At 35.9% G+C, this 72,089-nt stretch overlaps 1 protein-coding gene and 2 non-coding genes across 6 annotated transcripts; 1 reads left to right on the top strand and 2 right to left on the bottom strand.

Moving 5' to 3' along the window:
- Positions 1-9,552: 9,552 nt before the first annotated feature.
- On the bottom strand, positions 9,553-9,659 carry LOC141675529 (small nucleolar RNA R71). Its single transcript, XR_012556177.1, has one exon. It is a non-coding gene; the product is annotated as a small nucleolar RNA R71 (small nucleolar RNA).
- A 5,314-nt stretch (positions 9,660-14,973) lies between these two features.
- LOC141675587 (small nucleolar RNA R71) lies at positions 14,974-15,080 on the bottom strand. Its single transcript, XR_012556232.1, has one exon. It is a non-coding gene; the product is annotated as a small nucleolar RNA R71 (small nucleolar RNA).
- Positions 15,081-46,598: 31,518 nt separating this feature from the next.
- On the top strand, positions 46,599-49,768 carry LOC141675281 (uncharacterized protein At4g33100). Of its 4 annotated transcripts, none has more exons than XM_074481996.1 (4): positions 46,599-46,814; positions 46,895-46,979; positions 47,316-47,435; positions 49,280-49,768. In XM_074481996.1, exons 1-3 carry the CDS (start codon positions 46,720-46,722, stop codon positions 47,418-47,420), a joined length of 285 nt encoding a protein of 94 aa, XP_074338097.1. In that variant the 5' UTR covers positions 46,599-46,719; the 3' UTR covers positions 47,421-47,435; positions 49,280-49,768. The 4 variants fall into 4 exon arrangements, with proteins under 4 accessions (XP_074338097.1, XP_074338093.1, XP_074338096.1 ...); XM_074481992.1 differs by having other exon boundaries at positions 48,704-49,768; XM_074481995.1 differs by lacking the exon at positions 49,280-49,768 and adding an exon at positions 47,757-48,693.
- The last annotated feature ends 22,321 nt before the right edge of the window (positions 49,769-72,089 follow it).

Here is a 72,089-nt window from a genome sequence, read left to right as displayed (position 1 = left end):
AAGACAGATTAACAGATAGTGCTGCAGGATATTTAAAGTCTCAAATTCAAAGACAGAAGAAGCTTTATTCTGTAAAGTCTGACAGCACATACTGTCCCAAGTACAGAGATCACAAGGGTGATATTATCGATATGAAGCCTAACTCTGCTAGGATTATAACTACTTTTCTGGGTTATAAGGCTGTGGAATTCAATCTAGAGTCTGACAAGGCATATCTGATTAGACTAGATCAGGAGATAAGAAAAGCTAAGATAAATGATCTCAGAGCAGCTATTTTTCAAACTGGAGAAGATACAGCTGAATTGATAAATGTTAAAAGGAGGATGGTCAATGAACTTGAATATGCAGAGAGATGTTTGTTGAAGAATTATCTCAGGACAACTCCTGATATCAAAGAGATCAGAAGAAATTGAAAGTTGAAGCCAAGTCAAAGATCTACAACTACTTAAATTCTGAAGTTTATACAGACTGAAGCGATTATCAAAAGTTAAAGATGGTAAAGCTGAAAGGACTGTAAGTTGTAGTTATCTAGTCAAATTCTCATGCATTTGTACTTAATGTTTTTGACATCATCAAATATCTGTTGAACTTGTATATTATGCTAATTTACAAGTTGGGGGAGATTGTTAGGTATATTTGGTAATGTCATGTGTAATATGATTTGTGTTTGGTTTTCAGATCTTATCTAACAGGACAAATTAGCACTTAACTGGAAATCAGCACTTATACTGAAGACAGAACTTAAGATATCAGAATTTAAGTTATCAGAACTTAAGGTTCAGAAGATATTTATCAGGAGATAATATCAGGACTTAAGATGACTTTCAGATAAGGCAGGCGACTGATTGAAAGGAAAGAAGATCGAGACTAAGACAGAAAGAATTGTGCATGAAGAAGGAATTCTATGAAGAATAGAATACTTGCAAGAAAAGATAACTAGTTGATATATTTTAGGAAGCAGAATTATATTCCATATCAATTAGAAGATTATCTTGTAACTGTGTAGTATATAAACACAGGCATAAAGTTTACACTATAAGTGTTACGATTATCGAAGTTATTATTCTTTGTAACTCTAGCAGCTCTCGTGATAATTTGTTCATCACTGAGAGAGGATAGTTCTATATTGTAACAGAGTTTATTGTGTTGAATAAAATATGTTTTCTGTTACTTAAGTTCTTATATTCGATTTGATTGTGCTAAACACTATATTCAACCCCCTTTTACAGTGTGGGTGACCTAACAATGGGGAAATGTTTTTTTTTACTTTATCTTATTCTCCCTTTTGTCCCTCCCGTTTATTTACATTTGTGTTGGGTACGGAGGATTAAGAAAAATGATAAAATAGTTGAGTAAATTTAAAAAAGTACGTAAAGTAGTAGGACCGATTAATATTTAATGTAAAAAGTGAAGATAAGTAGTGGAGATAAGTAATGGATGTGGTAATTTTTTATATTATAAAAACTTTACTATTTTAGGAAATTTTTGAAATATAAAGAATTGGAAAGAACATTCCAAAAAAAAATTGTTAATAATTGGGAGGGACTGAGGGAGTATTATATATTAATTTTGTAACATCTCATCAAATTTTCTTTTGGTTAGATTTTATTTTTTAAAATGTGTATAAATATCAATATCATAAAAGACATATAATAAATTCAAATTTGGTAAAAAAAATATTTTAGATTCAAATGACTTTAAATCAGCTTTTTTAAATTAAACAATTGAGTATGTATAAATTATTATTTAAGTATAATAATCATGTTTGACACACACATTTTAATATAATTATTGTAATTTGTAAAATATAAATTTTGACCTCATAGATACAAATTACAAATTATTCACAGTATGAGCTCCACATCTTATAAACATATTTTCGCCATCGAGAACAGCCCATTTCACGTATTCACCATTTTTGTAACAAAAATAGGAGCCTCTTTGTTAGCCGAAGCGTAATCAACCATAATAGTAAACACCTTTTCTATTCCCCGACCAAGTAAAGAAGTCTCAGTTGCCTTATCAATGATATCGCCTCTGTGATTTAAAATAAGACTGAAATTAATAAAAAAAAATTGCAATTTTCAATCAGAATCAACATAGTGCGCCGTGAGACACATATAAGCCATTCACGTTCTAGATATCCAACAATCGGTCATCAAGCATATTATATGGTCAGCGGTAATAAGCACCTCCACCGGTTTAACCCTCTCGCCAAAATACAAGTGATGAACATCCCTAGCAATGGTTACTCTACTGGGAACAACAAACATAGGCTGCAATTCTTGTACAAACTCTTCCAAACCATCACCATAAATTTAGCTAATGCAGTTTGGCACCTCATATTGTTAAACGTAACAGCCAACAAATTTGAAGTTCCGCTGGTCTCATATTTAAAAGCTAAGTAATTTATGCTTCTTATTCACTGCCCTTTCAGTATTTTCTTAAGTAAGCCCATAAACTAGTCGTGCCATTGGTACTGTGACAAGTATAATCAGTCCCACAGTAGTTACGATTGCATCTTGGATTTAATGAATTTTCTCATACTGCCTCAGTAAAGTGCTCTTAAATATGAGATGTCTTCGTTGGTTTCCTCTTTTATGTGAGGGGTTCATTATTAAATTCTTTTTAGGTGATTAAAACTCGCTAGGAGTGATATTTTGAATGGATTCTGGAGTTGTGCTCAGGATGAGGTTCATTGAAGTGTTCGGGAAGTGATTTAGAGGAGTGTTTGGGATGAGATTTTGAGTAATGTTCGGGTCTATGGGATTAGGTCCATGGTGTGAAGAGTCGAAGAGAGGTGCCAACGAGATTAGGGTTTAGAGTATAAGTTATAAAGTTACAGTTAGTAGTTAGGTTTTGATATTGTAATGGGCCAAAAATGTGTATGTAAAATAATAACAAATTTGTGGACATGTATTTTTTAATCAAATTGGGCTGAATTCATTTTAAAAATTAAAATACATATCCAACCTATTTAAATCAGGTTCCGTTTTTAATCAAAATCTTGAATTAGGTGAAATAAGGCAGATTTAAAATGATTTGGTCGGTTTAACCCGAACCGTGTACAACCCTAACTACAACTTTGAAAAACGGCAAAACAAATGAGAGGGCGATAAAACCCTCTGAAAGGATATCTTCGATATATTATTTATTTTGGTATTTTTACGATTAAATATAAAATTAAGAACACGTAGATCCTCTCCATTAAGACATGAATTTAATTGATCCAAATCAGAGTCAAAAAGTCAAACTAGCAAAATCATGTCTTTTAAACAGATAAAAGAGGTATTCCATTTTTGTAAAATATCAAAACTATATCTTTATGGAATATATCTCTAAGGCAATATGATCAAAAAAAAAACATCAAGATATTATATTTCTTAGATCTGTGTTGCAACAGGAATATAGCAACAAGCTCAAATAAGAATATTGCAGAAATATTCTTTAGAGGTCTCGTGTTATATCAAAAATATTTAACTCTTCGCTCCAAAATATATCTCTACATATATCAAAAGATTTTTTATTCAAAGATTATTAATATTCATGATTGAAATATTAATATCCAGTTCTGCAAATCATTTCTTTATACTTACAGTAATTTTCTCCCAATTCGTAAAATCAGCATTTCTCGGAGAAAATTATTCAAAAATACTCAAACACATTTCCTATCATCCAAATATATTTTATATATTAGGAAATATATGTTAAGTATTTATTCAAGTCAAAACTTTGGTCAAAAGATCCATCTCCTTTATTTCAAGACCAATGATATTTTCACTCAGAAGAAAGGCTGGCAGAACAGTTTTATTTTTAGAACAAATACTTCCACATGCTATAATGACTTGAAATTTGGTATGGATCATTTAAATGGTTTATTTATAATTATGGTAAAAATTTCGTAGCATTCAGAGAATTTTTATCGGGGCACAAAAATCAAGGTAGTTGGTCCCACAGTTGACCACGTTTGACCTAGCTACCATTGAATAAAGTTGACCAAAACTTGAAGGACATCATTTTATATTATTTAAGTAATTATCATATTTTTTATGGTATTTATTTAGGAGTTTTTAAGGTGGTCATAATTAATGGTGTTTAATCATTAATTAAAGTGATTAAACAATGATTAAAAGAAAAGGAAAAAATATATATATATTCAAATATATCAGCTGGGTTTTTGAACCCATAAAGTTGTTTTTCTTATATGGCTATGTTAAAGAAACACAACCTACTTGTTATGTCATCAATCCAAGTGACATACACCATCCACCATCCATTTTCCTCAAATCTCCCCCATTCGATCCATCCAACTTCTCCTATATATAAACTCCCACCCCAACCCATTTTCTTCAAGCTAAAGAGCCACAAAGTTGCTGGGATTTTTTCAAGAAGTTCTTCTCTTCATCTCTTTCAAATTCTATACACACACTTCTTCTCAAAAACCTTCTCTCTCTTCTATATACTTACATATATACAAAGTTTTTGAAACCCAAGATTAGCTTCACCCAACCAAGCTTTACGCCACCAAGTGAGCTTATCCACTACTACTTTTCGGCCTCCCGAAGGGCTGCCCAAGTTTGACCAAAGTGCCAAAATCCGGTCGAACCTCCGGCGAATTTTTCCGGCGAACTTTTCCGACCGTTCTTCAAAAGTGGTAACTTTTAGCTTCTTATTTGAGTTCTTTTTATTTGAGCTTTGTAATTAATTTCTCTACTTTATCTTAAGCTCTAATACAAGATCTCTTATAAACAAAGTTCTCAAGAGAACTAACATTTGAACTCGGAATTCGAATAAGTACTTGATCTTCACATAAATCATCTCAAAAAGAAGATCTATAAACAAAAGTACTTTATCTCCAAAGGGGAGATTATATTTGACCCAAGTTCACGAGTTAGCCGATTATTTTTATTATTGAATCTTGGCTAACATTATTCGTGCACATAAAATATTACGAAGAAAAATTTTAATCTCTACTAACATCTCTGGTGTTCCGGGGGATTATAACTCGATTTATAAACACTTCGTAATTTGTCAAATATCAAAACAGATTAAGTTCACAAGTTAGCCAATTACTTGCACTTTATTTAATTGGATATTGGCTAACCATTTTATGCACATAAATTATTAGGAAGCAAAGTTTAATCCCTTCTAACATCTTTAGTGTTCCTGGGGATTATAACTCGATCTATAAACACTTCGTAATTATCCGTTAAAATTAAGGACGGATCAAATTCACGAGTTAGCCAATTAATTTCACGCTATTTAATTGGATCTTGGCTAACACATATCGTGTATATAAATAATTACGAGTCATATCGTATAAGCCCCTTCTAACATCTTTCAGTGTTCTGTGGGGTTATACTACGATATCTATAAAATACTCGTAATTATTCATCCAAACTTCGAAAGCACAATCTTAAGCCCATTACTTCACTTATTTAATTGGATCTTGGCTAAGACTCATAAATCTTATAAACGTGCTTGAAGTTAAAAGAGTATACTTTGACCTTATAATCGTCAATATACAAGTATATCTTAAAACCTTAAGTTGATATACTTAAAGGTAAATTACAACTCCGAGGTTGTAATTAAAGTATTTTTCGATCTATAAATACTCAATTGAAAGAAAAAGAATACTAAAGAAATCATAAGCCATAAGTGCTTAATATAAAAAGGGACTTCTCATATTACTCCACAACTTTATTAAATCTATAAAGGAGTAATTATAAATATACTTGACCATCTTGTATTATTCTAAGTCAAGTATAACTAATTAGTTTTAATATTCTTATTTGGATATTATACTACTTGTGGGCCAGTACATTAACATACTATTTCAAAATAAATCTTTTCCTACTTATTTTGTTTCGTGGATTGTCTTATTAGTTTTGTAGTGAGATGAAGTGACATGAGATAATTCTCGTTCTAAGACCCAAGTCCTAGACGTACTAACGGGGAGTTATTAGTCTTCGCACCGTGAAGAAGAGGAAAGACCCAAGACCGGATCAGTAAGATCCAAGACCGGAAAAAGCTAAGGAAGCCAAATCCACACAAAGGCTCTACAATAACTTTGAAGAAATAGCGGGGAGTTATTGTCTAAGATAAGTTGTGTAGGTAATACATTTATTTTGAGGTGGTGACCATTTTGTTACGCACCAAGATAAATACTTGTAAAGGGTGTAAAGGCTTCTCCGCCTACTAAAGGAGCGAGTTTATTATAAGGGAAAATCCCGAGTCCGGGAGAGGAGCTCGGGGACTGGAGTAGGGTTGAGCGAATCTATTAGAGGTTGCACCATCGCGAACCAGAATTAAATCACCGTGTGGTATTTTCTTTCCTTGCACTTTATTTTTCTCACATATAAACTGCATAACCACTCGGTAGGGATAAAATATTTTTTAAAATGCCACAATAATTTTTAAATTGATAATTAAACTATTCAACCCCCTTCTAGCTTAAAATAGCCCTCTTACGGGACCTTACAATTGATATCAGAGCGGTGCTTTTTAACGTGTTTGTTAAGTGATTTACAGATTTACAGGCACAACAAAAAGTTATCCAGAATGGCGTATATTAATCCCGTTGGATGTGGTGAAGGTCTATCTAGCTCACGACCTCCTTTATTTGACGACACCAACTTTGCAACATGGAATACGAGGTTTCGCATATATGCTAGATCTCAATGAGTCAAAGTTTGGATGACTATCGAAGACGTTGTTCGCATTCCTACCAAAACTATCGATGACATCATCGTCGAAAAGAAGGTTAGTGAATACAACTTAGAGGAAGAAGCCACAATGAATATAGCCGCAAAGGCGGAAATGGTTCTCATAAGTGCGCTTGCAGAAAAAGAATATAAAAGAGTAAATAATTGCAAGTCGGCAAAAGAAATGTGGAACAAATTAGTGGTAACCTATGAAGGAACCACTGATATAAAAGATTCTCGGATAGATACATTGATCCAATAATACGAGAACTTTAAACTCCAAGAAGGAGAAAATATCATCGATATGGAAACAAGATTTACTCGTATTATCGATAAGTTATCTCAACTTGGAAAGAATTATATTCAAAATGAAAAGAATAGAAGAGTGCTCAAATCTCTACCTCCTAGTTGGAAGGTTAATGTCACTACTATAAAAGAGATGCACAACTTAAATGAGTTAAGATTGATTACCTATTCAGAAATCTTCGTGCTTATGAAGAAGATAATGTTCCCGAAAAGGTTGCTCCAAAAGTGGAGGATAAAAAGAAAAATGTGGCTCTAAAGGCCATATTAATTGATGAAGATGAAAACGACGAGGAGTTAAACGAGGAACTCCAAAATCTCGATGAGAGTGAAATTGCTCTACTCACGAGACAACTTCGTCGTGTGCTTCAAAGCAAAGCTCAAAGATACGGAAAAGGCTTACTTAAATCTAATAATCAACAAAGAGTTTTTAACTCTAACGGAAGGTCAAATTACTCTCAAAATTATTCTTCCAATTATAATAGTAATTATTCGTCAACGAGCTACAATAAAGGCAAAGGCAATTGATAAGTGGATTTTATATCCACTTGGAATGCTTTATTACAAGCTTAAATTGGTGTTTTGGACTCAAGTTGTTGGTATTTTGATGTGTTTTTGTGTTATTGCATTTCAGGTATTAGTTAAATGAAGAAAAGAGCTTTTAAAGGAAATATGATGAAAAGTGATCAGAATTTGAATCCAAGGCCATTGTCAAGTTGTAGAGAATCTCAATAGCTTCGCGTGGGCAGTTGAATCGCCTAATTCTGACGAGTAGAACTCAAGTTATGGCCAAAACAAGATTCATCAGAATATTTTTCCCAGTCAGTAGCTGAGCGCCCGCTCAGCAGAGCTGAGCGCCCGCTCAGCAGAGCTGAGCGCCCGCTCAGGAGAGCTGAGCGGCCGCTCAGGGCGTGGCTGATCGCTGATTTCGCTGAAAAAGCCTTTTTTGAGTAGAATTTGACGATTTTAAGGGTCCAGGTCCACTAGGGGCGTATATATACTTAAAAAAAAGGGTTTTCATCATCCGGGAAGATTAGGATACCAAGGAGAAGGCCTAGAAGCACATAACAACTCTGAAAAAGAAGATCTTGTTTTCAACTTGTGATTCTTTGAATTAGTTGTAACTTTGGATGCTCGTTTTCGTTCTTGTTGAACCTAGATCTCGTTTATTCGTACTTTGATTATTATTTAGTTTATTAAGACCTTGTTTATACCATGCTTTCATTGGAACCCATGGTGACAATGAGTTCGATTATGGGCTAATCTTTGTCATGGGATTCTAGCAGATTTACTTATGGATTTCAATAATTAATTGTTTCGATATCTTGGTGTGTGGTGATTGTATGATATCCTAGTATGGTTGTGCTTATTCGTCTTATGTGCGTAGCTAACATATAAGATAGCGTGTTAATCTCTATTGAAGTGACAGTGAATATAGAGGTTTAGAACTTGCCATGCTAGCATAGGTTCTTGTATGTGTATACATGATTCGTAGGTAACTCTAACCGTTTTACTTGCCCTATGTAATCAAGATAGATAGCTTGTGCTTAAACCGTTATGTTGTCAAATTCTATAGACATATAGGGTCTCAATATAATTGGTGCATATTCAGCTTCTATCTCTTTTGTGGATGTCTGGTAGAATGGTACTCGTGCAATGAAAGTTGGCGTTTATCAGTTTCGTGTTATCTGATTAGTGTCATCACCATCACATGCTAAGGTTAAGAACAATAAGGCTATTGAATGAAGTATTTAATGAAGTTAGGATCCCATGTTTGTCATATATAGTAATTCAACTTCAATTCTCTTAGTTAATGTTATTTAGTATAATCTCTTAGTTTAATAAAAACCCAATTTGTTATTTGTCTTAGCATTGAGCGATAACCACACATTGTTGCATAGGTGCATAAATTGAACTTAACCTAAACCAATCTTTGTGGGAACGAATCTGATTTATATCTTATACTACTTGCGAACGCGTATACTTGCGTGAATATTAGCGCGTGTTTTCGCCCTAACAAGTTTTTGGCGCCGCTACCGGGGACTCGGTGTTAATTTTTAGTTTATGTGCTTGTCATCAGTGGTCGTTAAAGTTCACTGACTCGGATTCTTTTACTTTCATGGTTTATTTGTTTGTGTTTCAGGTACTCATTACAATGGGAGATCCAGCAGCACGAACGAAAGCCTTGATGGATTTTTCTCAACCCAAGATCAATGATATTCAATCTAGCATTGTCCGGCCAGCTATCACAGCTAATACCTTTGAGATCAAGCCTGGCATAATTCAATGGGTACAGACTTCAGTCCAGTTTGGGGGTTCTCCAACGGAAGATCCCAATACACACATTAGGGATTTCATTGAAATATGTGACACCTTTAAGTTCAACGGTGTTTCTGAAGATGCTGTGAAGCTGAGACTGTTCCCATTCTCTCTGAAGGACAAGGCTAAGAGCTGGTTACACTCTCTACCAGCTGGTTCGATTACTACTTGGGAAGATCTTGCTCAGAAGTTTCTTACTAAATTCTTCCCTATGGCGAAGACAACTGCACTCAGGAATGCTATTACTCAATTTGCGCAGCAAATGGGAGAATCGCTAAGTGAAGCTTGGGAGCGCTACAAGGAGATGCTTAGGAAGTGTCCTCATCATGGAATTCCTGATTGGATGATCATCACTTGTTTTTACAATGGGTTGGGAGCACAGTCCAGACCCATGCTCGATGCAGCATCAGGCGGAGCATTATGGGCAAAGAGCTATAAGGAAGCTTATGATCTAATTGAACTGATGGCTGCTAATGAATATCAGTATCTAACCCAGAGATATCCACAGGGCAAGGTAGCAGGAGTTCTTGAAGTGGATACAGCTATAGCTATCACTGCTCAACTAAAGGCGTTGTCTATGAAGATCGATTCTCTGGCTAACTATGGTGTTAAGCAGATAATTAGTGTTTGTGAGCTGTGTGCAGGTCCGCATGCGACAGAACAATGCGCTATATCTAGCGACTCAGCTCAGTTTGTGAGCAACTTTCAGAGATCGCAACAACCAGTTCCAAACACTTATCATCCTGACAACTGGAATCATCCTAACTTCAGCTGGAGCAACAATCAGAATGTGATGCAACAGCCATTCCAGCCGTTTGGAAATAAGCTGTTCAACTCTCTTGGTTTTCAACAACAAACTCATGATGGAGGTCTATCTTCGAATGAAAAATCTGAATTAGAGGAGTTGAGGCTTATATGCAAAAACCAGGCTCTTATATGCCAAAGCCAAGCTGTTTCTATCAAGACTTTGGAGAACCAAATAGGGCAAATTGCTAATCCCTTATTGAATCGACCACCAGGAACGCTTCCTAGTGATACAGAAGCCAATCCAGGAAAGAGGGAAGTTGAAGAACATGTGAACGCCATCACCTTAAGGTCTGGAAAGGTCGCAAGCCCCCAAATTCAGCAAGACGAAGAGCCTGAAAAATCTCAAGATTCAAAAAATGCAGTTGTGACTGAAGAAGATGTGTAGAAGGAAGTAGAGGTGGAACCGAGGAAGACTACTGTGGAACACACTCCTCCTGAGGGTAATACAGGGGAGAAACAGATTTATCCTCCACCTCCTTTTCCTAAAAGGCTGCAGAAGAAAAAGCTGGATAAGCAGTTTGAGAAGTTTCTGGAGGTGTTCAAGAAACTTCATATCAACATACCTTTCGCTGAAGCTCTTGAACAGATGCCTAGCTATGCGAGGTTTATGAAAGGTATTCTCTCTCGGAAAGTGAAGCTCGATGACTTAGAGACCGTTGCTCTAACGGAGGAATGCAGTGCTGTGCTGCAACAGAAGTTGCCTCCGAAGCTTAAAGATCCTGGAAGCTTCACTATTCCTTGCACCATCGAAAACTTGTCGTTCGACAAGTGTTTATGTGATTTAGGAGTTAGCATCAATCTGATGCCCTTATTTATCTTCAAGAAGCTTGGTCTGCCTGAGCCGAAACCAACATACATGTCATTGCAACTAGCTGACCGTTCCATCGCTTATCCACGAGGTATAGTGGAGGATGTCTTGGTCAAGGTGGATAAACTCTTCTTCCCTGCTGACTTTGTAATTCTTGATTTCGAGGAAGATAAGAAGATTCCCATTATCTTAGGAAGACCATTCTTGGCTACAGGCCGAACTATGATCGATGTGCAAAAAGGAGAGCTTACGATGAAGGTTCATGATCAGAAGGTCACTTTCAATGTGTTCAAGGAAATAAAATTACCCACATCTAAAGAGGAGTGCTTTTAAGTAGAGCAAATTCAGGGTTTGAATGCACCTCTGTGGAAGAGGAAGTTGGATGTGCCATTCGATTCTCTTGGGTTAGCAGAGCTGAAAATTTCTCAGGATCGTCTCAAGTCGTCTATTGAAGATGCTCCTACACTTGAGCTCAACCCACTACCAAATCACTTGAGTTATTCATTCTTAGGTGCACCCCCTGACAAGGGGTTGGGATATATCTTTGATGATGTAGAGGGTAGCCGAACGGATCCTCCAGTGCCTATAGAGGGTTCTTCTCATGTGTAGCAGGTAGTTGATAGGACTGGTGTTGGTGACGAGCAGTACAGGCGAGTAATTAGGCGTATAGAGGCCATGCACGACATTCACCGTCATTTTGCTGAAGATTTGACACATGCTTTCGGTACTATTTTCCGAGACACTAGTGGCGAGGTTGATTGGCCACCTGATCCTCCACCCGACGAGGGTGAATCTCCCGCTAATTAGGTATGCCTGAAATCCTTATTATTGCTTTCAATGAGGACATTGAAAATTTTAAGTTTGGGGGTGATAATGTAAGGATTAGTAGTGTGTGTCCATATAGATTCATATAGATTTATGTTGCATGTTTAGTTGTAGTTCATTCATATTTTTGTATGATTGTTCATTTAGGACATATTTGTTTATTTTTTTGTAATTTCATATAGTTGCATTTGCATGCATATTTAGCATGATCCCTTAAGATGAACTATGATATTTGATAAGTTGATGTTGATTTCAGTGTGGTGATGACGAATAGAGGGATGTTTAAGTCTTAATGAATTGATTTGCATGCCAGAAATAAATATTTTCACAAAGTCTTATAGGGTTGCTTTTGATCTAGATCATGATCATACTTGTTTGTTGTTGAGATTTAATCACTTGGTTATATTTAGAATTTGTGATATTCTCGTAATGACGTAAAAACACTGATTTTTTTTATCTGGAGAAAAACTTGGATTTCATTGCTAGTTGTTGTAAGGCTAGGTGTCAAATGGCTAGTAGCCGGCTCATATTTTTATGAGTAGTCTAGGGTTGAATGAGATGGAGCGAAACGCACTCATTCAGAAATTGTTGAAAAAAAAAGAAAAAAAAGAAAAAAGAGAAAAAAAAGAAAGAAAAAAAGTATGTGTTTATGCATAATTGATCAAGAGTGAGCTCTTTAATACTCGAGTTATTAAGTTCTAGGGGACTTTGTGCCTAGTGACCTAAGTCTTTTATAGTCTGGGATCCGCTAACCTAACGCTCGCTACCTGGGTATTATTGTATAAGTCTTTTGGGACCTCATTCATTGCACGATCAAATAAGCATCTTTGCTATGTGTTCAATAATAGTGTGAATCCTTGTATAACTCTAGTAGAAAGGAGGTGTTGTGAGTCATAATGTGTTTATTGTCTATTCTGTATATAAACTTTTGATTATTTCGATGATAGATAAGTTATGGTTATTGATCTAGTATCGAGAGTATATCTGTTAAGCATCCACGCACGCACGTTTCTGGTTTGTGAGTTGGTTTGTGGGATTTATTCGAACTCTGTTTCAAGTTATTGTATTCTTAGAGGCATTGGTTTATTCATTTGGTTATGATTATTCTTAGGGGATCGATTGCATTGTCATTTAGTTGCATTCACGTAGTTGCATTCATGCATTAGGTTTGTTTTGTAGTTTTGAGTCTGTTTATGCTTGAGGACAAGCATCGATTCAAGTTTGGGGGTGTGATAAGTGGATTTTATATCCACTTGGAATGCTTTATTACAAGCTTAAATTGGTGTTTTGGACTCAAGTTATTGGTATTTTGATGTGTTTTTGTGTTATTGCATTTCAGGTATTAGTTAAATGAAGAAAAGAGCTTTTAAAGGAAATATGATGAAAAGTGATCAGAATTGGAATCCAAGGCCATTGTCAAGTTGTAGAGAATCTCAATAGCTTCGCGTGGGCAGTTGAATCGCCTAATTCTGACGAGTAGAACTCAAGTTATGGCCAAAACAAGATTCATCAGAATATTTTTCCCAGTCAGTAGCTGAGCGCCCGCTCAGCAGAGCTGAGCGCCCGCTCAGCAGAGCGGCTGGTCGCTGATTTCGCTGAAAAGGCTTTTTTGAGTAGAATTTGACGATTTAAAGGGTCCAGGTCCACTAGGGGCGTATATATACTTAAAAAAAGGGTTTTCATCATCCGGGAAGATTGGGATACCAAGGAGAAGGCCTAGAAGCACATAACAACTCTGAAAAAGAAGATCTTGTTTTCAACTTGTGATTCTTTGAATTAGTTGTAACTTTAGATGCTCGTTTTCGTTCTTGTTGAACCTAGATCTCGTTTATTCGTACTTTGATTATTATTTAGTTTATTAAGACCTTGTTTATACCATGCTTTCATTGGAACCCATGGTGACGATGAGTTCGATTATGGGCTAATCGTTGTCATGGGATTCTAGCGGATTTACTTATGGATTTCAATAATTAATTGTTTTGATATCTTGGTGTGTGGTGATTGTATGATATCCTAGTATGGTTGTGCTTATTCGTCTTATGTGCGTAGCTAACATATAAGATAGCGTGTTAATCTCTATTGAAGCGACAATGAATATAGAGGTTTAGAACTTGCCATGGTAGCATAGGTTCTTGTATGTGTATACATGATTCGTAGGTAACTCTAACCGTTTTACTTGCCCTATGTAATCAAGATAGATAGCTTGTGCTTAAACCGTTATGTTGTCAAATTCTATAGACATATAGGGTCTCAATATAATTGGTGCCTATTCAGCTTCTATCTCTTTTGTGGATGTCTGGTAGAATAGTACTCGTGCAATGAAAGTTGGCGTTTATCAGTTTCGTGTTATCTGATTAGTGTCATCACCATCACATGCTAAGGTTAAGAACAATAAGGCTATTGAATGAAGTATTTAATGAAGTTAGGATCCCATGTTTGTCATATATAGTAATTCAACTTCAATTCTCTTAGTTAATGTTATTTAGTATAATCTCTTAGTTTAATAAAAACCCAATTTGTTATTTGTCTTAGCATTGAGCGATAACCATACATTGTTGTATAGGTGCATAAATTGAACTTAACCTAAACCAGTCTCTGTGGGAACGAATCTGATTTATATCTTATTCTACTTGCGAACGTGTATACTTGCGTGAATATTAGCGCGTGTTTTCGCCCTAACAAGTTTTTGGCGCCGCTGCTGGGGACTCGGTGTTAATTTTTAGTTTATGTGCTTGTCATCAGTGGTCGTTAAAGTTCACTGACTCGGATTCTTTTACTTTCACGGTTTATTTGTTTGTGTTTCAGGTACTCATTACAATGGGAGATCCAGCAGCACGAACGAAAGCCTTGATGGATTTTTCTCAACCCAAGATCAATGACATTCAATCTAGCATTGTCCGGCCAGCTATCACAGCTAATACCTTTGAGATCAAGCCTGACATAATTCAATGGGTACAGACTTTAGTCCAGTTTGGGGGTTCTCCAACGGAAGATCCAAATACACACATTAGGGATTTCATTGAAATATGTGACACCTTCAAGTTCAACGGTGTTTCTGAAGATGCTGTGAAGCTGAGATTGTTCCCATTATCTCTGAAGGACAAGGCTAAGAGCTGGTTACACTCTCTACCAGCTGGTTCGATTACTACTTGGGAAGATCTTGCTCAGAAGTTTCTTACTAAATTCTTCCCTATGGCGAAGACAGCTGCACTCAGGAATGCTATTACTCAATTTACGCAGCAAACGGGAGAATCGCTAAGTGAAGCTTGGGAGCGCTACAAGAATATGCTTAGGAAGTGTCCTCATCATGGAATTCCTGATTGGATGATCATCACTTGTTTTTACAATGGGTTGGGAGCACAGTCCAGACCCATGCTTGATGCAGCATCAGGCGGAGCATTATGGGCAAAGAGCTATAAGGAAGCTTATGATCTAATTGAACTGATGGCTGCTAATGAATATCAGTATCCAACCCAGAGATATCCACAGGGCAAGGTAGCAGGAGTTCTTGAAGTGGATACAGCTACAGCTATCACTGCTCAACTAAAGGCGTTGTCTATGAAGATCGATTCTCTGGCTAACTATGGTGTTAAGCAGATAATTAGTGTTTGTGAGCTGTGTGCAGGTCCGCATGCGACAGAACAATGCGCTATATCTAGCGACTCAGCTCAGTTTGTGAGCAACTTTCAGAGATCGCAACAACCAGTTCCAAACACTTATCATCCGGACAACTGGAATCATCCTAACTTTAGCTGGAGCAACAATCAGAATGTGATGCAACAGCCGTTCCAGCCATTTGGAAATAAGCTGTTCAACTCTCTTGGTTTTCAACAACAAACTCATGATGCAGATCTATCTTCGAATGAAAAATCTGAATTAGAGGAGTTGAGGCTTATATGCAAAAATCAGGCTCTTATATGCCAAAGCCAGGCTGTTTCTATCAAGACTCTGGAGAACCAAATAGGGCAAATTGCTAATGCCTTATTGAATCGACCACCAGGAACGCTTCCTAGTGATACAGAAGCCAATCCAGGAAAGAGGGAAGTTGAAGAACATGTGAACACCATCACCTTAAGGTCTGGAAAGGTCGCAAGCCCCCAAATTCAGCAAGACGAAGAGCCTGAAAAATCTCAAGATTCAGAAAATGCAATTGTGGCTGAAGAAGATGTGCAGAAGGAAGTAGAGGTGGAACCAAGGAAGACTACTGTGGAACACACTCCTCCTGAGGGTAATACAGGGGAGAAACAGATTTATCCTCCACCTCCTTTTCCTAAAAGGCTGCAGAAGAAAAAGCTGGATAAGCAGTTTGAGAAGTTTCTGGAGGTGTTCAAGAAACTTCATATCAACATACCTTTCGCTGAAGCATTGAACAGATGCCTAGCTATGCGAGGTTTATGAAAGGTATTCTCTCTCGGAAAGTGAAGCTCGATGACTTAGAGACCGTTGCTCTAACGGAGGAATGCAGTGCTGTGCTGCAACAGAAGTTGCCTCCGAAGCTTAAAGATCCTGGAAGCTTCACTATTCCTTGCACAATCGGAAACTTGTCGTTCGACAAGTGTTTATGTGATTTAGGAGCTAGCATCAATCTGATGTACTAACCCCAGGATCCTCAAGACAAAGGGGTACCTATAAATTTAACTAATCATGTATATAGGTTTATCTTGCCGCGAAACAAGACATATGGTACCTTGATAGTGGATGTTCAAGACATATGACCGGTAATAAGTCACTTTTGAACAACATTAAAAGGGTTACCGCGGGGAGCGTAATATTTGGTGATAGTAATAAAGGAAACATTGGCGGCATCGGAGATATCGGAAATGGGAAAGTTAAAATTTCCGACGTTCAATTGTTCACCGGGTTAAGGTACAATCTTCTCTCAATTAGTCAATTATACGACGATGATTACAAGGTAATTTTCTACACTACTCATTATTCTATATTAGATAAATTTGGAAAGTTGGTTCTCATTTGCCCTAGAAGTAAAAATATTTATACATGTGACATGAGCAAGTAAGTGAACGTGTGCCTAATCACTATAAATGATGATCCATGGCTATGGCATCGAAGATTAGGACATGCCAACATAAAGTTGATAAATAATATATCAACTAAAGACCATGTCTGAGGTATACCAAAACTAAACTATCATAAAAATCATAATTGTGAAGCTTGCGAAGTTGGTAAACAAATTCGAGCTTCTCACAAAGCAAAGTTTATGGTATCTACCCCGAGACCTCTCGAGCTACTACATATGGATCTTATTTGTAATATTCGGGATATATCGTGTAATTATTTTTGCTATTAAATAATTATTATATGTGTTCTGTATCTATTCTGTGAATTATTTGTTAAATGTTAAATGTGTTTGGATGTTCAAAAATATTATTAATTGAGTATTTTAATTTTTATATGTCCAAAATAAAATATAGATAATTGTCATATCTTCCTAATTATTTTTATGTTGATTTATGAATTTATAGAAATCATATGAATTTTATAAAATCTTTTTCCGGGTATTTAAAATCTATTTTATAAAAACGGGAACCAACCGACGTCATCCGTTGTTACGTTTCTAGAACCCGAAACCGAAACTCTTCCGAGAACTCCTTACTAACCTAATTGTAATATTTCGAGCATTTTCCATGTTTCGACTTTTTCGATCCGGCGTACGGTTTGTCCTGTGCGGGTCCTGGCGCAACATTTTCGATACAATATTTGTTTCGGTAAATCAATAAAACTCGTATTTTCGATAAACGAGAGCTTTTTATTAAACTATCACAATTATCATCTCGTAATACGTGTAACCAGGCGCTGAGACCAAGACCGCAGTACAAATTGTACTGATTTGGATAATTATCCCGAAAACCGATACCGTTTGGATCAGTTCTTATAAATAAACGTATCGTTTTATTTCCGGAATGATCCAACGAGATACTAATTTTCTTTAATTATAAATAGTCTTTTCCCGTATTTTATTTCGTATCAAAATCATTTGTAGCCAGTAATTATATAAATCTCCAGAAAAAATCCTTATATTCATAAACCCTTCTGAAAATCAAACCACAAATTGAAGGTGTTATTGATCTCCGTTTGGAACGCTCGAGTAACCAAAACAGAGGTTTTAAGGTGTCTTTCAGTTTCTTCAAGTTTCAGAACTGCAGAAATCAAGGTTATTTTTCTATATTTTTATTTAATTTCAAATTATTTTTATTAAAAATATGAATTTTTGTTCGGATGATTGTTTGTATGATTTGATGATTGCATGTTATAGAGCTTGTTTTCCTGATGATTTTCATATGTCATACGTCTGATTTGGAGTTCAATAACATGCTCAAAAGTGGGTTTAATTCTCGAATTTTAAAATTAGGGTTTATAACATGCTCAAAATATGCATGTTTTCAATTGAAATTTGGGGTTTTTTGATTTAGGGGTTATTAGCTGTTGATTTATAGTGGATTGTGTTCCTTATGAAATTTGCAATCGATTGGTATATAGCTCGTTAACAGAGGATGTCTGAATCGAAGGGAGTTGTGTTTTGAAGTTTTCGATGTTTCGCCGGAAACCGGCGATGTTCTTGGCCATTTTCCGGCCAGGACAGGGATGATTGATGTGTTTTGATTTCATGTACAAGTTGTTGGTAGCCTGTAGTTTAATTCTGGATAGTTTGGTGGCCTGAGGTGGCCGGAATCGTGTTCTCCGGCCACACTCCGGCGAGTCGACGGCGGGGGTTTGCAAAATTGCAAACATGCCCCTGGACTTTTGGGGAAGAAACAGTTTAGTCCCCCAGGTTTCCAGAGTTTGCATATTTTGGATTCCTGTTTATAAATTATTTAAAAATCATATTTCCTATTTATTTTAATTATAAAAATTCGTTTTTAATTTTTAAAAATTCCAAAAATTATTATTTTAATTACAAAAATTATTTTTAATTCAAAAATAAATTTGAATTAATTAGTTAATCAATTTCAGTTAATTTTTAATTGATTAATTAGTCAATAAATCCGAAAATTAATTGATTAATTGATTTAATTAATTATTAATTGATTTTAATTAATTATTAATTAGATTTAATTATTTAAAAATGATTTAAAAATTCCAAAAAATAGTTTGGAGCTTTAAAATATTATTTTAAATTATTTTCAAAGCTCGATAATCATTATAAAATTGTTTTGAAGCCAGATTTGGCCAACCGAACCCTGTTTATTACTCCGAAATTGATCCAACGACCCATTTTAATTCCTAAAAATGTTTTAAAAATCATTTTAAATACCCGAAAGCTTATTTATGACCCGAGACTCCATTATAAATGATATATCATTGATTATTTGACGTGTTATGTGCTATATGTGACTTGTTGGTTAACCGTTGGTCTATATATTCGATGTTTACTTGTTTGTAGTATAACTTTCAATCCGTTAATCGGATTTGGGTAAAACAAAGGGTAGATAAAAGTATGTGTCGAATAGAATTGTATGAGTCAAATATTGATAGATGCTTATGATATGTGAGCAGAAGAGGCAAGGCATAGGAAAGGGAAACAGGTAGTCGAGGAGTAAGACAGTTGTGACTGAAAGCGAGTGCAGTATAATAAGCTAGTACCAGGCAAGTGTTCTGAACTTTCTCGAGATATTGTAGTGATTGATAGTTCTGTTTTATATCGCAAGTGCTTTGAAGCACTAAACCCTAATTCTAGTTATTGATCTTGAGCCGTAAACCTGATTCTTTCTAGACCATTGATTGTTGTATACCCAAATACGAACCTCAAATATACGATACTACTCCACAAATACATACAAACTAAATATCAAACACTGAACCAGATTACTTACACATTCAAACTATTGTATCTTATGCTTTGAAAGACCAATTCCTGGTAACCCTAAAATATTGATTCCTTTGTTATCCAATTCTTTCATTACCTAACATCCAAGCTTTGAAAATGCCATATTGATCCTTATGCAGATTGAAACCTTTTCATTTTGAGCGTCCAATGTTATTAATGATTATGTTTATTGCTTATTACTATTTATTCTATTATTATGTTAGAATTGGATTGTTTTTATAAAATTATGGACCAGATTCATGGTTAGACCATATAATGGTCAAGTTAGGCCAATGTGTGCCTTGGATCCAGTAGTTAGAGCAGTGTTGTGTGCTTTGCTCGGGGTTAGTGCGTGACTGATCAGCAGCCTAACCTTGTTTTTTTTAAATGAAATTATAATATCCAATTCTAAATCATAATTTATTGTTCAATAGATATCATAACCATTTTCACTTGATGATCATTATTCTCAGTTTTGTCATTGTGACTTGCTGAGCTAGTTAGCTCATTTGTGCGATGTTGTTTATGTTCTTTTCCAGTTAAGAAGGAACTAGTTGGTAGCGCAGATCCCCAGTCCAGCGCGAGAGCTAGGGATTCAGGTTGATCGAGTTAAGCTAACAGGGTTCTTTTGGGATAATTTGAGTTTATAAAAGTTTGTAATAATGTTTAATACTCAGTTCTGAGATTGGATAGTTGGGATTTGAACGGTTTGTAATATAAGTGTGTGTTTGGCTTGTGTGCATACTTTAACCTGTTGCGGTCTGTGGTAGTTGGTAAGTAGGGTCACTGCATATTATTATTATCTTTATTATTGTTATAAGCAGGTTATAAATAAGGCGTGTGTGTGTGGACCCCAAACTTCTGACCCGGGTTTGGAGGGCGCCACAAGTTAGGTATCAGAGCTACAGGTTATAAGTCACTGACACAAGCCTAAGTTGACGGGAATGGGTGGAGAGTTAGGATTAGAAGTAAGGAATAGAAAGATAGAACGTCGAGAGGTTGAGTGCTACGGTGTAACAGGTATTAGTATGATTCGCGTCGTGGTTCGAGATTCTTATATTGCGATATGATTTCAGATAGCAGCGATGACCGACTCTTTCATCCCCGTATCAGCTGATCACTCAGAGCCTTCAGTTGGAGTACCATCTTCAGATCCACGTCCTGTTGTTCCACCAGTGTTGGCTATTCTACCTCGACCTGTGTTGTAACCCGTACCACTGCAGGCTATTCCACCCCCAGACATGAGACCACCTATTAGAGGACCCCCACCTGCTGATTCAGGCTTTACTGGTCATTCAGTTATAGGAGTACCTTTCCAGTTCTCTTCTTATCCTGTCCCTTATCATCAGTTTGAGACTTGCCTTATGGAGCAGCGATTCATACAGGGTCAGATTCAGGAGTTACTACATATCATGCATACCAGAGAGGTTGGGAGTGGTGAGAGGCGACTTAGAGAGAGGCTCCAGGTGTTTCGTAGAGCTGCTGCTGTGAGGATTGCTGAGGCTACACATGAGGACATCACCCCTGATTTTCTAGTGGAATGGGCTAAGTGGGTTCTAGAGGAGCTTGAGGAGATTGGAGGTCCAGACTTGCCATGAGTCAGAGATCCAGAGACAGAAATGCTGAGCAGTGTTGTTATGGTTATGTATTATGTACAGTAGTGTGTAGCGTGTATCAGTAGACTTTCGGGTTGTATTTATAGACTAGCTATGCTGACTAGTGAGTAGGTTGTTGTACCCTTTTGTTTTTACTTCTGAAGCGTCTTTACGCTTGTACTACCCAAAACTTTTGATCTATATATATCAGTACCTTTTTCCTTTCCAGTACTGTCATTTACTTTATTGCACCTGTTTTGCTTTACCTTATTTATTGCACCAGTTATACCCCTGTGATACCATGTACCCTATTTTCCATAACTGTTTATATTCTGTAAAGAAGCACGCAATTTACTTAGTTCAACTGTTGCAACTGTTTTCAAAAAAGAGATATTTCTGTTTTACAAAACTTTTCTTTTATACAAAGGATTTGATTTAAAAGCTAAATAAGTTGTTTGATTCTTTATAGAAAAATGCCTCCCAGAAGAAATACTCGCATCAACACCCAGAATGAAGAAACCAACAACAACAATAATAACAACCAAGATGATACAAACCAGAATGCAAACCCAGGACCCATAGACCCAGCAATAGCCCAGATTCTCCAAATATTGGCCCAACAAACAGTTCACCTGGCACAACAACAACAAAGACAGACCAATCCCCAGGTAACTTTCAAAACATTTCAGGCAGTAAACCCACCAGAATTTAAGGGTTCCTTAGAACCGATTGAAGCAAATGTTTGGTTAAAGGAAATAGAGAAGGCATTCGTTTTAGTGAAAGTGAAGGAGGAACATAAGGTTGAGTTTGTAAGTTACTATCTGAAGAATGAGGCCACCTATTGGTGGGAGATGGTGAAGACATTGGAAGGTACGAATGTTATTACTTGGGAAAGGTTTAAGGAGTTGTTTAAAGAAAAGTATTTTCCTCCGTTTTTCCAAGACCAGATGGAGCTAAAGTTTTTAGAGTTAAAGCAGGGAAATATGTCGGTGGCAGATTACGAAAGCAAGTTTGAAGAATTGTCAAGGTATGTGTCATCATATGTGGATACTGACAGGATGAAGGCTAAAAGATTCCAGCAAGGTCTAAAACCATGGATTAGAGGGAAGGTAGCCATTTTTGAATTGGATACCTATGCAGGAGTTGTACAGAAGGCTATGATCGCAGAGGCAGAGAGTGAGATGTCACAGAAAGAGAAAAAAAGCAAGAAAAGGAAGTTTGAAGGGAATGAAGGTCAGTCACAACCAGGGAAGTTTCCAAATTTTAAGAAGGGCAAGTTTCATCCAGGGAGAAATTTTAATTTCAAGAGACAAAATGTAGGCGACGGAGGCCAGGGCAACCGTCCAGTTAATGCGAATGTGGTTTATTTTAAGTGTAACCAGAAAGGGCACTATTCAAGGGAGTGCCGAAATCAGCCAGCAAGAGAGCCAGCAATTAAGGATCAGCCTATCCGAAATCCAGCAGTTAAGGTTCCAGCCATTGGATTTACGTGCTTTAAATATGGGAAGCCAGGATATATAGCCAGGGATTGCAAGACACCAGCCCCAGTCAGTAATACATTGAGGATTATGGGATCTACTCCAGCAGTGAATGAGACTCCAAGGGCTAGAGTTTTTGACATGTCTGTGAAGGATGCTATCCTGGATACTGATGTCGTGGCAGGTACGCTTAATGTGAATTCTTTATGTGCTAAAGTGTTAATAGATTCGGGAGCAACTCGATCGTTTGTTTCACAAGATTTTGTTAACAAGTTAAATTGCCCAATTGAGTATTTAAATGAAATAATGACTGTGGAATTAGCAAATCAAGAACGAGTATCTGTTAACCAAGTTTGTGGGAATTGTGAGATTGAGATTTCTGGTAGTAAGTTTTGTGTAGATTTGATACCATTTAAGTTAGGAGAATTTGACGTTATCTTATGAATGGATTGGTTATCTAAGCACGATGCCCAGATAGATTGTCGAAATTAGAAGGTAATGGTGAAGATGCCAGACGAAGAGATAGTAACGTTCAAGGGCCAGAAGCAAGTAAAGAAGTTCTTAACGATGATTCAAGCCAAGAAGTTACTACGGCAAGGATGCGAGCATTCGGTGGCATATGTGATTGATAAAAGTCAGGAGCCAGCAAAACTTGGATATATTCCAGTAGTGAATGAATTTCCAGACGAGTTTCCCGACGAATTACCAGGACTTCCTCCAGATAGAGAAATTGAGTTTGTAATCGACTTAGCACCTGGAACAGAACCGGTATCCAAGGCCCCGTATAGAATGGCGCCCGTTGAGATGAAAGAGCTAGCGAAGCAATTGCAAGAGTTGTTAGAGAAAGGAGTAATCAGACCCAGTGTATCCCCGTGGGTGCACCGGTATTATTTGTCAAGAAGAAAGACGGAAGCATGAGACTGTACATCGACTATAGGGAGCTCAACAAGCTTACAATCAAGAACAAGTATTCGTAACCCAGAATTGACGATCTATTTGACCAATTGAAGGGAGCCAAGTTGTTCTCCAAGATTGATTTAAGATCGGGATATCATCAACTGAAGATTAAGCCAGAAGATATACCAAAGACAGCTTTCAGAACAAGGTTTTGGACATTATGAATTTTTAGTAATGTCTTTTGGATTGACCAATGCCCCGGCAGCGTTTATGGACCTGATGAACAGAATTTTCAAGGAATACTTGGACAAGTTTGTTATTGTGTTTATAGACGATATTTTGATTTATTCAAAGACGGAAGAGGATCATGCGGAACATTTGAGAATAGCTTTGGAGATTTTAAGGAAAAAGAAGTTATATGCTAAATTCTCGAAGTGTGAATTTTGGCTATAGGAGGTTCCGTTCTTAGGACACATAGTCAATAATGAAGGGATCAGGGTGGACCCAGCAAAGATTGAGGCCATTATAAATTGGGAAAGACCGAGAACACCCACCGAAGTAAGAAGTTTCTTGGGATTAGCGGGATATTATCGTCGATTCGTCCAAAATTTCTCAAGGATTGCAACACCATTGACAAAGCTTACACGGAAGAATGAAAAGTTTATATGGAACGATAAATGCGAAGAAAGTTTTCAGGAATTGAAGCGAAGATTAATCACAACACCTGTTTTGTCACTTCCAGATGATCAAGGGAATTTCGTAATTTATAGTGATGCTTCTCATAAAGGACTAGGATGTGTTCTGATGCAGCACGATAAAGTAATTGTGTATGCGTCAAGGAAATTGAAGCCACACAAACAGAAATATCCTACTCATAATTTGGAGCTAGCAGCCATAGTTTTCGCTTTGAAAATTTGGAGACATTATCTGTATGGAGAAAAGTGTGAGATTTACACGGATCACAAAAGCTTGAAATATATATTCACACAGAAGGAACTTAATATGAGGCAAAGGAGATGGTTAGAATTGATCAAGGATTACGACTGCACTATTAATTATCATCCCGGTAAAGCAAACATTGTAGCAGACGCGTTAAGTCAAAAGGAAAAGTTAAATGAGTTATCGGTACCTGAAGAGATATATAAGGAATTTCAGAAACTGGAATTGGAGATTAGAATTTGCAAGCCTGATGAAGCAAAAGTGTACAGTATGATTTTCCAGCCGGAGTTGTTAGAGAAAATAAAGAAGTGTCAGGAAGATGTAATGGATCAAGATATAAATCGTTTGGTAGGTGAAGAACTGTGTACGCAAAAGGATGATCAAGGTATTCTTAGGTTTTCTTCAAGAATTTGGATTCCACCGGTGACGGAGCTGAAGAATGAAATTTTACAGGAAGCACATAATTCGAGGTATTCAATCCATCCAGGGAGTACCATAATGTACAGAGATTTAAAGGAAAATTATTGGTGGCCAGACATGAAGAGGGAAATTGCAGAATGGGTTAGCGAATGTTATACATGTCAGAGAGTTAAAGCCGAACATCAAAGACCAAGTAGATTGCTACAACCATTGGAGATTCCAGAGTGGAAGTGGGAACATATTGACATGGATTTCATAGTTGGATTACCAAAGACAAGGGCTAATCATGATGCCATTTGGGTTATAGTGGATAGAATTACCAAGTCAGCTCATTTTTTGCCTATAAATGAAAGATTTTCGCTCGACAAGTGGAGTTCCTGTGTCTATTATATCTGATCGAGATCCAAGATTTAATTCAAGATTTTGGAGGAGTTTTCAAGAATTCTTGGGAACAAGACTGAATATGAGTACAGCTTACCACCCACAGACGGATGAACAAAGTGAAAGAACGATCCAGACAATTGAAGATATGTTGCGTGTTTGTGCTATTGATTTCAAAGGAAGTTGGGACGAGCATTTACCTCTGGTAGAATTTGCTTACAACAACAGTTTTCACACCAGTATTGGGATGCCACCCTACGAAGCCCTTTATGGACGCAAGTGCAGATCTCTAGTGTATTGGGACGAAGTAGGAGAACGCAAAATACTTGGACCTGAATTAGTACAGCAGACAAAGGAAGTGGTTGAAATTATCCTGGAAAAGATTGATAGCCGCACAAAACCGTCAAAGGAAATATGCAGACCAGTCAAGGAAAGACATGGAATTCGAAGAAGGAAGCTTGGTATTACTGAAAGTATCACCGCGGAAGGGACTAACGAGGTTTGGAAAGAAAGGAAAGTTGAGCCCAAGATATGTCAGACCTTTTGAGATTCTAAAGCGCGTTGGCAAAGAAGCTTACGAGTTGGCGTTACCTCCGCACATGGAGCACATTCACAATGTTTTTCACGTATCAATGCTTAAGAAGTGTAATCCAGACTCCAGGCATGTAATAAAATATGAGCCAATAGAGCTTCAGGCAGATTTGTCATATGTAGAGATTTCGATAAAGATTCTAGAGGAAAGAGAGAAAGTATTGAGAAATAAAGTGATAAAGTTAGTAAGAGTATTATGGAGAAACCCAAAGGTTGAAGAGTCAACCTGGGAGTTAGAAAGTGATATTAGAGAAAAGAACCCTCATTTATTTACTTAGGAGATTCTGAGGACAGAATCCTTTTAAGGGGGGAAGGATGTAATATTCGGGATATATCGTGTAATTATTTTTGCTATTAAATAATTATTATATGTGTTCCGTATCTATTCTGTGAATTATTTGTTAAATGTTAAATGTGTTTGGATGTTCAAAAATATTATTAATTGAGTATTTTAATTTTTATATGTCCAAAATAAAATATAGATAATTGTCATATCTTCCTAATTATTTTTATGTTGATTTATGAATTTATAGAAATCATATGAATTTTATAAAATCTTTTTCCGGGTATTTAAAATCTATTTCATAAAAACGGGAATCAACCGACATCATCCGTTGTTACGTTTTTAGAACCCGAAACCGAAACTCTTCCGAGAACTCCTTCCTAACCTAATTATAATATTCCAAGCATTTTTCATGTTTCGACTTTTTTGATCCGACGTACGGTTTGTCCTACGCGGGTCTCGGTGCAACATTTTCGATACAATACTTGTTTCGGTAAATCAATAAAACTCGTATTTTCGATAAACGGGAGCTTTTTATTAAACTATCACAATTATCATCTCGTAATACGTGTAACCAGGCGCTGAGACCAAGACCGCAGTACAAATTGTACTGATTTGGATAATTATCCCGAAAACCGATACCGTTTGGATCAGTTCTTATAAATAAACGTACCGTTTAATATCCGAAATGATCCAACGGGATACTAATTTTTCGTAAATATAAATAGCCTTTTACCGTATATTATTTCGTATCAAAATCATTTGTAGACAGTAATTATATAAATCTCCAGAGAAAATCCTTATATTCATAAACCCTTCTGAAAATCAAACCACAAATTGATGGTGTTATTGATCTTCGTTTGGAACGCTCGAGTAACCAAAACAGAGGTTTTAAGGTGTTATTTCAGTTTCTTCAAGTTTCAGAACTGCAGAAATCAAGGTTATTTTTCTATATTTTTATTTAATTTCGAATTATTTTTATTAAAAATATGAATTTTTGTTTGGATGATTGTTTGTATGATTTGATGATTGCATGTTGTAGAGCTTGTTTTCTTGATGATTTTCATATGTCATACGTCTGATTTGGAGTTTAATAACATGCTCAAAAGTGGGTTTAATTCTCGAATTTTAAAATTAGGGTTTATAACCCGTATGAATGTTTTCAATTGAAATTTGGGGCTTTTTGATTTAGGGGTTATTAGCTGTTGATTTATAGTGGGTTGTGTTTCTTATGAAATTTGCAATCGATTGGTATATAGCTCGTTAACAGAGGATGTCTGAATCGAAGGGAGTCGTGTTTTGAAGTTTTCGATGTTTCACCGGAAACCGGCGATGTTCTTGGTCATTTTTCGGCCAAGACAGGGATGATTGATGTGTTTTGATTGCATGTACAAGTAGCTGGTAGCCTGTAGTTTAATTCTGGATAGTTTGGAGGCCTTAGGTGACCGGAATCGTGTTCTCCGGCCACACCCCGGCGAGTCGACGGCGGGGGTTTGCAAAATTGCTAACAGGCCCCTGGACTTTTGGGGAAGAAACAGTTTAGTCCCCCAGGTTTCCAGAGTTTGCATATTTTGGATTCCTGTTTATGAATTATTTAAAAATCATATTTCCTATTTATTTTAATTATAAAAATTCGTTTTTAATTTTTAAAAATTCCAAAAATTATTATTTTAATTGCAAAAATTATTTTTAATTCAAAAATAAATCTAAATTAATTAGTTAATTAATTTCAGTTAATTTTTAATTGATTAATTAGTCAATTAATTTGAAAATTAATTGATTAATTAATTTAATTGATTATTAATTGATTTTATTAATTATTTAATTAGATTTAATTATTTAAAAATGATTTAAAAATTTTGAAAAATAGTTTGGAGTTTTAAAATATTATTTTAAATTATTTTCAAAGCTAGATAATTATTATAAAATTATTTTGATGCCAAATTTGGCCAACCGAATCCTGTTTATTACTCCGAAATTGATCCAACGACCCGTTTTAATTCCGAAAAATGTTTTAAAAATCATTTTAAATACCCGAAAGCTTATTTATGACCCGAGACTCCATTATAAATGATATATCATTGATTATTTGACGTGTTATATGTTATATGTGACTTGTTGGTTAACTGTCGGTCTATATATTCGATGTTTACTTGTTTATAGTTTAACTTTCAATCCGTTAATCGGATTTGGGTAAAACGAAGGGTAGATAGAAGTATGTGTTGAATAGAATTGTATGAGTCAAATATTGATAGATGCTTATGATATGTGAGCAGAAGAGGCAAGGCGTAAGAAAGGGAAACAGGTAGTCGAGGAGTAAGACAGACGTGACTGAAAGCGAGTGTAGTGTAATAAGCTAGTATCAGGCAAGTGTTCTGAACTTTCTCGAGATATTGTAGTGATTGATAGTTCTGTTTTATATCGTAAGTGCTTTGAAGCACTAAACCCTGATTCCAGTTATTGATCTTGAGCCGTAAACCTGATTCTTTCTAGACCATTGATTGTTGTATACCCAAATACAAACCTCAAATATACGATACTACTCCACAAATACATACAAACTAAATATCAAACACTGAACCAGATTACTTACACATTCAAACCATTGTATCTTATGCTTTGAAAGACCAATTCCTGGTAAGCATGAAACATTGATTCCTTTGTTATCCAATTCTTTCATTACCTAACATCCAAGCTTTGAAAATGCCATATTGATCCTTATGCAGATTGAAACCTTTTCATTTTGAGCGTCCAATGTTGTTAGTTCCAAGTTCGAAGTACCATTTGTACAAATGATTCTATTTATTGCTTATTACTGTTTATTCTGTTATTATGTTAGAATTGGATTGTTTTTATAAAATTGTGGACCAGATTCGTGGTCAGACCATATAATGGTCAAGTTAGGCCAATGTGTGTCTTGGATCCAGTAGTTATAGCAGTGCTGTGTGGTTTGCTCGGGGTTAGTGCGTGACTGATCAGCAACCTAACCTTGGTTTTTTTTTAAATGAAATTATAATATCCAATTCTAAATCATAATTTATTGTTCACTAGATATCATAACCCTTTTCACTTGATGATCATTATTCTCAGTTTTGTCATTGTGACTTGCTGAGCTAGTTAGCTCATTTGTGCGATATTGTTTATGTTCTTTTTCAGTTAAGAAGGAACCAGTTGGTAGCGCATATCCTCAGTCCAGCGCGAGAGCTAGGGATTCAGGTTGATCGAGTTAAGCTAGCAGGGTTCTTTTGGGATAATTTGAGTTTGTAAAAGTTTGTAATAATGTTTAATACTCAGTTTTGAGATTGGATAGTTGGGATTTGAACGGTTTATAATATAAGTGTGTGTTTGGCTTGTGTGCATACTTTAACCTGTTGCGGTCCGTGGTAGTTGGTAAGTAGGGTCACTGCATATTATTATTATCTTTATTATTATAAGGAGGTTATAAATAAGGTGTGTGTATGTAGACCCCAAACTTCTGACCCGGGTTTGGAGGGCGTCACATTATTGGTCCGGTTCCAATACAAAGTCTCGGAGGTTGCTCATATACGTTGGTAGTTGTGGATGATTATTAATGATTCACATGGACTGAATTTCTCAAAGCTAAAAGTGATGCTTTTGAATCCTTCTCATCTTTATGTAATAGGATTCAAAATCAACAAAATAAAACCATAGTCTATATAAGGACTGATCATGGTAAAGAATTTGAGAATTCAAGTTTCACCAACTTTTGTGATGAACATGGCATCACACATAATTTTTCCGTTCCATACACTCCTCAATCCAACGGAGTAGTTGAACGGAAAAATAGAACACTCCAAGAAATGGCTAGCACAATGCTAAATAAATATCGTCGACCTAAATATTTTTGGGCCGAGGCTATGTCAACCGCTTGCCATATTCTTAATCGGGTTTTGTTACGACCTATAAAACAAAAGACTCATTACGAGTTATATTTTGGAAAAACTCTGAAACTAAGCTACTTTTGAGTATTCGGAAGCAAGTGCTTCATATTAAATTCAAAAGAGTACCTTATGAAGTTTGATCCTAAATCAAATGAAGGTATATTTCTTGGATACTCGAACAATAGTAAAGCTTACCGAGTGTTTAACCTCAAATCGCTTGTGGTGGAAGAATCTATGAATGTCGCTTTTGATGAAAGTAAACCACCGGTGAAATATAAAGATCTTGTTGACCAAGAAAATGTTGAACAAGATGATATTGAAAAGGTTATTTGACAATTCGAAAATATGGATCTCGGGACTCCCGTATATAAAAATCCATTAGAGTTGGACGAAAAGGAATATAAACTTCATAAAGCAATTCCCACTATAAAAAGTCATCCACTAAATAATGTGCTTGGAGACTTAAGGAAGGGAGTTCAAACGCGGTCACAAGTTCAAAACGTTGTAAATCATCTTAGCTTTATATCTCAAATAGAACCTAAGACCGCGAAAGAGGCTTTATTAGACGAGGATTGGATTTCTGCTATACAAGATGAATTGCTCCAATTTACTCGTAGTAAAGTATGGGAACTTGTCCCTAAGCCTCATGATACTTCCATAATTGGTACAAAATGGGTATTTCGAAATAAATTAGACAAAAATGGAACGGTAGTTCGAAATAAAGCAAGATTAGTTGCAGAAGGATATACCCAAATGGAAGGCATAGACTTTGATGAAACATATGCACCTGTAGCAAGAATTGAATCAATTCGAATGTTATTGGCTTATGCTTGTCATAAAAATCTCAAAGTCTATCAAATGGATGTGAAATCTGCATTCTGAAACGGGATCTTGGAAGAGAAAGTATATGTGAAACAACCTCCCGGGTTTGAAGATGCAACACATCCCGATTATGTCTATAAATTATATAAAGCTCTATATGGCTTAAAACAAGCCCCAAGAGCATGGTACGAAAGGTTGAGCAAGTTCCTACTAGACAATAAATTTAAGATGGGAACGGCCGATAAAACCTTATTTATGAAGCAAGAAAAAGATGATATATTGCTCGTACAAATATACGTAGATGACATCATTTTTGGATCAACAAATGATGCACTATGTAAAGAATTCTCTGAAAATATGAGTAAAGAATTCGAGATGAGTATGATGGGAGAATTAAACTTCTTTTTGGGATTGTAAAAAAGGCAATCTGATGAAGGCATCCATATCTTTCAATCCAAGTATTGTAAAGAGATGTTGAAAATTTTTGAAATGGATAATGTCAAACCCATCTCTACTCCTATGTTTACATCCGATAAATTAATGGAAGATCCAAAAGGAATTCCCGCAGACACAAAAAAATATCGAGGAATTATTGGTAGCTTGCTCTATATAACTACAAGTCGTCCCGATATTCAATATAGTGTTTGTAAGTGTGCTAGGTTTCAAGTAGCACCTAAAGAATCTCATTTATCCGCGGTAAAAAGGATATTGAAATATCTTAAAGGAACCATTGATATTGGTCTTTGGTATCCAAAAGGAATACCATTTGACTTAGTATGTTTTTCTGATTCGGACTATTCCGAGCATTTAGTCAATATAAAAAGTACTAGTGGTACTTGTCAGTTTCTCGGTGGATGTTTAGTTTCTTGGTTTTCAAAGAAACAAAATTCCTTATCCATCTCAGCAACCGAGGCTGGGTATATAGCAGCTACAAAGTGTTGTGCTCAAATACTGTGGATGAAGCAAACACTAGCTGACTATAATATAAAATTTGATGTGATCTCAATCTTATGCGATAATACGAGTGCTATCGATCTTAGCAAGAATCCCATACTACATTCTAGATCTAAACATATAGATGTGAGACATCATTTTTTACGTGATCATGTCAATAAAGGCGATATAAAAATGACTCATATTGATACTGAGATCAATCTCGCTGATATATTCACAAAACCATAAAATTCTGAAAGATTCACTAAACTCCGCTTGGATTTAGGAATGTTGGAATTTGTGAAATAAAGGTTTATATAAAGAATAGTTGAGAATTATAAAGAAGTCTCAACGATAAGGATATTCTCCCGATCAAGTTATTAAGTTATCTGAAACTCAGATTTGTCAATAAAGAAATTTATTGATCGGGTTAAGATAACTTAAATAGCCCAGATTAACTGGGAAAATAAACTTAATCGAGTGAAAATTTATTATTCCATAAGATTTATAAATATTTAGAAGTCTTTCCTATATAGACTGATTATTATTTTCAGTTATTCATATATATATTTCTGTGATATTTATATATATATATAAATTTTTGAAAAATTATATATGGATAAATATATATATAATATTCCAGCTATATTAATTGTTTTTCAAATATATTTTCTGGATTGTTTTATCCGGCCCAATCAAATAAATCCGGCCCAAATACCTTTTAAAAGGGTTTATCTATTTATTTTTAAAACAGCCCAGCCCATTTAATCAAAAACCCAATTTCTATTAACACCATATAATCTTGGTCGTTCATCCCTAACCCTAATGAATCTTAGCCGTCCATCCCATATAATATATAAACGAAACTCTATTTGTATAGTGCATGCTCTCAGTTTAGTTCCTAACCCTAATCTCTTAACTCTCTCTCGCCTCTCTTCTTCTCTCCGCCTTTTTCGAAGAACCCTAGATTGATTTCTTCGTTTCCCCTTCAAATCCTTGATGAATTCTTACAGATACTATGCTTATATATATAATCATCATATCTCTAAAAGATATGATAAAGACAGTTGTTTAGGTTGGTAAATCAATTCGATTTAGATGATAAAAATCGACGATTATTATATAAATCGAACGAGAATCATCAAATCAGACATTAAATCGATTGATTTATATATATACACTCAGTTTTATTGTTGATTCATCGATTAAATGAAAACCTAACGTGTTTTCAAAGTTTGATGACAGGAGAAGACTGGTAAGTGCAATATCCTCTCGAAAAAGAAGGTTCGAAGGCTGCATGTGACGGAAAAAGGTAAAACAGAAGTTGACTCAGTCCGCGACTGAGTCAACCGGGTAAATCCTATGAGTCAGGCCAAACTCTAGGCTCAGGTAAGAATTCTGTAATCCTTTCAGTCTAATTTGATTGATTTTATTTGTTAAGAGACTTGACTAAAAGTTAAATCGATTATTATCTGATTAATTTGTATCTTTGTGAGATGAATGTCCAGTGATATGTTTTCGATGAAACCGTGAATTGATTCTATTATGTGTTTGATCGAATTAAAGGTATATAGTTTGGATTATCTGTTGGATTAATGTTAATCTGGTGAAATTGTGATTATCTGTTGGATTAATTTTTATCTGGTAGATTTGTGATTAACTTTGAATTTGTGATTAACTTTGAATTTGTGATTGTCTGTTGGTTTGAAGATTACCTATTAGCTGTGTTGTTTAGTCAATAAATTTTTTTAATCTAAACTGTATCTTAATGGTTGTTTAAAGTAAGAAATTTGGTAGCTTAAAGTGAAAAATTCGTGTATGATAATCACTTGGTTAAGTTAAGAACCATTTCTCTCAGCAGTTGAAGCTTAATTGGACTAAATATGAGTGTAAATTGTAAACTGGATGAGTTAAATAACATGCTTGATTAAAGTTAAAATCTGTGAATCTGTTTGTTTCAAAATCTCCCTGAAATTGTTTAAAATAAAGTCTATTTACTTGGTATATTATGGAGTTTTGGAATAAAATTACAATAATAACAGATTGAGTGTTGATACATTTAAGTCCAAGAAAGTCAGTGTCCTAGTTAATTTGACTTTAAGTTCCTTGATAACTTAGTGTACTTCTTAAATTCTTATCTGTCTAATGATGAAGTTACCTAGATGTAAACCCTAGTGGATTAAGTTTTTAACACAGCTGTTTATATTTATGATCTAAGTATTGATTGAGTTTTGCAAAACAATAATTTTATATATCTGTGCTCTGAGTACCTGATTAACCTTTGCAGAACTATATGTATATGTGCTTGTGATCTGTGTGTTATTAAAGTATATTACTTGAGTTTTTGACACAGCTTATATACATTATTTTTCAAATAGTACTTTAAAAAGTAATCTGTCTTGGATTGATAAATCACAGTTCTGTCTTAACAGTTCTCTACTAGCACTTTCCTTTAAAAAGAAAACAGACTCTTGCCTTCATTCTCTGTCAGGAACCAAATGTATAATCAAGATTAAAACATTGAACCTGGTCTGTTATCTCTTTAAGTGATAAAATCTGTGTAAAATAGACCCTGAACATGCTAACACTTGATTTTCTTGGTTACTTGGTTAAATTGAACTACTTACATGATAATTATAATTATCTGTGATCATACTGCTTAGCATTAATCTATTTTTAATCTACCTAATTGATCTAAGATTATTGAAATGTTAAGTCTGTTTAAATGTGTGACCAAACGAATGTGCAAGTTGTCCTTATTGCAGTCTTAAGCTAAATATATTGAATCTGGATAAGAAATGCCTTGTTGACTCCAATCTCTACTTGTCTATTTGATGGGTGTACTGAGTCTGTGCATCATGTTTGTTTGAATATATATAATCTGTGGACTTATAGTGCAACACTATTTACTATTCTGTGTTTGTTTGTGCTTAAGCAGTTATAAGAAATCAGATAAGGTATATTGTAGACTGGTCTGTGTAATAAAAATAAAATAATACACTCACACATCAGCCCTCACAGTAAGACCTGACAGGGGAGCCTTGAGCATCCCTGTATCTGGATCACTGCTGTGATTAATGGCCACTTAGAACAATTAGGTGACATTTTATTTTTTTTAACTTACTACATTTAAAGTGTTATATCTGATATAAATAATCTGAGTGTTGTATTGTCTTGAATGCTTGATGAACTAAATGAAAGCTGGTTGTGTATGCTATGTTCTATGTTTAATATGCATGACATTCATTTGGTTGCATCTCATTAATAACATAATTTCTTGAGAAATAAATGTAACAGATTTTATTTGCATTAAAAATAAGTTCTTCTTTCAAACTCACTTCACACACAACTCATCCTTAAATGCTCCTGCACTGAAAGTACAGTCCCTGTGTAATAGAGTAAGCTATGATATCAACTTTATGTCACACAGTTTCCAAAACTTACTTATGTACTGTGCTATTTTCTAAAGTAGACACAAAGACAAAGAATTAATACATTCTTTATTCTATGATGTAATAGTTTATGAATCTGTGTATATGTGTTGCATTTCATCATTCTCTCAATTGCATCATCCTAGTATCTATTCATAAAAGACTTGGATTTTTGTGTAACACAGCCATGCATGCATTAAATGTTTTTCACTGTTCATGAACAGTAAACAATTTCTAAAAATTTTAATTTGTAAAATCTTTTCTCTTTGCATATGTGTTAAATGGTTATATATATGAATATCTTGTATGCTGCATTCACACACACACTAGTTGCGTAAACTCCACTTCACTTACAACATGAACCCAAATGCTAACCCTTTTTACCCTAAACCAAGACCACTGATTGAAAACCCATATCTTCTTGAAGATATGGAGAAAAATCAGTTTCATCACCACAAAACCTCTGCTTTCAAAACTGTTCAATCTTCATATCATAAACATTATCACAAAAGACATTTTCCACCTAAACAACTCAGAAAGGGATACAAAAATCACACCATTCCTTTCTACCAAAGCAGAAAATTTCAGAACCCTCATTTCCCTAACCCTAGACTTCCTAACCTTTTCAAGCCAAAGTTTACACCAGAAAGGTCAATCTAAGACAAAATCCAAACACCTCCATGAGCACACCAAAGCCCCCTCCACCAAAACTTTCAAACCCTTTAAACTGCAAAAAGTTTCTTGAACTTGTCAAAAATGTCAAACCTGGCACTTGTGTTCATGTGAAGGGTGAAGTAGAGTTCATAATTAGAAGGGCTAGGTGGGATGGTCTCATGTATAACTTAGGTAAGCACTACTGCACACACCTCATGGGAGATAATCTATTGTAACATGAATATTATAAAAGGGGTAGATGGCATACTGCATTTCACTATATAAGTCAACAAAAAGGTCATTTGTGTTGATAACAAAAGCATTAATAGGGCACTGCATTTACCTTTACATCTGTGTGAGTTGCCTTTTGAGGATATCTTCTCTTTATTTGTTTTTAACAAATCTGAATTCTCTTTTTGTAAATCTGACATTCTTGATGGTCTATGTGATGTTAACTGTGGTATTCATTTCAAACACTTGACTGGCACATTTCAGCATCTTGCTCTAATCATTAGGGAAAATGTTATGCCAAAACCAAATTAAAGTAAGTACTTTGATTTTTTTGATATGAAAATCATGTATCTTTTATGCACAAATAAAATCCATTTCAGCATATCTTATGTTATTCTTCTAAACATGATCAATGCACATCTTGTAGATTATATGCCTTATGGTATGTTAATCTCATCTTTCTTTGCACTTTGCAACATTAACATGCCTAAAGCATTTTTTAATCTTGATGATTCTCAAATCACTAATGAACACATTAGGCCACAAGTGCCCCTGATGCACTGTGAGCCTCAAGAGGCATCTCCCACAGTTATTCCTCAATTTATTAGAGAGGAAGATGTGTTTATGTCTAAGTTTGAGTCTGTCAATATCATGTTTCATGAATTAAAACTTGAACTTAAGAGGGTTAAGGAAGAAATAATGAGATTAAAGAAAAAGTAGGAGAATTAGAGAGTCTCACTGCCTCTTGCAAACATAGGATTGCATATTTAGAGCATTTGGATGCATCTACTCTAGGAACTCCTTGCATAAATGATTATAACATTGTCTCTTCCTTTCAAGTCCCCATGCATGATAACACTGCTATGATTCATGAGTTAGAAGAGGTTAATGTGGGTGCTAAAGGTCAACTGATTGATAACTTGACTGATTTGGTTCATATTTGTGATGCTACTGGAAATGTGATTGGTTAACTTACCTGATTCTGCTATGTGATGAAGTCTGCTATGTGATGTTGTGCTGGTACTTGCTGTTATGTACCTATTTTGCTATTATATGATGTATTTGTAACTTATCAGACTTTGTGTTGGTTGTTGTTTGTAATATTGAATTGTTGTTTAACTTTGTTTGGATTTGATGGAGTGTATGCACTCCTTAGGCTTTGTAATCTCTTAACACAGGTGCAGAACTTTATTCTATTTAATCAGTGAACCACACTGATTGATATGAACATTTTTGTTCCATGTAATATACTCTGCATTCTGTTATTTCTGGTGTTGCATACTCTATCATCATTATACTACAAGTTTACTCTTAAACTCACTAACCATTCTATGCAGGATCAAAGTCAAATCTGACTTTAAACGTTTCTATGTTTTCTGGTATAAAAATATGAGTTTGTGAAATCTATTTCTCGTGCAGGATTTAGATATGATATATAATCACTTGTATTCAAACAATAAACCACATTAATTGAAAAGAACATTTCTGTTCTTGCAGATACTCCAGTACTTTATTCTGATACAGCTAACAGTTATGTAAATTGCTGGCAATTGCTTTCTATGTCAAACTAATTTGCAGGAAATGCACATCTCTGAGAATCTACCAATATATATAGAATTTGACAAAGTCCAGTTCAATGCATTCCAGGAAAGGTCATTTTAAAGGTATAAAAGGTGAGAAGAACATTTTCCTTTATATATTTTATCTATATTATTCACACTACTCAAAGCACAAACCATCCCAGTTACCATTCTAAAGGTATGTGCACCTTGTTCTCAATTTCACTAGTAGTCTGGTGTGTTAAGTATAAGTCTCTGGTTAGTCAAATCAGTCATACTAGATAGATTTTATTAGTTGGTCAGCTTTGTAAAATTTGTGCTTAGCTACTGTTGTTAAATTGGATCCATTCAAGACAGAATTGTAGTTTGTATTAGACCTTGTTAAATGTAATGTCATCAACTAGTCTGTATTAGATCTCAAACTGTGTAGTCTGTTACTTAGACCTAGAAATAGACAAAGATTGTATTAGTATTAGATTTTGTACCAAAAAACTAGATTGTATTAAAGACAGTTCTTATAATTTGTGATTGCAGAATTATGTATTCTAGATTGTAAAACACTAAGGCCTTGTTCTTATAAATCAAGATATACTCTATACTGAAAAAGAATAAAATTGGCTTAGTACAAGTTGTCTCAAGTTACATGCAATCTATCAACATGAAATGAGCTTGCTAAAATTTAATTAACTGATCTTTAAATATAAGTTCAAACAAGAGGCTAAATCACATCATCATGCAATTATACTTATAAAAACTGTTTTGACTACAATATTTGGTAATCAAATTGAAAAGGGATCAACTGCTAATAGTTATAATTAGTTTGGCTCTTAAAAAATTACATCCTTTCTTCTAAATCAAACCATGCATGCTTACATCAACTGTTTTTAGATCAACAATATCATGTTTATAATCCCTACTTGATCAAAATACATGTACTTGATTAGATCTATTATCAAATTGCCATGTTTACCTAGTCAATACTTTTAGATTCAACTCTTCCTCATAAATATATACTCTTTTTGGCATGTACCAAACAAAAGGGGAAGAGAAATTATGATCATATTATGATAAATTTGAACAAGGATAAGAGAATTGGACCCCTCTTTTTCAAAATTTAGAAAATTGCTATCTTTTTGATATACAAGGATCTATCTGTGCTTCTATTATTGTATGATACATCTAACAAAGTATTTTGCAGGATCTCAAGAAATAGATTCAATCTCTAAGTAAATAAATGCTTTATGTGCAAAGTATTTTTCAAAAAATTCATGCATACACCAAGGGGAAACACACACTGATAATTTTATGTTTGTATGGCAAATACCAAAAAAGGGAAGATTGAAAGGATATCTTCGATATATTATTTATTTTGGTATTTGTACGATTAAATATAAAATTAAGAACACGTAGATCCTCTCCATTAGGACATGAATTTAATTGATCCAAATCAGAGTCAAAAAGTCAAACTAGCAAAATCATGTCTTTTAAACAGATAAAAGAGGTATTCCATTTTTGCAAAATATCAAAACTATATTTTTATGGAATATACCTCTAAGGCAATATGATCAAATAAGAAATATCAAGATATGATATTTCTTAGATCTGTGTTGCAAAAGGAATATAGCAACAAGCTCGAATAAGGAATATTACAAAAATATTCTTTAAATGTCTCGTGCTATATCAAAAATATTTAACTCTTCGCTCCAAAATATATCTCTACATATATCAAAAGAATTTTTATTCAAAGATTATTAATATTCATGATTGGAATATTAATATCCAGTTATGCAACTCATTTCTGTATACTTATAGTACATTTCTCCCAGTTCGTAAAATCAGCATTTCTCGGAGAAAATTATTCAAAAATACTCAAACACATTTCCTATCATCCAAATATATTTTATATATTAGAAAATATATGTTAAGTATTTATTCAAGTCAAAACTTTGGTCAAAAGATCCATCTCCTTTATTTCAAGACCAATGATATTTTCACTCGGAAGAAAGGCTGACATAATAGTTTTATTTTTAGAAAAAATACTTCCACATGCTATAATGACTTGAAATTTGGTATGTATCATTTAAATGGTATTTTCTAAGTATAGTAAAAATTTCGTAGCATTCAGAGAAATTTTGTCCAGGCACAAAATTCGAGGCAGTTGGTCCCACAGTTGACCACGTTTGACCTAGCTACCATTGACTAAAGTTGACCAAAACTTTCAGGACATCATTTTATATTATTTAAGTAATTATCATATTTTTATGGTATTTATTTAGGAGTTTTTAAGGTGGTCATAATTAATTGTGTTTAATCCTTAATTAAAGTGTGATTAAACAATGATTAAAAGAAAAGGAAAATATATATATTCAAATATATCAGATGGGTTTTTGAAACCATAAAGTTGTTTGTCTTATATGGATATGTCAAAGAAACACAACCTACTTGTCATGTCATCAATCCAAGTGACATACACCATCCACCATCCATTTTCCACAAATCTCCACCATTCAATCCACCCAACTTCTCTTATAAATAAACCCCCACCCCAACCCATTTTCTTCAAGTTAAAGAGACACAAAGTTGCTGGGATTTTTTCAAGAAGTGCTTCTCTTCATCTCTTTCAAATTCTATACACACACTTCTTCTCAAAAACCTTCTCTCTCTTCTATATACTTACATATATACAAGGTTTTTTTGAAACCCAAACTTAGCTTCACCCAACCAAGCTTTATCCCACCAAGTGAGCTCATCCACTAACACTTTCCGGCCTCCTGAAAGGCTTCCCAAGTTCGACCAAAGTGCCAAAATCCGGCCGAACCTCCGACGAAGTTTTTCGGCGAACTTTTCCGACCGTTCTTCAAAAGTGGTAACTTTTAGCTTCTTATTTGATTTCTTTTTATCCGAGCTTTGTACTTAATTTCTCTACTTCATCTTAAGCTCTAATACAAGATCTCTTATAAACAAAGTTCTCAAGAGAACTAACATTCGAACTCGGAATTCGAATAAGTACTTGATCTTCACATAAATCATCTCAAAAAGAAGATCTATAAACAAAAGTATTTTATCTCCATAGGGGAGATTATATTTGACCCAAGTTCACGAGTTAGCCAATTATTTTTATTATTGGATCTTGGCTAACATTATTCGTGCACATAAAATATTACGAAGAAAAGTTTTAATCCCTTATAACATCTCTAGTGTTCCGGGGGATTATAACTCGATCTATAAACACTTCGTAATTTGTCAAATATCAAAACGGATTAAGTTCACGAGTTAGTCAATTACTTGCACTTTATTTAATTGGATCTTGGCTAACCATTTCGTGCACATAAATTATTACGAAGCAAAGTTTTAATCCCTTCTAACATCTTTAGTATTCCGGGGGATTATAACTCGATCTTTAAACACTTCGTAATTATCCGTTAAAGTTAAGGACGAATCAAATCCACGAGTTAGCCACTTAATTTCATGCTATTTAATTGGATCTTGGCTAACATATATCGTGTGTATAAACAATTACGAGTCATATCGTATAAGCCCCTTCTAACATCTTTCAGTGTTCCATGGGGTTATACTACGATATCTATAAAATACTCGTAATTATTCGTCCAAACTTCGAAAGCACAATCTTAAGCCAATTACTTGCACTTATTTAATTGGATCTTGGCTAAGACTCATAAATCTTATAAACGTGCTTGAAGTTAAAAGAGTATAATTTGACCTTATTATCGTCAATATACAAGTATACCTTAAAAACTTAAGTTGATATACTTAAAGATAAATTACAACTCTGAGGTTGTAATTAAAGTATTCTTCGATATATAAATACTCAATCGAAAGAAGAAGAATACTAAAGAAGTCACAAGCCATAAGTGCTTAATATAAAAAGGGACTTCTCATATTACTCCACAACTTTATTAAATCTATAAAGGAGTAATTATAAATATACTTGACCATCTTGTATTATTCTAAGTCAAGTATAACTAATTAGTTTTAATATTCTTATTTGGATATTATACTACTTGTGGGCTAGTACATTAACATACTAGTTCAAAACAAATCTTTTCCTACTTATTTTGTTTCGTGGATTGTCTTATTCGTTTTGTAGTGATTTGAAGTGACGTGAGGTGATTCTCGTTCTAAGACCCAAGTCCTAGACGTACTAACGGGGAGATTAGTAGTCTTCGCACCGTGAAGAAGAGGAAATACCCAAGACCGGATCACTAAGATCCAAGACCGTCAAAAGCTAAGGAAGCCAAGTCCACACAAAAGCTCTACAACAACTTTAAAGAAATAGCGGGGAGTTATTGTCTAAGATAAGTTGTGTAGGTAATATATTTATTTTGAGGTGGTGACCCTTGTGTTACGCACCAAGATAAATACTTGTAAAGGGTGTAAAGGTTTCTCCGCCTACTAAAGGAGCGAGTTTATTATAAGGGAAAATCCCGAGTCCGGGAGAGGAGCTTGGGGACTGGAGTAGGGGTGAGCGAATCTATTAGAGGTTGAGTCATCGCGAACCAGGATAAAATCACCGTGTAGTATTTTCTTTCCTTGAAGTTTTAAAAAGGGATAAAATATTTTTAAAATGCCACAACAATTTTTAAATTGGTAATTAAGCTATTCAACCCCCCTTCTAGCTTAAAATAGCCCTCTTACGGGACCTTACACCCTCATAAACCTAAATAAGCGGTCTATTTGATGTTTAATCTTTCGAATCAAATATGCCACAATTTTCTGAGTATACATATTAAAAAATTGAGGCCCAAAATTCAAAGACTTGTTTCAAACTTAACATTTCAATTATTTTGTTTACAATTTATGTATATAATACTTATTTATAATACGTATTTATTTATTTCATTTCGTTTCGTATAATTTCGTATTAGTGTATTAAAAAATTAAACTCTGAATATTTATATCATTGTTGTTTTGTATTTTTGTGTGGTGTACGATATTGTCGACTCCGAGAAACATATTTTTTTAGGAAGACGTTATACAACCGCAAACTAAATCATGTTTTAATGATAGTAGTATAATATAGGATAGTGTAGTCTAGAAATGTTTAATTTAGTATGTAGTTAGTGGGATTCGAGCCGACAAATTTTAGTTGTTATATTTTTACAATTTAGATCTAATGATACCTATCATGTGATTTGAAAAATATAACGGTTGTGATGGTGAGGTATAAATAAATTATTTAATTTACTGAAATGAAAACATCATTTTTGATTTAAGAGATTAAATTTCACATACTAGTAACAATTCTTAATTAATTTTGAGGTTTTTTCAAAAGTTATGTAAAGTGGAAACTTTTTTGTAAATAATATTTTTTTTAAGTTTTTTATAAAATATAATATACATTTTTTCAGAATTTTTTTTACACAAATAACTTTTGTCACCATACAACCATATTTGTAATTAAATCAAGAAAAATTAATAAAAATACAATTTTTAAAATTAGTAAATGAAATCATCTTTCATCACATAATACATTACTTAATATGTTATATTAATTAAATCAAATGCAACGAAAAACAACTCAAAATTATTTTATAGACAAGCGGAAAATAATTATATTGGATTGCAAAAGATTTTTTTCAAATATTTTTAAATTATAAAATCACAAAGAAAAAACTAATATTTTTAATAATTTCTTATTAATAGTCATATTGTTGTATCTCCTAATTATTCTCATTTCCATATCTTATATTATTTACTTTCTAAATTCTCATTGGTATTATATACATATATGTGAAATCTCTTCTATATATAATGAACAAGGGGATAAAATTCATTAGATTAAAAAGTCTTATTGAAAAGATTAAATTACCCGTGTTTTTAATATTAATATAAAACATGTAGTTTGTGGGAATTGAATTTGAGATATTTTATTCACATGTATAACTCATATCACTACACCAGATTGTCACATGTGTTTATCGTACACATAATATGTAAGTGTGCTAAATTAATATTTTATTTAACTTTAAAGATAGTTACCTGAATTTCACAAAAAATTAGATAGTTACTTGAATATTTGTACAGTAAATTTTAAAGAATTGAATTCCAGATATAAAGTTAGGCATAGTACATAAATGGATTATTATTTTATTTATTAATCATCTTTAAGTTTGAAAATATATCTCATATATTTTTAACATAATTTTATTATAAAAAATAATTAAAATGTACATATATAATTTTTAAATAAAATATTGAAAATAGAATCTATTATATATAAATAATTTATATTGGTATTACATATTTAGATAATTTCGAATTATAAAGAGTCAATTCATTTTAGTTTATTTCGAATTTGAAACCAAAACTCGGCCCATTATTCAAAAAATACTCTAAAAACATCGTCACATTCTACGTTTAGTAAATTTAAATTAAAAACTCTGCGAGAATATCTTACCAATAATATGAAATTTTTTAATATCTTATGTTAATATAAATCAATGTGTCTGATGTCTTTATAAAATCAAGTCAATTGATTATTTGTATTAAAATTACTAACTTCACTAGTAGCGCATTATTGTTTTTGGGATTTGTCCCGATTTTAAAAATATTTAAAATTTGATATGAGATATCACGCTATTTGTTAAAACTACGATAATATATTAAATTGATCTATGTTTCATTTTTCATTTTAAAAAGCCTTTTCAAAAGAATTCTTTTAGATAAGTAATATTCATTGATCAAGATAATATTTTACAAATAATTTGAATTATTTTTAATATTTTGAATTATTTAAATAAAATTTAGATCTATACAATATTGTAACATTTGATTCAATGCATTTTATACTATTTAAATAAAATGTATATGTATATTGTTCAATAATTTGAAGGAATTATCCAGTTCAACTGGTCTTTATAAAATTTTATTGAATTGAAAATTATTTAATTTTAGGAGAATAATATACAATGTTATCAAATTATTATATGAAGAAATATTAGAGTCGTAATGAAAGAAATATAAAAGCGGTTTAAATAACGATATTTTACAATTTTTCTTCGAATTCTTTAAAAATAATCATAAATATCAATAATAAGTCTTTACAATATATAATCTATTTTTATGTTACAACCATGATTGATACTCGATTGCGTAAAAAATAGATATAAATTATTTGTTAGTGATAATTTGAATACCATATATAAACTATCGCCATTTATTTATTACATAATTTTAATTTTAGAATAATTATAGATGTGTTATTTAAGTAATCAATTGTCTCACTAAATGTTAATAGTGATTATACATGTACATAAATCAGATATTTAACACATAAATAATTGAAATAATCGTAATTTACTAAGAAATGTAACATAAAATAATTTACATGTTGACACACACACACATCTTGATCTTTTTTTGTTAACAGTAGTGTAAATAAAAAATTAACATTTTTCCGTACATACATACGTTAAATTTCAAAAACTAACATTTTTCATAAAATCAACTTTTATATTAGCAGTAGTGTAAATTTTACATTAATGTATATTATAATTGCAAGTCATTTTGACTCCATTTATGCATTTTTTTATCTTTTTAAATTGAGTAAGTTAATTGTAAGTTAGTAGTGAACTCAATAATACTTAGACCATTACATATAGTTTATTTAAAAAAATCTAAATTTTTTGGTCAATTCTGTATTCAACATATATGTTAATATTTAGTTTTTTCTTTGTAAACATACTAAGAGTATCTCCAATGGTGCAAAACCCTTAGCTAAATTATCTTCGTGAAATCTATGTGGCACCCAAGTGACAATAGTTAGAGATTATGTAAAATTTTAAGCACTCCAACCACAGATAATTACATTTGGTTGACTATATTTGTCGAACCACTAAGGGGTCGTTTGGTTCAGAAAATTTGGGTATCAGAGTTTTGTTCATTCTAAACCCATACCTGATGTTTGGTTCATAATTTGTATTCGCTGAAACCCATACCCGAAATCCACTTGAAATCAGATTTAATATCTTAGGAGAGAAGTGAGTATGGAAAAAGCGGTATGAGGTATCAGATTTACTATTATTATTCATCTTTATTTCTACGATTAAATATAATTTATGTACACATATTTTAAATTTGATATTATATTTAATTTTAAATAAAATTATAATAATATTTATCTAATGCCAATTTGTAAGATTTAATTTATTAAAAATTATTAAATTATTATTTAATTGGTTAAATTATATTTTACTAATCATATAATTTTTAAGTAAATTTTTATTTGTAAATTATATAAGAATTTAATTTCAATAAATGTATAATTGCACATAATATTAGAATCAAAATTGAAATGAAGATTATATTTGAAATAAAACAGATTCATTGCAGCACTGAACCAAACACATAATATCATGAATCATTCCTAATCCCCATACCAGCCTAACCCGATTACTGATTTCAAACCCATACTGACTTCTGAACCAAACGACGCCTAAATCTCTTAGATATAATTTTGATATGATAATTATACATAATATCAGTAGAGTGTTTTCCCTTCTTCTTAGGTAAAATTTTACATAATTCCTGATTTATCATATTTTAGCTAATAATTCTTCTAATTACCATCGAAGATGCTCTAACGACATTCTATAGATTAAGTTTAATCATTTCATTTTAACCGTACACTGACTACCGTGTTTATATTGATTCATTAAATACAAATTATACAACACAAATAAGTATATATATATATATATATTACATAATGAGCTATATTAAAAACGTTGTGTATTTTGTTAATGTCTTGTATGAAAATAATACATGTTCATAAACAATCAAGTTGTATTTGATATATATTAGATATTAAATAACATTATAATTATATGATATATAAAATAAGTTTAGAAAATGACCCGGTTATCATGCTAGTTATTTCTCCACAAATTATTTCTCCCAAATTAACGGGCCTCAGCACAGGCAGCCTATTTCACATTCACTCGGCACTTGGGCACAAATTGGCAAAGAAGGACCTTGAATTGTGAAAACAAGATGGGTTTTTTAAGATCCGACAAAAAACCAACAACGCATGTTTCAACATCTCCCTGTGCAAATCTCAGAGCTGCTTATGATAAATGCTTCAACAGGTCATATTACACAAATTTATATTGGTAAATATAAAATGTTGTAATAAATGTTTTTAACTGTGAATATGTGTTTGATATAGATGGTATTCTGAGAAGTTCTTGAAGGGTGTATGGGACAAAGAGGAGTGTGTTTCTGAGTGGAATAAGTACAGAGATTGTCTCTCTGTAAGCATTTTTCTTATTCTTTTTTACATTCTTGAAAAGTTTTTTTTTTTTTTGGATTAAAAATGTTTGTTGGAATGAAGATACATTTTTTTTATAAGAATTAAGGAGTGCCCAGAGTGTAGAATTCGATTCTTATCTTGACTTGTACTTAAAAATGTATTTACAACATTAAAAAGACACAATCTTCGCAATAACATATTGGTTTGCCTTTTTATTTAGTGTGGTTGATAAAATTGTTAGTAGAAGGCTTTTTTGGACAAAATTTATTGTAAATGAAAGTCTCTTTGTGATACGGTGTTTAATGTTTTTATTGAATTTCATGTGTGATTTTTCCAGCAACATTTGGATGATAAGCACCTGGCTAGATTCTTAGAGGCCGAAGGGATTGGCAATATGATTAATCAAGTTAATGCTTCGAGTCCTAAAGGTGCTCCGACATGATTAGTGCATTGAAAGGTAGATTGAACACATTGTTATCCTTGTTCTGTATTGCTTTGAAGTTTGTTAGTATATGCCAGGGATAGTTATACTGAATAGCTCATATGAACCACAAAGTTTAGTCATTATTGGTTCATGTTTCAAATTTTGAGTTCTAATCTTTCCAGAGATACGAGTTTTAAAATACCAAGTGATCCACTAAACATATATTCTTATCGACTATAAAAACTTTTCAGCAATTAGTTGGTAAGATGCACCTCTTTTCAATGTAAATCGTCCAAAAGAAAAATGATGTGCAACTTAAAGTGGTAATGTCAATCAGTTACTATCATTTTTCAGATGTTGGGTTCTTAATTCTAGCCGGGCTACTAATGGTACTGAATACTGATGTCTAATGCAGACAGGATGTCTGAGGTTTAATTTGATGCTTTGAACTAATGCCTGGTTGAAGTATGCAATAGGAGGTTACGAGCAGAATTATCTTACAGATAGTGTCATTATTGTGTCTGATAATGGATAATGTGCTGTAACTTGTACATTTAAAGAATATTCTAGTTTGTATTGTCTATCGTACTATATATAATGTATCGGCTTGTGATACTATGTCGTTAGAATTTGAACTAATGAAGAGGAATCGAGTCTTTTAGTCGAGTTGGGAGCCATATAGTTTGCTTCTACCATGTGCTTGTCTTTGTTTTACATCACATTCTTAAAAATGTTGTCAGGGTACCCTCTATTCATCCCTCTTTCTACCCCCTTCCCCTCCTAAAGTCATTTATGGGGTCCCATTTAATTCGTCAACTTACCTATAAAATATTTTCTTTTATTTTTATGAGAGTGAATATATATTTCATAGGAGCATAAAAGGGTTCATGTATGCAAGCTTTACATATTTTAAAGCCTGGGTAAAGAATAAGCAGTGCCTGCAGTTTTCTGTGGCCACTATATTGATGTCCTTGACACCATGTACATTCTTAGAAATTAAATTTCTATATGAACTAAAGAGTCGCTTTCTGTTGCTTTTTTTAAAACATAACAAGTTTAATTTCTGCATAGATGCTTTTAGTCAGAGTTACCTTCTTAAACTCGAACACCAAGTGAACATAGTTATCCATTGACAGACCTGTTCACTTGTAAAATTTTCTAAGCTTTTGGCTTGTGTGTGGCCTGCTGGGCATAGAGTTTTGCATAAAGAAGAAAAATCCTTCTCAAGCCTCTGAAATATGTGTGCTTATGTTAGCCCGTGAGCAGCGTGAGCATCTCCTAATCAGCTTATATTTTGTTAGGCGTGTCTAAATAGTACGGTGAACTACCCTATGGTGATGGAAGGCTGCTTTACTGTAGCGGCAGATTTTCAAGAACTCCAGTGGCTGCTTATTTAACTTAGTTTCTGTCAAATCAGGCATTCTGGTGAATTCTCTTTTAACTTGGTACATTTGCAAATCGCCGTATCATATGTAGAAGTAGTATTTCTGTCGCAATTTGTAGTTTAGCTAAAGGTAGCAGTGAACACATTGTGATACTAATTTCATCTTATTTCATATCATCTATATCTAGAAAATAATGGCGCTCATCTCCTAATTGACTGCAATTCTTTGTCTTTTCCCTGGCATGTGCATACACGATTTACACAGCATACACTTTCTTCACCGTCTGATGGGATAATGAGAGATTTAGATAAGAAAGATATTAAGGTCTTTCTGCGCTCAAGACTACGGAAAACATGCTTTCCTAATAACCAAGAGAAGGAGATATTATTCTTTAACCCTTGCTACATTTTTTCGGTTTAATTAGTACCAAAATGCATGTTACACCGTAATTTCCATACATTACGTTTTAGATGTAATTATTTTATATTTTAGATTACAGAGAAGGCTCAATTGATGGAAGGAATGTCCCTCAGGATTAAAGGGAAACAACTAGAAATTGATCGAGTTGAGGGGACTTCCGCTCATGAAATTGATCTGACCCTGGCATCACAACATCAGCTTCCGAATTTCTTCAATTACCTATACAGTCCATGACATACCGGTGCCAGGGACATCCACCTACAACTGCAAGCTCCATATTAAGCTTTACAGGAAATTTTAGTATCTTCATTCTTACTTTTCTCTTCTCTCCTTTTTTCAACTCGGGGGTACAGTTGTTTTGGTAGCAACTCTTATATATATTAGTCGGAATGTCGGACTGAATCTTTAGCAAACAAATGCTTAAGAAGCCCTCTGAACAAAATGGCTTTCCTGCCTTTTTTTTTTCTGTTGTAATCAGTAAAGAGTAACTAAAAGATGCATTTGAACTTCAAGTTTTTTTCTACTTGATGAAAATTTTAAGAAGTGTTAATTATTGGTAAATATGAGGATAGCAACATTATTTAGTACTTCATAAAACAAAGCCATCTGTCCAATAAAACAAGTTCATGAATATGTTAAAAGTGCAACTGCACTGAACAATGTCCTCGAGTGGAAAGTCCACTTAACAGATGATTCTTTGCCTTGTGAGCACTCCATTTTTGGCCTTACAGAACTCTTGTTCTTGTCCATTTTCTTAAGCCACTCTTTGATAGCTCCTGGTGGCGGGGCTGCCCCTTCGACGCCGTGTCTGAATGCTTCGCCGCCGTGGAGGTATAGCTGTGGTGGAGTTCCTACAAAACAACACCACAAGGGGGGTTTGGGTCCCGCGGCGCCTCCGGTGTGAGAGTAATAACTTGCTTTTGGGGAAGATGAAGATAAATATGAATGAAAGGTGGCAGTGCGTGTATATGAGTGTGAGAGAGTGATTAACCCCAAAACCTCACCTACTTGGGCTATTTATAGCCCAATGATAGGGTTTTGGGGTTGGTACCTTTAAATCGTAGCCATTGGTTCTGGGAGCGGAGGACACCTGTTTGGAGTGGATGTTTTACACGTGTCAGCGCGGGACTGGTCGAGGAATGTTCTGAGGATCCTCTGACACGTGCCCTAATTATTCCCATGATTGATGTGTGACAGTTGTCCCTATCATGTGCTTGGGCCAGTGTCTCACGTTCTGGGATTTCTCAAGGTTGTTCTTGCGGGACTAGGTCAGTTAGGACTGGCAGTGTCTGGGAGTAGACTGATTTAGGATGCAGGACTATCATTTCAGGAGCTGTATGAATATTTTTTATCGATCCCATTTGTTTGTCTGGAGTTAGGAGTCCAGGACTAGTCCTTTCAGGAGCTGCATGGAGATCGGAGGCTGAGACTAGACCTTTTAGGAGCCATATGCACTATCTTGTGCCCCCACTCCCTTATGCAGATTTTCTGGATGGGGGAGTAAATTTGGGCTTGTTTGAAGAACGTGAGCTTTTGATTGTTGTCTTTAGAAGAATTTGAGCTTTTCTTGTCCCCCAGCCCGGATTGCGTTGAGTTCAGCCAATCAGGACTAAAGTTGGTTGTCTTTAGAAGGATTTGAGCTTTTCTTGTCTCCCAATCCGGATTGCGTTGAGTTCAGTCAATCAGGACTAAAGTTGGTTGTCTTTAGAAGCATTTGAGCTTTTTTTGCCCCCAGTCCGGATTGCGTTGAGTTCAGCCAATCAGGACTGAGGTTAGTTGTCTTTAGAAGAATTTGAGTTTTTCTTGCCCCCCAGTCCGGATTGCGTTGAGTTCAGCCAATCAGGACTGAGGTTAGTTGTCTTTAGAAGAATTTGAGTTTTTCTTGCCCTCAAGTCCGGATTGCATTGAGTTCAGCCAATCAGGACTAAAGTTGGTTGTCTTTAGAAGGATTTGAGCTTTTCTTGCCCCCCAGTCCGGATTGCGTTGAGTTCAGCCGATCAGGACTGAAGTTGGTTGTCTTTAGAAGGATTTGAACTTTTCTTGCCCTCCAGTCCGGATTGCATTGAGTTCAGCCAATCAGGACTAAAGTTGGTTGTCTTTAGAAGGATTTGAACGTTTCTTGCCCCCAGTCCGGATTGCGTTGAGTTCAGCCGATCAGGACTGAAGTTGGTTGTCTTTAGAAGGATTTGAGCTTTTCTTGCCCCCAGTCCGGATTGCGTTGAGTGAAGCAGTCCGGACTTGGAAGTTGAAACGGTTTTGGGAATTTTCCCCCCAATGATTTGAATTGTAACAATTGTCTTTTTTTCAAAAGACGTGCTGTAATTAATTACTATTTATTAATCACTGTTTACGATGGGTGGTTAGGATGGTGCCACGTGGCGTGGCTTTTCGACTTTCACCACGCCTATAAAAGGCGACCCTGTACTCTTTCTTTTCTTTTTTACCTTCTCTCAATTTCTCTCTCTGCTCTTCTCCTTGTTTTCTTATTTTTCTTCGTTGTTCTTGCCGTCGCCGCCGTTTGTCACATGAGAGTTCTTGGAGGTTCGTTGTTGTTGCTTAGTCGTCCCCAACCACTCCATAATTTTTATCTTCGTAAGTCCCTATTTTGCTCTTTGTTCCATTCTTCGAGTTTGCTGTTTGTTGTGCATATATTGTGTACTTGATGATTTCATGAACAAAACACCTTAGTAGATTTTACTTAGTGAAAATGTAGCACTCGACGGATAAGGATTATAGTCCCGACGGATAACTCATTTTAGTCCCGACGGATAACTCATTTTAGTCCCGACGGATGATGACTTATTATCCATCGAGTGAGTAGCTTATGTAACAATAAATTTGTAGCACATTTCTGCATACACCTTTGTTTAGATTCTGTAGTAACATATAAGTCATGTTGACTTTAACTAGATATGCAGAATAGGTTGATTAATTGTACATAGATGATGTCTTGTAATTCTGCATAAATGAAATAAAGTCAAGTGCCAAACAGCTACCGACGGATGATTAACAAAGCTATCGACGGATGATCAATAGCTATCAACGGATGATCAATATAGCAGTCGACGGATGATCAACTAAGCCATCAACGGATGATCATAAACTCGACGGATAAAGAATTCAAATATCTTTTGACAGTGACAACACAGTCATATGCGTCGAGTGTATGCAAATGGAATGTGGTAGCCTAATCAACTGGGTTTTCGAGAACAAAGAAACATTGTCATTTACATGCTATTATGAAGATATTCAAAGATGCTGGAATAGAGTAATGAAGTAGCATTGTATTAGACTAGATAGTTTTCGTTTTATTATCTTGTCTTATCGCTTTGTAATCTTGGTGATATATAAACCAAGAAGTAACAAATAGAAAGGTATCTGAGATACAAGCAGGGAAACATTTGTAAGCTGAACTCTTAGCATTTCTCTGTATTCTTAGTTGTTCAATAATTGTAAGCAGCTGTGAGCTTTTTGTACACAGAGTTCTCTCGATATATATTATATATCTCTGGTGGAATCATTCAATCCACCAGAAAGTTTTTAAAGACTGTTGTTTTTAATTACTTGTGTTTTGATTCATTTCAAGTAACTATTCCGCATTCTGCTAATCAATTCACACACATATATATTTGAGTTAGAACATTTTTATTCAAGAAAAAGTTTCAAGAATTTCATTTAACCCCCCTTCTGTAATTCTTGTTATTTTGTTAAGGGACTAACAATTGGTATCAGAGCAAGCTCTTAAGGAACAAAGAGTTTAAAAATCAAAACAATACAGCAAGATGAACAAGAAGGATGTTGGAGTCAAGATTCCTTTCCGGATAAAGATAATTACCATTATTGGAAGGTAAAGATGCATCTTCATTTGCTTTCTCAAGATGAGGCCTATGTGGACTGCATAGAAAGAGACCCTCATGTTCCAATGAGAGCTGCAACTGGAAATGAGCCATCTGTCCCCAAGCCAATGCATGAATGGTCTGATCCTGATATTGAACAAGTCAGGAAGGATAAAAAGGCCATGAATATCCTGTTTAATGGAGTTGATGGTGATATGTTTGACAACATTATCAACTGTAAAACTGCCAAGGATGTTTGGGATACAATACAGATCATCTGTGATGGCACTGAGCAAGTTAGAGAAAACAAGATGCATCTACTGATTCAGCAATATGAGCATTTTCATAATGAAGAAAGTGAGTCTCTCACTGACATTTTCAGTAGGTTTCAAAAACTGCTAAATGCTTTAAAGTTGCATGGAAGGGTCTATCAGACAAAAGACTCCAATCTGAAATTCCTTAGATCTCTTCCAAAGGAATGGAAACCAATGACAGTCTCATTAAAGAACTCACAAGATTATAAGGAGTTTACTTTGGAGAGACCGTATGCCATCCTGAAAACTTATGAGCTTGAAATAGAGCAAGATGAGAGGATGGAGAGATGAAAGAAGAAAGGAGGGTCCATTGCACTAGTTGCTGAGTTAGAGAAAGAGAAGGAGATGAAGATGGAAGCTGTTGAGTCAACTTCAAGGGTCTGTGAAAGCAAGGGCAAGGGGCTTGCAGTAGAAAGTGAAGATTCTTTGAGCCAAGATGACATGGAAGACATTGATGAACATTTAGCATTTCTTTCCAGAAGATTTGCCAAGCTCAAGTTCAAAAAGAACTTTGGAGCAGCCAAGCCAAATAGAAACATGGTGGATAAATCAAAATTCAAATATTTCAAATGTGGCTTGGCATGGCACTTTACCAGTGAGTGTAGGAAGTCAGATTTTAGTAAGAAAAAGTTTGAGCCTGTGGATTATAAGCAAAAATACTTTGAGCTGCTCAAACAAAAGGAATGGGCTTTCATTACACAAGAAAACGACTGGGCAGCAGATGGTCTGGATAAAGATGAAGATGTCAGCTATGTCAATTTAGCCCTAATGACCAAGTCTGATGAAACAGAAACAAGTTCTTCAAGTAATCAGGTAATTACTACAAACCTTGCACATTTATTTAAAGCTGAGTGTAATGATGCTATAAATGACATGTCTACAGAGTTATATCATTTGCGTGTTACACTTAAGTCTCTTACTAAAGAAAATGCTAAAATCAAAGAAAACAATTTATTTTTGAGTGAGAGAAATAATGTGCTAGAGTCTCAGTTCATTGATTTTGAAAAATTAAGAATTGAGTGTAAGATTGTCAAAGAGGAATTAACCGAGTCCTTGAAGAAAGAAGAAATTTTGAAGAAGCAGCTCGAGCGTGAATAAGAGGTGATTAAGGCATGGAAAAAATCTAGAGATGTCCTTGCTCAAATTACCAAAGTTCAAGGAATCGAGTCCTTCTGTGATGCAGCCTGGAAAAAGAACAAGGAGAAAGTAGAACAAAATTTGGTGGATGGAGTGCTAACAGATGTAGACTCGACGGATGATGAGGATCATCCGCCTGATAACAAAAAGGGTTATCCGTCGACTGATGATAATCCTCATCCGTCGGCTGTAAGCAAGCCTATCAGTAAAGCCAAACTTGTTAAGCTGAATGAAAAGTATGGATCTGTTTCCAAGAACTTTGTTTCAGGAGAATTGAGTCAAGTTAAGAAAGGGAAAAAGGCTAATGTTGGTCACATGACTGTCAAACAGTTAAGTGACAGACTTGAAAGGATTGAGGTGAAAATAGAGGTTAAAAAGAAAAATAATAGAAATGGTAAAGTAGGGATTAACAAACACAATAACTACACACCTAATAAGTATGCTCCTAAAAAATATGTGTCAAGTGTGGTAGTGTAAATTATTTGTCTGTTAATTGCAAATCTGTCATGCCTACTTCCATGTCTGTGCCACCTCACTTTCCTAACATGAATGCCATGCCTCCCATGCCTATAAATGCTATGTCAACACATAATTTGAATGCACAGTTTGCTAATATGCCATTTGCACCTAATCCCTATTATGCTGCATTTAGTATGCCACAAATATTATTTAACATGCCTTACTGGAATAACATGTTCACTGATAGCATGCCATTCCCTGTTGATTATAATATGCATGATAATTTTGTTGCAATGAATGGTTTCAAAGACCCAACTCAAATGACCAAGGATGAATCTGATATCTCCAAGTCAAATGAGATAAAACCTAAGAAACAGAAAAGGAAAGCTAACAAGGCAGGACCCAAGGAAACTTGAGTACCAAAATCAACTTGATTTGATTTTGATGTGTGCAGGGAAATAGAAAGAATCTTTGATACTTGGACAGTGGTTGTTCAAGACACATGACTGGTGATTCTACCCTGCTCACAGAGTTCAAGGAGAGAGTTGGCCCAAGTATTACTTTTGGAGATGACAACAAGGGTTATACTGTGGGATATGGCTTGATTTCAAAGGACAATGTCATCATTGAGGAAGTTGCCTTAGTGGATGGTCTCAAACACAACTTGTTGAGTATCAGCCAGCTTTGTGATAAAGGCAACTCAATAACCTTCAACTCAGAAGCCTGTGTTGTGACTAACAAAAGAAGCAACAAAATGGTTCTCACTGGTGTGAGAAAAGGAAATGCGTACCTAGCTGATTTCAACCCATCTAATGCAGAATATGTTACTTGACTTCTCAGTAAAGCAAGTCAGGATGAAAGTTGGTTATGGCACAAGAAGCTATCCCATTTAAACTTCAAGACCATGAATGAGCTAGTAAAGAAAGAACCGGTTAGAGGCATTCCTCTAGTGGAGTTTTCTAAGGATGGACTGTGTGATGCCTGTAAAAAAGGGAAGCAGATTAAAGCATAATTCAGGAAGAAACTTGATTCAACAATTGAAGAACCTTTACAACTGCTACACATGGATTTGTTTGGACCAGTCAATGTGTTGTCCATCTCAAGGAAAAGATTTTGCCTAGTAATTGTAGATGATTTCTCAAAGTTCTCTTGGACATATTTCCTAAAGTCTAAAGATGAGGCTAGTGAAATCATCATCAATCACATAAGGCAAGTCAATAATCATCCTGATTTCTAGGTTAGAAGAATCAGGAGTGACAATGGAACTGAGTTCAAGAATTCTGTCATGAGAGCATTTTATGAGAAAAATGGGATTCTGCATGAGTTTTCAACAGCAAGAACTCCACAACATAATGGAGTAGTGGAAAGGAAGAACAGATCACTTATTGAAGCTGCAAGAATAATGCTTGAAGAATCTAAACTGCCAACATATTTCTGGGCTGAAGCTGTAAATACTGCATGCTACACTCAGAATATTTCTCTGGTTAATCAAGCAAGATGCATGACTCCCTATCAATTATTCAAGAACAAGAAGCCAACTCTAAATTTTATTCATGTCCTTGGTTGTAAATGCTATATTCTGAGAAATCAAACTGATCAAAATGAGAAGTTTGATGCTAAAGCAGATGAATGAATTTTTGTTGGATATGCTGTTGGTAAATCATATAGAGTCTACAATCTAAGAACCAACATTGTTGTGGAATCAATACATGTTGTGTTTGATGATAAAAAGATTGAAGGACTTAAGATGGAGATTAACATGAGAGCCTCAAATTCAACAATGTGGAGATGGTTAGTGATGACAGTGATGATGAAAGTGATCAAGAAACAATATCAAAGGATAATGCAGAAAAATCTACTACCAATGAAGCACAAAACTCAACATCTGCCGAGTTGCATAATGCTTCATCCGTCGGGAGGAAATCTGCGTTATCCGTCGGGAGACAACCAGCTTCATCTGTCGGTACTCAAAATTCACCATCCGTCGGGTTATCAAAAGGAGCAGGAAGTCATGATAGATCACCTATAGAAAGTTCTCCTTTCATAAATCAAAGATCCACAAACTAAGGGGGAGTTTCTAACAATCAAAACTCAATCACACATCAAGACAACAATGTGGCCTCTTCATCTAGAGCTAATCTACCTCAACAAAGAAAATGGACAAAAGATCACCCTTTGAGCTAATAATTGGTGATGTTTCTTCTAGAGTTCAAAACAGGAGAGCAACTCAAGAAGAATGTCTATATAGCAGCTTTCTTTCCAAGGAAGAACCAAAGAAGGTAGAAAAAGCTTCGTTGGATCCTGATTGGATTTTAGCTATGCAGGAGGAGCTAAACCAATTTGAAAGGAATAATGTTTGGAAGCTGGTGCCCAAGCCTAAAGGAAAGAATCCAATAGACACCAAGTAGGTATTCAGAAACAAGTTGGATGAAAATGGCATAGTAGTCAGGAACAAAGCTAGATTGGTTGCTAAGGACTATTGTCAACAAGAAGGAATATATTTTGATGAAACATTTGCTCCTATTGCAAGACTTGAAACCATTAGAATCTTCTTAGCCTATGCAGCCCATGCCAATTTCAAGGTCTATCAAATAGATGTCAAGAGTGCCTTTCTGAATGGAGATTTGGAGGAGGAAGTCTATGTCAGTCAACCTCCTGGTTTTGAAGATCCAAATTTTTCAGAACATGTCTATTATCTTTTGAAAGCACTTTATGGATTGAAGCAAGCACCTAGAGCCTGGTATGACACTTTATCAAAGTTTCTTTTAGAAAATCATTTCACAAGAGGTACTGTAGATAAAACTTTATTCTTTAGAAATGTTAATGGCTCTAGTATACTTGTTCAAATTTATGTAGATGATATTATTTTTGGCTCTATAGATGAGAAACTTTGCAAAAAATTTGCCAAATTGATGCAAAGTAAGTATGAAATGAGTATGATGGGAGAACTAACTTACTTTCTTGGTTTGCAAGTTAAGCAAGTTAGTGATGGAATATTCATTAGTCAAACTAAATATATTTTTGATCTTTTAAAGAAGTTTGATCTAATGGATTGCACATCTGCAAAAACTCCCATGGCTACTGCAACTAAGCTTGAATTAAACACTACTGATAAGTCTGTGAATATTTCAAGTTATAGGGGCATGGTTGGCTCACTTCTGTACTTAACAGCTAGTAGACCAGATATAATATTTGCTACATGTTTATGTGCTAGATTTCAGACTGATCCTAGAGAATCTCACTTAATAGCTATTAAGAGAATTTTCAGATATCTCAAGGGAACACCAAAACTTGGCATTTGGTACCCTAGAGATTCCGGTTTTGATCCAACTAGTTATTCAGATGCAGATTATGCAGGTTGTAGAATTGATAGAAAAAGTACAACAGGAACCTGTCAATTTCTAGGAAACAAGTTTGTGTCCTGGTTCAGTAAAAAGCAAAATTCAGTTTCTACTTCTACAGCTGAAGCTGCATATATTGCTGCTGGTAGTTGCTGTGCACAGATATTATGGATGAAAAATCAATTGCTAGACTATGGTTTGCAAGTTGAGAGGATTCCTATTTTCTGTGATAACACAAGTGCAATTGCCATCACTGAAATTCCAGTACAACATTCAAGGACAAAGCACATAGATATCAAGTACCACTTCATAAGGGAGCATGTAATGAATGGTACTGTGGAACTACATTTTGTTCCAAGTGAGAAGCAGCTTGCAGATATCTTTACCAAACCACTGGATGAATCCACCTTTTCAAGGTTGGTAAGTGAGTTAGGTATGCTTAATTATTCTTAAATCTATATGAGATAATTTGCAAGTTGATATGCAGCCAGAAATTTAATTGATTTTTAGTCTCGGATGAAATTTTGGCTAAGTCAAAATTTACATCTCGACGGATGATCCTTATCCATCGAGTTTGATCATCCGTCGGTAACTATTTGCTAATAAAAATCAATTATTTTTCTGTAATATTTTATGACTCGACGGATAAATGTCTATCTTCATCCGTCGAATTATCTTAATCTCAGCCGTTAATTCCCTGAACATTATCCATCAAGTATACTTACAGTTAGTAAGCATAACACGACAGATAATGGGTGGAATTTTTACAGTTTATTTTTAAACGGCTATTTTAGGCAGTTTTCATTGGTTACTTTATTTTACTTTATTATTTTTAGCAGTTATTCTTTGAGATAGTATAAAAGTTTATTTCATTTCAATTATTTTTCTTTTATCATTCTCAAATCAACTGCTCAAGTTTCTTTCACTTTCAAAGCACTTAATCTTTCTCTTTAAGCTCTCATTCTCTAACAATGATGCCCGTTGTCAAGATTATGTCTCAAACTGGGTTCATTTATGAGAAGAACAATTTCACTGTATTAGTAAATAAGGGTATTTAGCAATCTGGTGATTATCACAAGATGATGGACTTTGTGAAGAATTGCAAGCTTAGCTATGCCATGCTGGAATCACCCACAATCTTTTGTGAAGTTGTTGAAGAAATGTGGACCACTGGTACATACAACGCAACAGATAAGACAATCACACTCACCATTAAAGGTAAAAAATTTTGTATCAATAGTGTTGTTATTAAAACATGTTTCAAGATTCCTGATAACACTGTGACCTCACCACACACTAACACTGATATAATCAATATGCTTAATTCCATGAACTATGCTCTTTCTACTTCTAAGTTAAGTGACATTAGGAGACTGGGCCTTGGGAAAGAATGGAGTTTTATGTGTGATGTAGTGACAAAGGTCTTTTCAGGTAAAGTCAGTAATTTTGATTCAGTCAATATCTCCATGCTTAACATGCTTTACATGCTAGTTACAGATAAATTCTATAATTTCAGTGACCTTGTTTTGTTTGAGTTAGGTTTCAAACTAAAAGAGTTAAATAAGAGATGTAAGAATGTGTATTATGCTAGATTCTTTATGATATTAGCTAACCACCTCTCTGAGGGTATTGTGCTTGAGAACCCTAACAACAAATTAGATTGTTGGGTTCAAGAGAGAAGGCTCATTGCAGATTTGAACAGGGCCAATCATCACAAGGAGGTGCCACTGTTCTATTTCCCTGTAATGGAAGCACCTCAGGTAAGTGAGGTAAGTTCATCTATCCCTACCACTATTCCAACATCACTAATTTTTTTGAGTTCTAGTGTGGCTATGGCAACTGTGCCAATGACCCAACAGTTGCCTACCCAAGCTACCAAACCTGCAAATATTTCAAAACCCAAATCAAAGAAAGCCCCCTCTGGTATCTCTCAAAAGATGCCAGTTGCAAAATCCACCAAAACCAAAGAGGGGAGTGTGCAGGTGGGTAAGTCAGGTGAGGGAAGGGGTGAACATAAAAGAAACCCCAAGAATAAGGATGGAGAGTTGAGTGGTTCCCAGCCTAGCCACACTGTAGTTTCCCCAGAAACTACAGTGCTTAAAAAGGATAAAAGCTCACTTCTAGCTGCATCCTCCCAAAAGGATGTAGTTATTGAACAAAGCTCTCAACCAAGAGCACATGCCAAGAGGGTCAGGGACACAAGCTCACCCCAAACTTATGCCAGAAAAAAGAAATCTAAAACCCTTGGGGATGCACATGGTACACACACTGTGCAAACTGGTGCTATAGACACAGTCACTGCACCTTCACAAATTTAGTTTGATGTGGCTCCAATAAATGTGGAGTCACAGCCAAAATCTCTAGTAATAGAAGCACCCCAAACACCTAACTCACCCACAAACTCACTGGATGTGGATATGATAAACACATTAATTCCTGATTCCCCTTCTTTAACTTTGTTGGGGAAGCCAAAATCTAGTGCAAGTGAGCATCATCTTTTAGATGATTTGTTGGCTCACTTGCCCATTCTTTCAGGAACTGTTGAATCATCTGTGCCCCAAATATCTTCAATCAGCACAGAGTCCACAATAATTTCCATTCCTAGTTCATTCATTTATACTCTCTCGACGGATATTGTTCATCCGTCGAGTAGTGATTGTATCCCGACGGATAAGCTTAACAGCAGTTATCCGTCGGATAGCAAAACCACTAACCCGACAGATATCACTCATCCGTCGAGTATCTCTGCACAGCTTCAAGCTTCATTTATTTCAAGTGCAGAAGATTTAGTGGTTGTACAGTCACTTTTAGGATTGAGAGAGAAGAGTGTTTTGAGTGAGAGTCTGGGTTGCTCCCAGGAAAAAAGAGAGGAAATGAGTGGAATTATGCAATCCATTTCTTCAGGATTGACAAAAGAAAGTGAGAGGAGTCCCACCTTAGAAGGTGAATGTGAGGGTGTGAGGGTGGGGAGCCAGGGTGAGACCCTGATGCAACAAAATAGAGAAAACGAGAGAAATGCATGTACTGGAGCTATAAGGATGGATGTCATTGCTAGTGAGTCAATGAATGTCCAGGATGCAGACAGGGAGGGACTATCTCAGCATCCTAAACCTGTTATAGATTCCACCTCCCTTGATGCTGAGGCATTTACTCACCCTGTTCTAGCTTATCAACTTCTAGCTGAACAGGGCAATGTCAATGGAGAAAAGATGCTCAATCTGGTGCATACCACACTGTCTATGATAAGAGCTAAGGATGCCATCACAACTTTGCCTTCTATAGCTGGTGATGTGGATTATGGGACTGGTGGTTCAGCTGATTTCTTTGGTGATGAAAGTGTGGATAGTGAAGATGAAGCAATGGACATAGAGGGAGAAGTGGGTTCCAGTTCAAGATCAGGTATGCCATTATGGGCATTTTCAAAGCACTGTGATGAGCACTACTCCAAGACAACCCTGATCCAACTAATCAATCAGACACATACTTCTCTTCAAACCACTTCAAATGCCAGCACTAAGAAGCTCCTTCAGGCAAATCTAGCCACTCTGCAACTTCAACAAATTCAAGGCTTCCAACATGCTAGGGATGTAAACACCATCAAGGGTGATATTGAGGAGATGAAGAAGGCCATTTCAGACAAAATGGACTCTTAACTTCCAGAAGCTACAATGCTTGACATCAAGAGGCAATTAAAGAAAAATTTTGATCTTGCAACCAAGATAGATGCATTGGATACAAGAATGTCAGCCATGGAAGCATTTTTAACAGCCATTCATCTTCATCAAGCCCAATAGACAGATTTACTTTAAAAACTGGTGGCTGCTCACACCCCCTCCTCTGCTCAACTTGATGATAACAAAAAGGGGGAGAAAGGACCCAGTGATGAGGAGAAGCTTCAAATTCAAATCAGTATAGTAATTTTGTCTTCAATTACTATCTCAAAGCCACCAGTTACAAATAATATAGATCTGATAAATGAAGCAGCAGCCAACATTAGAGCAGCAGAAATGAAGCAGTTGAAGCCAATCAACTGGGAGAAGATTGATGAGGATATACAAAAGAAGATTGGACTAGTCAAGGAGCCAGTAAAGTTAGCCATCCATCACTCTCAAGTCAAGCAAATTTCTGTGAATGAGATGAACATGGACTATCTGGAAAGGGGACAATCATCCTGCATCAAATCTCCAAAGGATGAAATAATTCTGAAATCAAGGGTAAATTATTCAAAATTATCATTGAAGAACCCTTTGGATACTGTGTATGAGACACCTAAGCCTGATGAAAAGAAGCTTCTGTCAAGGTCAATTGCTTTCTACAAAGATCCAGCTGATTCAGCTTCAAAAAGGAGAATTGCTAAAATTTTCAGGAATAGAAAATAAATTTGTGTGGTGGCTGGACATCCTCAATTTGCTCAAGCAAAGAGAGAAGAAAAGGCTAGATTGAAGCGGGAAAAGAAGCAAGCTACTCTAGATGCTAAAAAGGCTAAACAAAAGAAAGAGCAAATTACTATCTTGGCCAAGCTACATGCTGTAAATTCATCACAACAAATTCCTGCTCAGCCATCTAAAATCACTGAATCTCAAGATCCAGAGAAGCAAGTTGAACAACAGAAGAAGTCTCCAAGAATCAATGAATTGGCTAAAAGAACCAAAAGGAAACTGGACATTGTTGATAAGGAATTGGAGAATCAGTTTCCCAAGGAGTCCACTTCAACTACAACTCAAGCATCAAAACCCTCTGTGATATTTGAAGATATCAAGGTGGTGGATCCTTACAAGAACATTTATGGTGAACCTATTGTGCCTAAGGATGAGCCAATAGAATGGGAGAATATACCAATTCCTGCTTCAATTTGCCAATCCTCAGCAAGCCAAAAAGAACAAAGTCAAGAGCAGTCAAGAAAGTGAGGTTGTCACCTCTCAAATCCAAATCTCTAGTCAAAGCTCAATCTAAAGTCAACGAAGGAGATTATATGTACTTGTGTGACATCAAGGAGTTTTCTGATCCAAACCTCTATCTAGATGAACTAGATGAAGTGAGAGGAATTGATGCATACAGAAATCTATCTGAAAGGTTAGTGTTCAAGTACAAGGAAGGAAAGAAGATTCAGTGGCCACTTCACAGGATCCTTCAAGAAAGCCAAGTTGTACTGATTAAGTTGTATATATTTATATGTATATTTGTTTGTGTTGTGTTTTGGTGTTTGATTTTGGTTAATAGTATTTTTCTGAAATTAAGGTTTTTTGTTTGGGTCCGGACTTGGTTGCTTAGTTCGGGCTGATATATTTGTATTTGGTTTTTGTTGTTTTTGTGTTATTGTGACCTTTGGTCCGGAGTAATAGGCTAGTTCTAGGGTTTTTCTGTCCGGAGTGGTTATTCTCTATGTGTGTTTGTTTTGGCTTCTAAGGTTTGGTCTCGAGATTGTTTGCTTTTGACTTTAAATAAAATTGAACATAGGCTAGTCCGGACCATATAAATTTCAAGATGAATAAACTGTAGGTATTTAGACTAACCTTTATCACTTGTTTTAGGTTTATGGTCCGGACTAAAGCTCGTGCAATGGCTTATATTACTTGCTATCTGGGGCCTTCTGGTTCGGATTTAGAGTCTTCTAGTGATTCTGAGCGAGTTGAAATGGGGAAGAAGGCGTCCACCTCTGATTTCGAAGCCATAACTAAACTCTCTGTAGCTCGAATTTCCTGTAGGAAGGTGTCTTGCACTCCGGAGGGTTTATGGGTGATACCCCGGGTTACTTCATCACCAAAAGTGATGAGATAGAGAACAACTTCTATTATAGAAGTATTAGGTCCGGGTACGCGAGGCAGCCTAATGCGGGTTCGGGGCCTTACAATAGGGAAGAATTCGACAGAAAGTTCACGGATAATATAGTGGCCAAGGAGCATTATGAGCTGAAGGATGAGTACACTACTTTAGATCATGCGGCGCAAGACTCGTCAGTTCGGGCTGCTTTTCAGTTGGATCACCGGATTGAGTGGAGGTGGCCGGAGCCAGATGAACGGATTTATCACAGACCGGCTGATGGATTCGTTCCGGTATGGTTGGAGCATCTTCGTTCCGGATGAAATCCACATTGGCATTTCTTTTTGAAGCATCTCTGCAAGTATGAATACAAGCTGTCTCCTATGCAGATAACTCCGAATGAGATCAAATGGATGACCTGGTTTATTGCTTCCTGCAATCAGTTCAAAGTTCAGCCCACTTTCAACTTATGGCATCATATCTTCCACCTGGTCCGGTCCAGCCAGATGCCTCTGTATGAGATTCGGTTCCGGGCTCCGGAGTGTGGTTATGGTGGCTCTTATAGGCCCGTCATTCAACAGTCCTCTTTGAAGCACTGAAAGATTATGCTGAGGGGTTTGGACTTGCATTACCTTCCCCATATTGCTGTTGAGGGAGTCCGGACTCGTTTCCGTAGGGATGTTTTCCGGGGAGATGCCATCCGGATGGTTTTTGCTTTTTATGAATGTTTGGGTTTACAGATGACCTGGGATACTTTTATGATGCACAAAACTATGCATAGGATAGGGTGTAAGTTATCTGTTTTTGTGTCCGGACTGCCTATCTGTTTTTGTGTCCGGACTATTTATCTGTTTTCTTTTATTGTAGTTTTTTGTAGTTTTTTGACTTGTATTTTTTGTCTTATTTTCTGGCAGGTTTACCACACTATAATCCGGATATGTCTTCTTCTGCATACAGGGGTGCCCTTAAGGGTTTGGGCAAAGCTTTCAAGTTGCCGAAGAAAGTTGTTGCTGGTGGTTCCGGATCCAATGCTTCTGTGGAAGAGGGGTCGCAGAGTAGTGTTGTTTCGAAGCCGGAGGTTGATGTGAATGAGACTGCTCCGGAGCAGAATGTTGAGGTGGAGATGGTTGATGAGTTTTCCAACTTGGAGGAGTTGGAGCCTCTTGGAGAGATTCCAGAGGTTGAGGGTGCCCGGAAGAAGAAAAGGCTCCGGAACTCTGGGACGAAGCCTCCCCGGGCTCAGAATTTTGACGTTGGTGCTGGGTCCGGAGCTAATAAGGGAAAAGGCTTGGAGGCTGAGAGTCCGGATGCCCGTAGTCCGGAGCTTGAAGTTAAGATTGCTTGTTTCATGGCCGGGATTTCTTCGGAGGCTGATTGGAAGAAGATGAATCTGGTCAGATTCGACGCAACTATGAAGGAATGCTCCCGGCTTTGGGGTCAGGTACATTGTTTTTATGTTCTTGTTCTTCTTCTATTCCTTTGCTTTAGAATATATTTCTAAGTACCTCTATTTTCTGCAGCTTGGTGGTTATATGGCCGGATCTGCTTCTCTGGCCTATAATGAGCTTAAGGATGCCCGAACTGCTATTACTGATAAGGATGCTGAGATCAGTGATATGAGGGATCAAGTTATTGTCAAAGATACTTCCTTGACCGAACTATATAAGCATCTTACTGATGTCACGACCCGAGCTGAGAATGCTGAGAAGGAGGTTTCAGATCTGAAATCTGAACTAGCTGAGCTCCGGAGGCAGCTTTCCTCTGTGAGGCCGGAGTCTGAAGTCATTGAAGAGTTTAAGAGGTCCGAGGACTATGATAAGGCCATTGCCAATGCTGGTGCTCCGGAGATTGGTCGCTGTTGGGTTGTTGCTGAAAGACACATCAAGACTGATCCGGAGGTGAATTGGGACAGTTTTGTTAAAGAATTCATTAAGGCCAAGCAGAACATTGAGGCTGGACTCGGTGATCCGGAGCCCTTCGATGGTCCTTGCCCTAGCTTCCTTCCTCCCAATGCTCCGGAGTCTTAATTTCTTCTGAATTGTAATTTGATGTTGTAATAATATACTTTCAACCATTTGCTGTTGTAATTCTCGTACTTTGCTCCGGGCTGACTTTTAGTCCGGTTATATGTTGAATGTTTGCCTTTATTGTTGTTATTTTGCTTTGCTATTGTAGTTTCTTTTTGCCTTAGAAATTTTTCCTAAGTTAAAGATGTTTGGTCTAGTCCTGACTCATAGTTGTTCCGGACTAGTGGTTGTTTTTCTTGGAAATTTAATTCTAAATAAATATGGTTGCTCTAGTCCTGACTAATAGTTTGTCCGGACTAGTGGAGACTTTTTTGTTTAGAAAATTAATTCTAAGTAAAAATGGTTGCACTAGTCCTGACTAATAGCTTGTCTGGACTAGTGTTTAGCTTTTTTAGTTAGAAAATTAATTCTAAGTAAAAATGGTTGCTCTAGTCCTGACTAATAGCTTGGTTAGGACTAGTGTTTAGCTTGTTTACTTAATAAATTAATTCTAAGTAAAAATGGTTGCACTAGTCCTGACTAATAGCTTGTTCGGACTAGTGTTAGCTTAGAAAATTAATTCTGAGTAAATATGGTTGCTAATTGCTTGTTCGGACTAGTGGTTAGCTTTGATAGTTAGAAAATTAATTCTAAGTAAAAATGGTTGCTCTAGTCCTGGCTAATTGCTTGTCCGGATTAGTGTTTAGCTTTTTTACTTAGAAAATTAATTCTTAGTAAAAATGGTTCTATATTCCTGACTAATTGTTTGTCCGGACTAGTGGTTAGGTTTGATAAATGTAAAAAGGGAATGCTTTTTCATTAGTCATTCATATAAAATATAAGGTGAAATAAATTGGTTGCTTGCCATATTGGCTACAAGATTTTGGTTGCTTTGTTTGTCCTTCTACTGGTAGAATTTTCTTAGCCTTAGTCCATGCCAAGTATTTGGTACTTCTGAGCCATCCATGTTCAGGAGTTTGTAGGTTCCTGGCCTCAGGACTTCTTTGACTTTGTATGGTCCTTCCCATTTGGGCATTAGCTTTACAGTGTTTGTGGGATCTGATGCTTCTGTGTCTCGAAGGACTAAGTCTCCAACTTGGAAGTTTTTGACTCTGGACTTCTTACTGAAGTGCTCTCTTGTCTTCTCCTTGTATTTTTCCATTCTTTCTACAGCTTGGGCCCGGACCTCATCAATTAGCTCCATGTTTGTTCCGAGTCCTTCTTCATTTGCTTCTTTCTCAAAGTTTATTGCCCTGTGAGAAGGAGATCCCACTTCAATAGGAAGCATTGCTTCTGTTCCATAAGCTAGTTTGAATGGAGTTTCTCCTGTGCTTGTTCTGGGGCTTGTCCTGTAGGACCATAGTACGCTTGGTAGTTCTTCTGGCCATTTGCTTTTGCTCTCCTTGAGTCTCTTTTCAATACCTCGGAGCAGGATTCTGTTGGTGACTTCTACTTGGCCGTTTCCTGGGGATATGCTACTAATGAATTTTTGTGCTTGATCCCGCGCTCCTGAAGGTAGGACTCGAATTCTGATCCGATGAACTGGGGTCCATTGTCTGATACTAGGACTCGTGGTATCCCGAACCTCATCAAAATATTGTCCATAAACTTTATGCAGTCTTGCTGATTGATTGTTCTCATTGCTTTTGCTTCAACCCATTTGGTCATGTAATCAATTGAGACTAACAAGTACCTGAGATCTCTTTTGGCCCTGAGAAAGGGTCTCATAATATCAATACCCCAGAAGGCAAAGGGGATAGGTGATAGAACTGAGGAGGGTAGGACTGTGATGATCCGGGACACATTGCTGAAGAGCTGGCATTCCTTGCATTTCTTCACGAACTCTATTGTGTCTTGGTGTATAGTTGACCAGTAGTAGCCTTGTCTTGTGATCTTATGAGCTAGGGCATTTGCGGACATGTGATCTCCGCATATCCCTTCATGCACTTCCGCCAAATAGTACTTTGCTTCTTCTGGGCCGACATATTTTAGGATAGGAGATGAGAAAGTCCTGCGATAGAGTAGTCCTTCTTCGAGGAAGAACTTGGCTGCTTTTGCTTTCAATCTTTGGGCTTTTCCTTTGTCCTCCGGGAGCTCCCCTTTCTCCAAATAGTTGATGAAGGGAGTTATCCAGTTCTGGTTGCTTTCGATCTCCAACACCTCTCCGGATTCAATAGATGGTTTGTGGAGTTCTTCGAAGTAAACTGAGCAGTCCAGATCTGATGAGTTCCGGACTAATTTGGATAGAATATCCGCTTCTTCATTTTGTTCTCGACATATCTGAAGGACTTGATGGTTTGGTATTGAGGCCAAGTAACTTTGAACCAGTGCTTTGTACTTCTCCAGAATAGGGTCTTTTGCTATGTATTCACCGTTTGTTTGCTTGACTACTATCTGGGAGTCGCTGTAGATTTTTAAGTCCTGGACCCTCAGGGTCCTAGAGTTGAACTGACTCAACTCCACAGCCCAATTGACCAGTCTTCCCGAGATATCTGGCTTGTGAATTATCTTCCTTAGAGGTTGATTTGTTACCACTCTTATTTCTCTTCCTTGGAAGTAGTGCCTGAGTTTCTTGAAGTTGTGACTAATGCAAAGGCAAACTTCTTCAATCTTGGATATCTTGTTTCTGCGTCTTTAAGAACTTGGCTTACATAGTAAACTGGTTGCTGTTTTCCGTTCTCTTCCCTGATTAGGGCGGCTCCTACAGCTTGTGCTCCTGTTGTCAAGTATAAGTAGAGAGGCTCTCCTGGCTGAGCTTTAGTTAGTACTGGTGGCTGAGAGAGGTAGGACTTGATTTCCTCAAATGTTTTTTGGCACCCCGGACTCCGGTTCACCTCTTTCTTGTTGCTTGCTCCTTTGAGTAAGTCAAAGAATGGTAAGCACCTTTCTGCTAGCTTTGAGACAAATCTCCTGAGTGATGCTAGGGATCCTGCTAGCTTCTGCATATCTTTTTGGGTCCTGGGAGCCCTCATATCCTGGATTGCTTTTATTTTCTCCGGATTGGCTTCTATGCCTATGTTGCTGATCATGAATCCTAGAAACTTGGCTGCTCCTACTCCGAAGGTACATTTCTCCGGATTCAGCTTGAGTTGGTTCTTCCTTAGGTTGTCAAAGCACTCCTCCAGATCTTCCACATGTCCTGGTATAGTTGTTGATTTGGAAATCATGTCATCGACATAACACTCTAAGTTCCTCCCAATCTGGGACTTGAATATCTTATTCATGTCTCTTTGGTAAGTTGATCATGCACTTGTCAGTCCGAAGGGCAGCATCACATAAGCATAGACTGCTCTGTGAGTTATGAATGATGTCTTAGATATGTCCTTCGGGTTCATCTTGATCTGGTTGTATCCGGAGAAGGCGTCCATAAAACTTAGCATGATGTGTCCGGATGTGGCATCTATCAATTGATCAATATTTGGGAGAAGGTATGGGTCCTTCGGGCATGCATCATTCAGATCAGTGTAGTCCACGCACATTCTCCATTTTCCATTGAACTTCTTCACCATAATGACATTAGCTAGCCACTCCGGATATTTGATTTCTTTGATGATTCCTGCTTTGAGTAACTTCTCCACTTCTTCGTCTATGGCCTTTTGCCTCTCCAGGGCAAAATTCTTTCTCTTCTATTTAACTGGTTTTCTGTTGGGGTTGACATCCAAGCTGTGCATTGCTATGGACTCATGTAGTCTGGGCATGTCTCTTGGACTCCAGGCAAAAACATCTCTGTACTCCCGGAGCAGGGACATTAATCTTTCCTTGAAGGACTCTTCGAGTCCTGACCCAACTTTCACCTTTTTGCTAAGACTGCTTCCATCAACCTGGACTTCTTCTGTTTCTAATGCAGCTTCGATTTTTGCTTGTTCCTTGATTGAAATCATGTGATGAATTCGGGCTTCAGAGTTTTTCTTCAGATAGGAGTTTGCTTGTTCAGATTCTTTGGTTGTTTGCATGGTGGGACTAGCTTGGTCTGGGACCTGATTTGTCTTGTCGACTACCATGACTTGGTTACTTGCCGGTCCTTCCGGACTTGTTATGTTTGCTTCCCTTGCCCGGGGTTTGTGCTTATTAATGCTTTGTTACTTGCGAAGGACTGTTGCCTGCGAATGACTGTTGTCTTCCTTTTGTTGTCCTGGTGGGTTTCTGCCATGATTAACCCCTGGCTGTAACATGTTTCAACAATTCCATAATCTCCTTTTATCTCCCCGACTCCTGTCGGGATCGGGAACCTGATTTTGAGATGAGAGATTGAAGTTATCGCTTGCATCATTGTTAGAGCTGACCTGCCAATGATTCCATTGTATGACGAAAGAGTGTTGATGACATAGAATTTTATGACATGAGTTACTTGGTTAGGAGCAGTTCCAAAAATGACTGGTAGATATAAAGTCTCTTGGATCGGGACTAAGTTGTGTCCGAACCCATAGAGTGGATCCTCCCGGCAATCATTTGAGCAGACGCTCCCTAACTGCATTCGATCCACTGTGTGCTTGAAGAGAATATTTACTGAGGAACCATTGTCTATGAGCATTCTTCTTACTTCATCATCAAAGATGTCCAAAGTGACAACCAAAGTTGCATTGTGATGATGGTTGACTCCTTCATAGTCCTTACGGCTGAAGGATATCACTAGGTCTGGGAGTGATTGGATTGAGAGCACTTCTTCGCCGAAGTCCGGGCTCCTAGGTGGGGAGTGGGAGCCTCTTAGTACTACATTGACTACATTCTTTCCTCTCTTCTACGCTTCCCCTCTGTTGTTGTTGTCCCGGACTAAGTATTTGTTCATATTTTCTTTCTTCACTTGGTCCGCAATGAAGTACTTGAGTGATAAGCAGTTCTCGGTCTTGTGGCCATGGGTCTCATGATAATCGCACTGCCTATTGTAAGGCCTGCTCTCCGGAGGAGTTTGCATTGGCTTCGGAGGATAATATAAAGGTTTGTCTTTTACCTCCTTCAAGATTTCCTCCCGGGTCATGTTGAGAGGAGTCCAATCCGGCTCCTGATTCGGTTCTCGGGGTTGCTTCGCGGGTCCTGGATTGCTCTTTGACTCCTACTTAGGACCCGGTCTCTGAAAAACCGGAGTAGTTTGTCTTTCTTGGCTTTGTTGGTTTTGCTTGAACTTCTTATCCTGATGGTAACCCCCTTTCGGTCGGTCATCAGTGTTTTTGCTCCTGGACCCCCCATTCCGGGTCATCCTCATTGCCTGAAGCACATCTGTTTTCTTTATGAATCTGGCAGCCATGGAGTAAGCCGCTGCCAGACTTTGTGGCTCCTTATTGATCAGTTCTACGATATATCTCTCATTATTCTCTGGATTCAAGTTTCTCCTGAAAATGCTCAAAGCTTCCCTCTTATCCAAGCTCGAGACTTTGTTGATTGCTTCCTGGAACCGGCGCATGTATGCAGAGAGGGACTCATTGTCATGCTGCTGGATTGTCTCCAGGTGGCACATGTGCATTTCGTGTATTTTGTTTGCTCGAAATCTTCGAAGGAAGGAAGCGCAGAACTCCTTCCAACTATGGATGCTGCGGGAGGGGATCTTGCTGAACCATCTCTGGGCCCCTTCCTTAAGAATCGAAGCTAAGAACCTTGATTTCTTCAAGTTGTTGTAGTAATATATCTGCGCGATCTGCTCAAAGTAGTTCAGGTGCTCATCCGGGTCTCCTAGACCATCAAAGGAGTCAAAGTTGTAGTGCTTCAAGTTCCGCTGCCGGGGAATGGCTTCTAAGGAGTGGCTGAAAGGAGTTAATGTTTCTTCAATTTCTACTCCTGAGTCTCTGTCCATATTTCTTTGCAACTCGTAGATCATGTCTTTTAGGTCCTTATGCTTCTCTTCTTCTTCATCATCATAAATCAGTTCCGAATTAGGATCTCTCCGGGTTCTCTTGCTCCTAAACTTGGCCAGCAGCTTTTCTTCCTATAACTGCATTCTTTTTTGGATCTTTAGTTCGAGCTTTGCTTCTTCTTCTTTCCTGATTTGCTCCCGCATCTCCTCCAACTTTCTCTGCTTAGCAGCTCTTGCTTCTTTC

Source organism: Apium graveolens, chromosome 7, assembly GCF_009905375.1.
Source record: "Apium graveolens cultivar Ventura chromosome 7, ASM990537v1, whole genome shotgun sequence".
In the NCBI taxonomy this organism is placed as follows: Eukaryota; Viridiplantae; Streptophyta; class Magnoliopsida; order Apiales; family Apiaceae; genus Apium; species Apium graveolens.
This window is presented reverse-complemented; position numbering and strand designations above follow the sequence as displayed.

What these genes read in the sequence shown, in the direction of transcription:
- LOC141675281 (XM_074481996.1), top strand. Translation starts at nt 46,720, where the DNA reads ATGGGTTTTTTAAGATCCGACAAAAAACCAACAACGCATGTTTCAACA. An exon ending in TATGATAAATGCTTCAACAG is followed by an intron (nt 46,815 to 46,894) that starts GTCATATTACAC and finishes TGTTTGATATAG; the next exon opens with ATGGTATTCTGAGAAGTTCT. An exon ending in AGTACAGAGATTGTCTCTCT is followed by an intron (nt 46,980 to 47,315) that starts GTAAGCATTTTT and finishes TGATTTTTCCAG; the next exon opens with CAACATTTGGATGATAAGCA.